The sequence below is a fragment of the Herpailurus yagouaroundi genome, unplaced genomic scaffold (genome assembly GCF_014898765.1).
Source record: "Herpailurus yagouaroundi ecotype Mexico unplaced genomic scaffold, PumYag 187, whole genome shotgun sequence".
NCBI lineage: Eukaryota > Metazoa > Chordata > Mammalia > Carnivora > Felidae > Herpailurus > Herpailurus yagouaroundi.
Genome location: NW_024412418.1, coordinates 9274251 through 9340524, shown reverse-complemented (window position 1 = coordinate 9340524; position 66274 = coordinate 9274251). Strand labels below are relative to the sequence as shown.

The window sequence follows — 66274 nt, the reverse complement described above, 5'->3', positions numbered from 1 at the left end:
AAAAAAAAAAAAAAAAAAAAAAAAGCAGACTTAAACCCAAATATATCAATAATTACATTAAATGTAAATGGCCTAAACATTCTAATTAAAGGGCAGAGATTATTCTGAGTTAAACAGCAAGAACAATTAAATGCTATCTACAAGGAAAACACTATAAAATACAGTTAGAGTAGAAAGAGATATACTAGATAAACATGCGTCATAAGAAAAGTGGGAATGATTATATCAACGAAGGACAAAATTAACTTCAAGAATATTGAAGGGTGCCTAGGTGGTTCAGTCAGTTAAGTGTCCGACTCTTGGTTTTGGCTTGGGTCATGATCTCACAGTTCGTGAGTTCAAGTCCTGCATTGGGCTCTGTACTGACAGCATGGAGCCTGCTTGGGATTCTCTCTCTCTGCCCCTCCCCCGCTCGCATGTACACTCTCTCTCTCAAATAAACTTTAAAAAGAAAAACAGAATATTGCTAGGAAGGAAGAGCAATAGTTCATAATGATAAAGGAATCAATCAAGAAGACAGAACAGGTAATACTAAATTAGGCACTGAATGTCAATGTTTCAAAATATATAAAGCAAAAACTAATAGCTGAACGTGAACAAGAACATGTACAATTATATTTGGATATTTCAACATTCCTCTGTTAGTAATTGATAGAACAAGTCGATAGAAAAGGAAGAAAGATATAGATGACTTGAATAATACTATCAACTGTCTTGGCTTAATTCATAGTTATAAAACACTTCATTCACTAATAACTGAATACACATTCTTCTCAAGCATACATGCAACATACACCACAAATGGGTTGCAGCATAAGTCTCAGTAATTTTTGAGGAAATGAAAACATAAAAACTATGTTCTCTGTTCACAGTGGAATTAAATTAATAAAAGATATCTGTGGAAGTCCCCATTAGGTGAAAATTAACATATTTCTAATTGATATATGAGTTCACAAAGACACAAAGGAAATTAGAGAATATTTGGAGCTAAATGAAAATGAAACAATAGATCTAAATGTGTGGGATGGAGATCTATAGCTTGAAGTGCTTATGTTAGAAAGGAACTAAAATCAATTAAGCTTAAGAAACTACCTCAAGAAACTTGAAAAAGAAGAATAAAGTCCAAAGTAGAAGAAGAAAGGGGTGGAAATAAATGGAAAATGGACAAACAATGGAGAAAAATCAGTGAAACAAAAACTGGCTCTTTGAAGAAAATCAATAACTGCCCTATACTGTTCAAGGAAAAAAATGAAGATATAAATTACCAGTATCAGGAGCCAAAATGAGGACAGATTCTAAAAATATTAAAAGGGGATTCATATGAGCAACTTCATACCAATATATTCTGCAACATAGGTGAAATGGAAACAATCCTTGAAAGGCACAAAGAGATAAAATTGCCCCACGCAGAAATAGAAAATCTGAATAGTCCTGTATCTGTTAAAGCAATCAAATCCATAATTTAAAACTTCCCACAGAGAAAAACCCATAGTTTTTACTGGCAAGTTCTATCAAATAATTAAGGAGGAAATAATACCAACCTTATACAAAAACTTTTCTCAAAAAATAGAAGAGGAATAAATAAGTATAATTTACATAATGTTTTAAAAAATATATATAGAAAACATATTTCCACGCAAATGTTCATAGCAGCTTTATTCACAGCAGCCAAAAACTAGAAACAACTTAAATGTTCAACAGATGATTAGATAGATGAATTGTGGTATATCCATACAATGGAATACAACTAAGCAGTAAAAATAACAAACTATGGAGACACACAACATGGATGATTTTCCAAAACAAGTGAACAGAAGCCAGACACAAATGAGCGCACACTGTACATACACACAATATATATTCTAATATATATAAATACGTTCCACTTTTATGAAGTTTTACAACAGGTAAAACTCATCTGGAGTGATAGGGTAGATCAATGCCTGAGGCTGGGGATTGACTGGGATGAGGCACAGGGAACTTTTTGGGATCTGGGGAATATGGTGATGGTTAGCTGTGTGTATATATACCTATTTTCCCAAACTCCTCTAATTATACTTAAAATTGATGATGTAAATTATACCGCAATAAAGATTGTTTTTTAAGTGGTGGTTAAACACTGTCATCTTTCACAGCTCCTCAATTTTGTTATGGACTGGTATTCCTTTCCCTTCTTAACTTGGATGTTTGCTTAAGGATTCAGGATCTAGGCTGCCTCCAGTTCCATTGCTTCAATTTAGTGTTTTCTGGTATGTTCTTGATGTGGAATGCAGACTTGCCAGCCATCCAGCTAACAGTAAATGCTTACTATGATACTTTGCTAGATGCTACAGATAAATAGGTGAGGAAGATACCATTTCCACCTTCAAGGAGCTTTTAATGGAATTAATGAATAGAGGAGATAAGTCACTTTATAATCCTATCTACTATATAAGACAGTGCATGATTAAGGGTGAATTGCACACATTCCCTGTCATGGAAGGAGAGTGTGATCATGTTTGACTTGGGAGAAGAGGTGGCACTTGAGGTGGTCTTTAGAGAATTAATAGGTAGAGATGGGCATTAGGTGGATAGGGATGTGTTGAGAAGTTGGGGCAGGCACTTTGACCTGAGGGCAGTGAAAGGAAACAAGAAGATGGGAAAATGTGATGCAAAAATCCTCAACAAAATACTAGTGAACCAAGTACAACAATATCTTTAAAAAATCATACACCACCATCAAGTAGGATTTATTCCCAGGATGCAAGGGTGGTTCAATATTCACAAAACAATCAATGTGATATGCCACATCAATAGAAGAATGGATAAAAACCATATGATCATTTCAATAGGTGCAGAAAAAGCATTTGACACAGTACAACAACCACTCATGACAAAAACCCCTCTGCAAAATAGGTCTAGAGGGAACATATCTTAGCATAAGAAAGACCTTGTGTGAAAAACCCACAGCCAAAACATCATACTCGATAAAAAACTAAGAGCTTTTCCCTGAAGGTCAGGAACAAGACAAGGATGTCCACTCTCACCACTGTTTTTCAACATAGTACTAGAAGTCCTAGCTACAGCAATCAGACAACAAAGAAATAAAAGGCCTCCAAACTGGTGAGGAAGAAGTAAAAATTTCACTATTTGCAGATGACATGGTAGTATCTGTAGAAAACCCTAAAGATTCCTCCCCAAAACTACTAGAACTGATCAATGAATTCAGTAGAGCTGCGGGATACAAAGTCAATGTACAGAAATTGGTTGCACTCCTATACAGTAATAATGAAGCCACAGAAAGTAAAATTAAAACAATGTCATTTACACTTGCACCAAAAACCGTAAAATAATGCCTAGGAATACATTTTTCCAAGAAGGTAAAAGACCCCCATACTGAAAACTACGAGACATTAATGAAAGAAATTGAAGAAAGTACAAAAAATGGAAAGATACTCTGTTCTCATAGATTGGAAGAATTAGTATTGTTAACATGTCCATACTACCCAAAGAAATCAACAGATTTAATGCAACCCCTTTCAAAATACCAACATCACTATTCACAGAACTAAAACAAATGATCCTAAAATTTGAATGGAACTACAAAAGACCTTTTGTAGCCAAAGCAATCGTGAAAAAAACAGAAGTATCACAATTCCAGATTTCAAGTTATATTACAAAGATGTAGTACTTGAAATAGTATGGTCCTGGCACAAACATAGTCACATAGATCAATGAAACAAAATGGAACACCCAGAAATAAATCCACAATTATATGGTCAATTAATATTTGACAAAGCAGGAAAGAATATCCAATGGGAAAAAGACTGTCTCTTTAACAAATGATGTTGAGAAAACTGGATAGCCACATGCTAAAGAATGAAACTGGACCACTTTCACCATCTACAAAAAATAAACTCAAAATGGATTGAAGACCTAAATGCGAGACCTGAAACCATAAAAATCCTTGAAGAAAGCACAGGCAGTAATTTCTGTGACATCTCCCGGAGCAACAGTTTTCTAGATATGTCACCTGAGGCAAGGGAAATAAAAGCAAAACTAAACAATTGGGACTACATCAAAATAAAAAGCTTCTGCACAGCAAAGGAAACAACAAAACTAAAAGGCAAGCTATGGAATGGGAGATATTTGCAAATAACTGATCAAGGGTTAGTATCCAAAATATATGAAGAACTTACAGAACTCGATACCAAAAAAAGCCAAATAATACAATTTAAAAATGGACAGAAGACATGAACATACAGTTCTCCAAAGAAGACATCCAGATGGCCAATAGACCATGTGAAAAGATGCTCAACATCAGTCATCGTCAGGGAAATGCAAATCAAACCCATAATGAGACATCACCTTACACCTGCCAGGATGGCTAAAATCAAAACCACAAGAAAGAAGTGTTGGCAAGGATGTGGAGAAAGAGAAACGCTCCTGCACTGTTGGTGGGAATGCAAACTGGTGGATTTCCACTGTGGAAAACAATCTGAGGGTTTCCTCAAAAAATTAAAAATAAAACTGCCTTGTGATCAAGGAATTGCACCACTGGGTATTTACCCAAAAAATACAAGCAGTAATTCAAAGGGATACATGCACCTCCATGTTGACTGCAGCATTATCTACAATAGCCAACTATGGAAGCTGCCCAAGTGTCCATCGACTGATGAATGGGTAAAGAAGATGTGGCCTACATAAATAATGGAATATTATTCAGCCATAAAAATAGTGAAATCTTGCTATTTGCAAAGACATGGATGGAGCTAGAGAGTATAATGCTGAGTAAAATAAGTCAGAGAAAGACAAATATCATATGATTTCAGTCATATGTGGAATTTAAGAGACCAAACAAATGAGCAAAGGGGAAAATAAAGAGGCAAACCAAGAAACAGACCCTTAACTATAGAGAACACACTGACGGTTACTGGAGGGGAGGTGGGTGGAAGGGTGGGGGAGATAGGCGATGGGGATTAGAGTACACTTATGATGAAATAAAATAAAGTGATTTAAAAATATGGGAAAGTGTAATGGATGACTTAGGTTTGCAGGAACAGTGCATCCAGTTTGGAGCGTTAGAAAATTTGAGGCTAGGAGCGCCTGGATGACTCAGTCGGTTAAGCATACAACTTGATTTCGGCTCAGGTCATGAGATCACAATTCATGAGATCAAGCCCCGCGTTGGGCTCTGTGCTGACAGCACGGAGCATGCTTGGGAGTCTCTCTCAACCCCTCCCCCGACCTGTCTCAAAAAGAAAAGAAAAGTTGAGACTGGATAGGAGTTTAGGCCTAATTAAAAGGGCTGAAATGTCAGTGAGTAGATACTTCAGAGACTTTTCAGATGTTTGTTCTAGTGAAGGATGTGATCAGAGCTGGTCTTTGGCAGTCTGGCGTTGGTGTTGGTGATGGGCGGAGTGGGCAGGGACTAGGAATGGCACGTGACCACTCAGCGGTGGCCTAGGTGGAAAGCGACAAGGCACCAAATCACGTGGTTGCTGGGCACGTGTGGGAACTGCTGGCGCCTGCTGAGGCCCTCTGGGAAAGGAGGATGGGGAAGAGCAGTGCTGGTCTATTTCTGTGCCTTCCCGTCACTCGTATATCACACACCAGCTGCTTGTTACACACTGAATTGTGTCCCCTGCAAAACCCTGCTGAAGCCCTGACCCCTCAATGCGACTGCTTTGGCCTAGAAAGAGGTAATAAAGTTTCAGTGAGGTCCTAAGGGTGGGGTCTTAATGCGATAGGACTGGTGTCCTTTTAGAAAAGGAAGAGACACCAGAACTCTTTTCGGCACGAGCACAGAGACCAAGGCAGTGTGAGGACACAGTGAGAAAGTGACCATCTACAAGCCAGACGCTAAGCCTCACTAGAAACCGAGTCGGCCAGAACCTTGATCACGGACGTACAGCCTCCGGAGCTGTGAGACAATAACCATTATTTAAGCCACTCAGTAGATGGCGTCTTGCTCTGGCTTCTACACTGCTCACCACCCCCTCCTCAATCCTGTAAGCATAAGATCAGGGGTGCTCAGTGCTTCCCAGGCTGGTGGCCCACTTTGTGAAGCAGTACCCCAGGCTTTGGCGTCTGTCCCTTGGCCATTTGGCCAGCCCAATGGCCCTCCCCAGACCCCAGCGTGCGAGATCTCTCCTGCCTGTACAGCTCTTCACTAGCTTCAAATGCTTTCATTCTCACGGACTTCATAACTGCCTTGTGAGCTAAGCTGGTTGTGCCCATTTTACAGATGAAGAAACTGAAAGTCAGAGATTGCTTGAGATAACGAAGCTGATAGGTCGTAAAATCAGTCGTTAAACCCAGGTCTCCTGTCCTCCACTTCACCACGTGGCTTCCCGGCCCATCCTTTTCCACCCTCTTGTCTGAACAGAACTGTCTGTCCAAAGCTACCTCTGAGAGGAGACTTCACCCTTCGTCAGACTCTTCTCTTCCCTTGTCCTCCCCCCCCCCCGCCACCCCCCCCCACACACACACACACACACACACACACACACACACACACATTCATTTCTTTTCATCTGTCTCCGCGGTACAGCTTGGCCTTAATGTCCTGTCTTTCTCACAGAGCCTGGGCATCACAGATTTCCACTGTGGGTAGAAGACAGAGAAGAGACAGCGGGGGTGGGGGGCCTGTGACGCCACCAAAGGAGAGCCCCCAGGGGGTGTGCCATGAACAGCATCGCTTCTGTGCCTCTGAAGTGCGCTCCGACCGGGGCTCCGGGGAGATGTCACCCAGGGCCCACAGTGGGTTTGCTCCCAACTACTTAAGGCAACACCTTACTTAACACATGGTGCACACATGGCCATACACTGGAGTTTCTTTCGGAAGTTTGCCTTCCTCAAGCCTGTTGGTCTGTGTGCAGCTAGAAAAAAGAAAAAAAAAAAAAGTCTGTTTGGAATCACAGAATTCCTGGGAAAATGTCAACTCTCACACCCCACTGGCTCTGGAGCTGGCACGCATCTCCTCCCTTCTGTGCGCACAGTGTGCGATGGCCCTATTTGGGGGAACGGGCTGTTTGTGGAGGGCCTATTGTTCCTCAGCAGCTGAGCGTGCAAGTCTGGGCCTGTGCGGGGAGAAGACCACCACCGAGGCGCCACCCCGCCCCCCAGCAGCTACCGGGGTTTCTGCTGATAAATGCCAGCTCGGTGCCTGGGCACCACTGTTTTCTGTAGCAAGACCTGGGGCAGTGGGATTGGTGAGGAACCGGAGGTGAGAGCAGCCTCTGCCGGGTTGGCCGTGGAGCCCGCCCCGAGGCAGGTGGAGGTGCAGAGGGCTTAGGGGCATTGGGACTCGGGGATGACTCCAGGTTTGAGCCCAAGACTTCGCAGAAAAGGCCTGAGATGAGCACTCTGGGGTATGAGACCTCTCGGGCTGTCTTGGGGTGCCGGCCTCGTGCTGGCTCAACCCCAGCAGCACCAGACAGAGAAGCCAGGCTTCGAGTCCTGGCTTTGGCTCAGTGCACACGAGCCCTGGAGGAACAGGGTGGGCAGGGCCCGCGGCCAGGTGGCGGCTCTGAGCTCACTCCTGGCTGATCCCTAGTGGCCTGAACCCACTTCCAGCTCTCTCTACCTGAATCCCTTCTCTGACCTTCCCGGTCCCATCGTGAACCAAGTAGAGCATTGCCTCCTTCCCATCTTCCCATCTGTTCCCTCAGCTACCCAAGTATTTCCTGAAACATCCGGTGAACAGAACTGGCCTGTCTCTCCTCGGAGCCTTTTAGGCCTGTGGGGCAGTCAGGCAGATAAATAACGTACGCGGATTATGTGCTGAAATTGTATTACAAACAGCTCTGTGGGTGCACACAGGGGCCAACAGCTGACTGCGGGTGGAGGTAGGGGTGGGGGCCTGGACTTAAGGTAGAGCTTCACAGAGGGTCTTGCCATTTGGAGGAAGCCTTAGAGAACGAAGCAGACAGGAGTTCTCCTGGTGCAGGCAGCTGGCAGGGGGCAGACAGGCGTCCTAAGTGGATTGCACGTCCATTACTGCGGCCAAGTGAAAGGCCCCAGATGGTGCGGGGAGCAGTGAGCCGTCCTGGCGGCGATAGGGAAGGGCTGAGCTACAGCGGATATCGGAGGAAGCCTTGCTGGCCTTGTCTCCCAGAGTGCTGCTCAGAGGCACAGGTCCCAGGGACGGGTGACCGGGGTCACCAGGGAGGCCTGAACGACCCCATGAAGCAGCCCCACACTCGGGCAGTCCCACTCACCTGGACTCCGGGACGCTGGGGCTGCTCAGCTCCCACAGACCAGAGCAGGGGCACGAGGCAGGCAGCATCGCGGGCACGAGGCCTTTCCCTCTCTCTGCTTCGGTTCCTGCCCTGGGACTTGGCAGTGATTTGGGATGGACATTCCAAGTGCTACCATGACCCTGAGTCCCAAGAGCTGACAGGTGTCTTTTTAAAAAAAAAACAAGTTCCCAGCCCAGGCCAACCTAAGACCCGGCTGGGTCTATACTGAATAAGAACTTACCACAGGTACCGAGTCGGAGATGTGGCTCCAAGAAAGTAACATTTAAATAGTTGGAAAGAGAGGCTGGAAAGGACATTCCTGTGAGACTCACGGCTGGCAACCAGAGGGAGAGGTGTTTCTTTGGGAGATAAGCATTGCCCTTTAGATCACTATTGCCACACCAGCTCACAAAGGCCCGTGCATGGATACTATGGGTACTATCCGTATCATCCTCCCCCAAGTTGGTAAACTAGTCCGGGACAGACTTATTTTTTATTTTTATTTTTTAGAGAGGAGAGCCGGGGAGAGGGGCAGAGGGAGAGAGAATCTTAAGTAGGCTCCACGCAGAGCCCAACGTGGGACTCGATCCCACCACCCTGGGATCATGACCTGAGCTGAAATCAAGAGTCGGATGCTCGACCAACTGAGTCACCCAGTCGCCCTAGGCACAGGCTTATGAGCCACAATGATGTGAGAGCAGAGTCCCCTCTCCACACAGCAGCCCGTCCTCAAATCACCTTCACGTCGGAAAGCAGGGACCTGCCTATTCCGTAGCAGAACCTGGGCCCTCCCTGCTTCCTAAGTTGCTCTTAGAGCTTTGCTTTAAAGACCATCTGGTCACGCCTCCTGCAAGTTCCCTCAGCCACCGAGGAGCAGAGCCGGGCCTGGGGCCTGCCTCTCCTGGAGGCCTGTCTCACGCTCTGTGCCCCGCGGCCCTGCCCCGGCCCTCCGTGTCCCGGCTCTCTCTGCTTTCAGGACAGCCCCTGCAAACGCAGACTGGCACTCCGTGACCAATGGGCTGGCTGTGCCTCTCTGAAGACCTCCGCGCATGGGCAATGCTGGGCGTACCCAAGATGCACTGGGACCCTTTCTGCTGCCTGAGAGGCAGACTCTGGTCCCCCAACCCGCCGACTTCTTTTGCCTGCTGTGCGGGCAGGTCCTCTGGGATGAAAGGGGGCCGTCCCAGACCCTCGCAGGCCACGCACCCCCTCTCTGTTGCAGGAGCCCTGGCCGGCCACCTGTTGTTAATCTAGCCCTGGTAATCCATTCTGTACTGTGTCAGCAGTTCAAAAGGGCACTGTTAGTATTTTTTGCCGACTTCAATTAATGTGAGATTTCAGAGGCCCCTCTGATCACATTTCATCTGTCACAAGCCGGGAACAAAACAGACAGGTTCCAGTTGAGAGGAGGAAGGAGAAGGAGTTTATTGCAAACACCAAGCAAACAGACAGTTTGGGCTGTGCCCGGCGTAGGGTGCCCCGGAGCGTCCATTTGCTTCCGCCCTCCACTTGGCCCCGTGCCTGGGCCCTAAGTCCCCTGCTCACCACATATTCCTCCCCTCCCAAAGAAGATGTAAGTGCAATAACTTACTTTAAAAGGCAAGAATGATTCTTTTAATATTTTGCTATAATGTCGTTACATGGTGGTATTAGGCAGTAAAACTTTATGGAACTGACCTCATTTTTTTTTAATACATTTTTTTTCCGAGTTTTTAATGTATTTTTAATATATATTTTTAATATTCCACCCCAGGCCATTAAGCTAAAGGGAAAAGTTGCGTTTATACAGGGTTAAAAATATCTTACAATGAGAACAGTCAGTGTTGGCTGAGGTTCACGCTCCTTCTAGCACTCAGCGCTTTTCAACCACTGCACGTCCAAACAGACTATTAGGCATTGAAAACCGTCCTTCAAAATCAGTAGTATAAAGGCCTAGCTCTATGTATGTCCGCCCCCCCCCCCCCCCCCCCGCAAGCTTAGGTAACGTCTGGCTCACCAGCCTCTTCTCCCTGCAGCATCCTTGGTGAAGGTGAAGGTGGAGTCTGGGAACTGTGGCAGTAGGGTTCTTGTCTTCTCCTCTTTCTCTTTTATGGCCATGGATTATTATCCTGGGGGGGCCGCTTTGCCAACCGTCCTCCCCCAGCTTGTCTTACTTGCCTTTGCACCTGACAGGGCCGTGAAGCCGACCAGAAGCCCCGGGGTGTCCCGCGAGATGATCTCCCCACGACCTGGCCCAGAGAGACGACGGCTGTGTAAGCAAGATAACCTGGTCGCTTTCGTGGAAAAACTCCTCTTGTCTACCCAGCCAAAGAGAGGGCAGGCGGGGCTCTGGAGCTGGGCCCCGTGTGGCCACTGCGGTGTGTTGCTGGGACCCACCTCACGACTGCTGCCCCCGTCCCCTAGCAGTGTCTTTGAACTCACCTGGCCACCATGCTTCCCAGAGCTGGAGGCTCGGGAGTGAGAGCTGAGAATCAAGTATAGTCGAAAGGATTCAAGAGAAGTTACAAAGCCCGTGTCCTCCAAGAGCCGTTGAAGACCTGGGGACAAGCCAGTGCCCTCTCCTCCCGGGCCCCGGGAGTGTGAGGGCATCTGAGGGTGGTGGCGGCACCTTCGTGTCAAGCCCTGGCCACCTGGCCGTGTCCCCAGCAGGGATCGGAGGCTCTCGGTGTTGAAGAGGCTGCCCAGTGGTCTGCATTTGCCACGTCTGCTGAGATCTTAGGCAAGTAGCCAAAGGGAATCCTCACCCCTTGCAGCTTATTCGCTTAGCGGTGACCCTCAGAGCAGGCTGGCTCTCCTCTCTGCCCGCCTTCCTGAGACCTTGCTCCCGGGGAAGCCAGCCAGCCCCGGCGCGTCACCCAAGCTTGCTGAGCCCTCGCAGGAGCTGCTGCGGGGACGCCTCCAGCCCTCGGAGGCCTGGGCCCAGCCACCCACTGGGAAGGAACCAGAGGGTAGGCTCAGGAGAGAGGGAGGACCTCCAGCAGAGAGCGGAGATGCCGTGTGAGGCACCCCCCAACATGTGGGCTAAGGCCGCTGCTTAGGGCAGTCACTTCACCGCCCCTGCCCCGACCCCCGGGGCTGGGACCTTCTCGTTCTCCATTGTGAAGGGACTGTACTAAGTAGAGGGCCTTTCAGTCCTTCCAGCTCAAGGGTTGTATGATTCTCAGGGTGTTGGGCCGGCCCTGGGGAGCTGGGACAGGGTGAAGATAGGCCGGCCCTGGGGAGCTGGGACAGGTGGGGCGACCTCCCTGTGGGAAGATGAACAGGCACATTTCACACGGACGTTTGACACATAAATACTTGGCCGTGTTGGTGGGAAGGACGACCAGAGCCACAGAGCCTCTTCCTCTACCAGAGGCTTTTTCTTCTCAAGCTTTTTGGTTGAAATTTGTCCGACTGAGGTGTCACCCAGCCGGAAAGCAGTCAGATAGAGGAACTGAGCACCAGGGGTCCCTTCCAGAAGGATCCACCTAGAGCCCCCTCTCTCCCTCCCCTCCTCCTCTGGCACTCTCCTGGTTTTCCTCCTCTCTCTGTTGATTCCCTCCTGGGTGAGAACATACCTACGGCAAGGGGTCCTCCCATGTCCTTCCCAGCCACCAGAGCCGTTAAGGAAGACAGGGAACTATTCCCAGCCTTATGTGTGCTTCCCTCTTTCCCTTCCTAGATTTGGGGAGCCTGAGTTATTTCAGTGAACCTCAGAACTGGAAGAGGCATTCCCAGATCCTCAGATATAAGAAACCTTTAAAGCTGAGCCAATGAGAACATCACCTGTACCTTCACTTGTAGAAGAGCAAATGTTAGAGCCACAGTTTGCAAAGAGGTCTGACTCTTAACGAAGGGAGCCAAAGCCAGATCCTTCCCCAGTCCTGTTTACAGGGCAGATGGGAACACAAGGCAGAGGTGGGGACTGTGATTCCTTCTAAACCTCCAGAGGCTGTCACCCTCCACCGAAGCCAAGAGGCTGTCCTGTGGGCAGGTCCCCGAGCCTGCTGGACTTGGCCCTCCTCCCTGACAGAGAAGGTGGGGGCCTTCTCCCCAGGGGCCGCCCCGCTGGAGGGGCCTCAGAGGACAGGTGCTGTGCACCACGGGCTTAGGTGATGGCTGGGACCTGGTGCTGAAACTCGAGCTGCAAGTCTCCAGTCAGGCAGACGTGGATAGAGATCCCCCACAGAAGGAGGCCCCTTCTGCAGGCAGGGAAACCCACTTCCGGGGGGGCATCCTGTCTCCCACATCTGGGGCAGAGCAAGTGACCCAGAGAGGCTTGGCCCATGAGCCCCTCTAGAGGCTGGAGAGAGGGGCTGAGATTTCTGACGCCCTAGGGAAGAAGCGCAAGAGAGGGCTCTATCTTCCCTTTGTCTGGAAGAACTGGGACCCCCCCGCACCCTGCCCCTGCGGAAGGCTCTGGGCAGGTCTGGTGCTGCTCCAGGGACGGCTGGTGAAGGACAGGCAGCCTGAGGCAGCGTAAGGGCCCAGAGGCCGAGCTCGAGCACACATCCATTAGCAAACTCCGCACGCTGCTCTTGACCCCCCGCCAACACGGCTCCAGGCCCTAGCTTGTGTGTTCCGAGGTATAAGTCCTTCCACGCCGGGGCACTCCTCAGCAGCCCTGGCGAGAGACCAGAATGGGTGGGGGAGGGGACAAGCATCCCCAGGTCCTCCTGGAGGGGCCTGGCTAGCTGGAGAACAGAGCTGCCCAGACCTGCCCACTGTAACAGGCACCCTGCTGGCTGCAGGGTGTTGGACCGTCAAGGAGAGCGCAAGTGTGTGCCCGAGCCCCTGTCCCCTCCCGGACCCCTGCCCGCAGCTCTTCCTCTCTCTCTAGAAGCTTTTCTTCTTCTAGCACTGTGGGTATCGTGGGTGGTCTGTGTCCGCTCCCCTGCGGTGTTCACCCAGATCCGGGGTCTCCGGGAGCAAGGGAGCCGGATGAGGCCCCCTCAGGGACTGTCCTAGATGCCAGCATTGCTGGATGACAGCAGGATTCTTCAGCTCCAGCTCCTTTCCTGTTCTGTCCATCCCCCCAGGTGGGTCCGGCACAGGGGACAGCCAGGGTGGGTGAAGGCGAGGTGGTGCCTTGGGCCCAGGAGGTCGGATGCTGTGGGCTTTGGGAGGAGAGGAGATGGGAGGGCAGGAAGCCAACTCTGTAGGGCGGCCTGTTCTTCAGACACGTTCACTGGCCTGGTGACCAGGGGACCACACAGCAGAGGGAAGGACGGACATGACTGCACGTGGCCGCTGCTCGGTCTGGATGGGAATCTATCCTTGACTCAACCCTCAAACCGGGCAGGGCAGAAGAGCAGGGGTGGGGAGAAAGGGTCTTCAGCTTATAATGGATGCAAAGCTGCAAAACTCGGCCACCTGGCTTCCTCCACTGCCTCTGGCCAGGAGCAGGGGTCTCGGCCTCAGTGCCAGAGAGGGCGGGGCCTGCTGCCTCCTCCCTCCCAGCGGTCCGTGGGGCCTCACACTTGGGGCGGCTGAAAGTGCTGAGGGCCAGGCCCCTGGCCCAGGCCAGGTTCCTAAGAGGAAAGTCGAATGGGAGGCTGGGGGCCTGGAAAGCATGGGCGTGGCCAGTGCCCCGAGGTGGGGGAGGGCGTGGGGATGGGCTGCGAGGGGCCCTGTCATGTGGCCCAGGAGATGGCCGCGCTGTGCTCCTTGGCCTTCATGCGGAGGGCCGCGATGCTCGAGGTCTTGCGGTCCGGCTCCCCGTTGAGCTCATAGCCATTGAGGCCCGGGCTGAGCCCTGCTGCTCCAAACAGGCCACCCATGTGTGTCTGGCCCACATGACCGCCGGCCCCAGAGACACTCAGGAAGTCGGTGACGCCACTGGCCCCCGAGACAGGCGGGTGGGTGTGAGGGGACATGCAGGCAGGCACCGGGTCGCAGGGGACCACGCAGGCTGGCACCGGTGAGGCGGCCCCATTGTTGCCGATCCAGGATGGGTTCTGAATCTGGGGGGAGGGAAGGGAGAGGTGTCACAGGCTTGGCCGGGACAGGGGTGGGGGTGGCGGGTATGCAAGGGGCTTGCTCCTACCCCCAGATGACCTGTCCCCGCCTAGGGGCCCATCCTTACGAGGAGATCATTCTTGAGTGTTCACCTGGGAGTCTCTCAAAACCTTTATGGCCATCCAGACCTAGGAGGGTTTGGGTTTTATGCTTTGGCTCCTCTGTTCCCAGCAGCGAGAAATTCTGTTTTAGGGACTGAACTTCAAACTTCATCAAAGGTCCAGTAACAGGGACCTTCCCGGCACAGCTAACCAGCTGAGGGCAGCCCCCGCCTCAGCCAGCTGACGTGCAAATTTTAGATGCAGTTGCAGACTTTGTCTCTCCCTCCGTGAGCCCCTTAAGGTCAGTAATAGCATCTTACTTGCCTGTGGTTCCTCATCAGGCCTGGGGCATCCCAGGTACCTGAGAAATGGGAGCTGACCCAAACCCAGAGAGCTCTGGCGTTGGGAACATGGGCTCTGGGCGTGCGGGCTGTGGTGTGCAGGGGGCAGGGCCAGGCAGGGGGGCCAAATCTCCCCCATGACCCGTGGTTAAGGGTCCAAGGGCTGTGTCCTTGAGGCTTCAGAATTTAGGATGGACGGGGCCACCTCAGAAGGCTGGGAGTGCACATGAGGGGATAGATGGAGCCAGGCTGGTTGCCCACGTGCCAGGGTGTGTGTGTGTGTGTGTGTGTGTGAGAGAGAGAGAGAGAGGCGGGGGTGCTCAGGCAGCAGGTGGGGGTAGACTGGAGGCAGGCCTGTGGTGTGGAGGGGCAGGGTGAGCAGGACCAGAGGAGATGGTGACCTCCCAGCCATGTGTAGGGGATTCCTGGTGGCCCTCAGGCAGCTTCTGCTGGCCGGCTCCCCTCCCCACCCGGTGTTTGCAGTCCACACGGGGCAGGGATTCCAAAGCCAAGTGAGGAAAGATGGCTGCCCGCGAATCTCCTCCACGAGGCATTGCCATGGCAACAAGAACTGTTGGCAGATGGGCCTGACCGCCTTCCTCCCGGTTGGGGTGACGAGGAATCAGGGGCCTCGCCCCTCCCCTCGGTCAAAAGGCTGATGTGTGATATGCGGTGCTGCAGGTGGGAGGGATGAGGCCGCCCTGGACTGTCCGCCCCCCATCCCCCCCCTCCAGGAGAGAGCTCGGGCAGCAGAGATGCTGGCCCAGGAGCCAGGCTGGAGGCCCAGCCTCCCGGGACAGAGGGAGGGGAAAGATCAAAGTAGGCAGCAGGAACTGAGGACGAGGTGTGTGTGTGAGAAGGAGAGAGAGAGAGAGAGACCCCACATTCCTCAGCCTCACCCAGCCCTGCCCCCTGCCCCCTCACTTGAATCCTGGGAGGCCGAGGGGCAGAGCTGGTCCGGGAGGGGTGCCCAGGGGCTGTGGGACAGCAGGGCCCTGACGGAGAGTCTTAAAGGAGACAGGAAGGCCTGGCTTACTGCCGCGTGGGGCCAGGCCCGGAGCTGAAGGCAGAGGCCATGCTGCCACCAGCATCAAGAGGCCTGAGGGGAGGGAACGGTCACCTCCACCAGACAGACTGAGGGGTGTGAGGAGTGGACTCAGCCAGAGGGACATCTCAGCTCCGGGTGCCGGCCACTACTCACACTCTTCTCGTCCCTTTGCCTCCCACTGAAGACTCCAGTGTCACTAGAATGGGGGCTGGCTGACGGGACGGGACGGAGGGGAGGATGGGACACAGTCGCCTGGGAGAGCTGAGGGCTGTAGCGTGACCTTTATCGCGCTGTTCATTCCCCCAAGTACTTCTGCGTTGTCTAATCTCTGCCTTTCAACAACCTCACGAAAGAGTTGGGGAGGGTCCTTTTATCATGTCGGTTTTTGGGTGAAGGAACCAAGGCTCAGAGAGCTCGTGGCTTGTCTGAAGTGAGAAAGGTCTGGGGCCGGAAAACAGCCCATCTCGGGACTCAGACTCCCATGCGCGCCACAGCCTTGCGTCACGCCCGCCAGGTTTCAGGAGCTTGCTTCCCTAGGAAACACTCCAAGTGGCTCCTGATGGCCCGGAGGCCCTGGTCAGCAGCCTGCCCTGGATCTGACATCCACAGCAAAAACAGCAAAAGTGGCAGAGGGGAAAGCCGTCCTCTCCGTCCCACCCTGCCCCTCCCTCATGTCCAGCCAAGCCTGGGCCAGCACTTAACGTTGGGCAGAAAAGGCCTCGGGCCTCCCACATTCAGGTATGAACACACCTGGACCGGGCCTCATGTGTCCCATCTCAGGGGACCCAAGCCCTCCTCTGAGGTGCCCATTCCCAGAGCCCCAGGAGCCTGGGGGGCTGGAGCCGGCGGCTCGGGGGCCGGGGCTTACCTGGGCGTAATTCTCAGCTCGGGTGAGGAGGGGCAGCTCGTAGGCGGTGGAGAAGTGGGTTCGGACCTGCTGCATCTGTCCAAAACGCTCTCTCTTCCTCCACTTGGCCCTTCGGTTCTGGAACCAGACCTACAAGGCAAAGCAATTGCCACAAGGGGTCACGCAGTGCAAGCTGGTCCCTCGAGCCCCCACCCATCGCAGTGCATGGTCAGGGCCACGGGGCTGCGGGGAAGTGTCTGCCTCAGTCTCTGGCCTCAAGGCTTATAATCTAGAATGATCAGTGCTGAGAGTCAGGAAGGCAGCGTACCCCCAACTAACCACAATGTGATCTTGGGCCAGACTTCATTTTTCCAAGCTTCAGAATCCAGAGCAGGCAAGTGTCACACACACACAGCATATCACCGGCCACCTTACCAGGTCATCTAACCAACCCCAGCGCCGTGTGGCCGAACCTGCTGCAGGCCACAGACTCCTGTGGGCAACCCGACAAAAGCTGTGACCGCTCCTCTAGAAACTCGTCCCCTAGCCACTCACGCACACAGTCTTGCCATGATTTTCCAAAACGTCCATGGTCCCCTGGGGCCTATTGGCCCAGCATCAGAACTCCTACCTGTCTGAATACCCTCTGAAGCCTTCTTGTCGGAAAACCTCCCCACTCAGGACCTCTGTGCTAAAGCTTCTATGGAGAACAGGGGTTCTGCTGGGTAGCAGAGGCAGTCAGGGGCGGCTTCATGGAGGGGAGGGCTGAGGGGAGGGCCTGAGTGTAGAAACAGCAGGGCATCCTCAACCCCAGGCGGCCATGCTGCCCAGCTGGGGGGCGGTGGGAGAGAAAGATTCGCGGACGCAGAGGTCACATTGTGGAGGACCTCGTTGCTTAGTAGAGGGGTTTGCTCTTGGTGTGGTCAGTAAAAGCGGCCACTGCAAGGTCTCGTGCAGAGGGTGGCCCGACTCTGGGGAGGAGTGAGGGCCCACCCGTCACTGGGCAGGGGCGGGTGGGACGTTGGCTTGAGCGGGGACCTGGTGGGGAGGGTGGTCTCTGAGCCAGGCGTGTGAGCTGTGGTCTTTGATGGGCGGGTGGGGGCTGTCGGGTCCTTTTCCTTTGCGGGAACGTCCCTGGCAGGCCGAGACCCTTCCCAGGGTTCACGGACGAGAGCTGGACTTGAGGCCTGCTGCTGCTGCCTGTGACTTGGGATCTGGGGCAGAGACCGGCGGGAAGAGGACGTGAGGAGGCTTTGGGCCGAGTTGTCAGAGGCAGACCTCAGAGATCCCCAGGGAGAGGTTCCTGTCAGCTGGAAGTTCACCTGCCGGTCGATACAGGTGCAGGTGGGCACACATCAACAGCAGGTCACTGGCGGCCGGCACCCTCGAAGAGGGAGGAGCTGGGCCCGAGGGCTCCCAGGGTAGCACGGGGTCTGCTCAGCCTGCTCTGGCTCCCCGTTTGGGCGTTGCCACTGGCCGCAGTTTCTGTATCTGGAAAATGGGGCCAATATCTGAACTGACGTCCTCACAGGGGTTGGGCCTCACAGAGCAACAGGTGAGACAGATGAGAAATGTCCTAGTTTTTAAGATACTTCACACTTGTCTATTGACAGCTCCTGACCTTTCTTGCTGTCTTTCGCTAAAGGAAAGAGGACAAAAAAGCTGGGGTGTGTGTGTGTGTGTGTCTCACGTTAGTGTGAGGACAGTGGGGGCAGGGAGGGAGTGCGGGGCTGCACCTCAGTGTCCCTCCCTAGACCCAAGGATACTTGTGCATGCACAACTGTCTCTCTCTCTCTCTCTCTCACACACACACACACTTGCCGGCATTGCTTTCAGAGTCCTTCTTCCCTGTCTTGACTCTGGTATAAGAGAAGCACTCAGCCCCTGCCCCACAGCCTCCTGGGCCCCTTTTCCTCCAGGGGCTCCTGGGGTCCGGGCCCAGGCCGCCCGCCGAGAGCCAAGGGCGGATCGGGTCTCCACTCTGTGCCGCTGAAACGGGATCCCCCTTTATCAGCGGCCTGGAATGGGGACTGGGGGGCAGGATGAGAGAATGAATCAGAGAAGTTGTTTTCATTTCATGTTTAATTTCCTGCAGGCTTAGCTCAGTCTTTCCGCTCCTTCCTCAGCCTCCCAGGGTTTTCTGTGGGGGAAGCCAGGGGGAGGGGAGAAGCCCACTGCAGGCATCAAGATATATGGCTCCATTCTTTCTTGGGGGGGGGGGGCAGGGGAGAAGGGGAGGGAAACTGTCTGTGGCCGACGCTGCGGGGCGGGTGAGGGGGGTTTCCCTGGAGCCCCGGGGTGGGAGCGGCAGGTGAAGGTGTCATGCAGGCTCTGGATGGGCTGTGGGGGGGGGGGGTGCTGCACTGGGAAAGGGGTGGCTGGGTCCAAGAAGTGGGAGGAGGAGCAGAGTCGGGGGCGATGGAATGTGGAGGCTGGAGCTGGGCGTGGAGAGCACGGTGGGGGTGCCGGGGTTATCTGGAAGGACAGCTGAGCGGTGGGGGAGAGCGGGGAGCACCACGGAGTCAGCGGAGAGGGCCAGGCCCAGGGATTTACCGGAGGGTTAAAGACTGAGAGGGGAGGCCAGGCTGTGGGGCAGCGGCACTGCCCCACCCCTCCTCCCCGGCCCGCAGCCCTGGGCCCTGCTCCTGAGCAAGGCTGGAGCTCTTCTGCCCAGGCCCGGCTTGAGTCAGCCTCTCGGGTCTGCCGGCTCCTCCGCGCATCAGCTGGGTGGTGGCAGGGCGTCCTCGCGCCCCTTCGGAGCTCACGTTGGAGGGCCTGGAGATTAGGTTCGTCTGTCCTTCCATTTCTGAGCCCTGGAGCCTGGCGCTCTGAGAACTCCCCACAGATGCTCTGTGCCTCAGGGCTCGGTGGCCCCAGCCTGTCTCCACAGGACAACCCTAAGGGGGAGAGGGGACCGCGAGGTCCAGCCTTCCAGTCTGCGTGTCGCACCCCAGGACCACCCCGCTCCCGGCCCACCCCGGCCTGAGCCTGCTCAGCACAGGCCTCTCCCCAAGGAACCAACCGTCTTGGCGGGGGCCTCACTAACCGCAGCCCATCTGGGGCCAGGGCGGGGTGGCCCAGGGCGGGGAGGCCTCTGTCTTATTGTCTTCAGACACCAGCTGCGGAGATCGGAATCCCAGACAGCAGAGAGAGGCCCCTGCAGCCCCCTGGAGCAAGGCCAAACCCTGAGCTTCTTCCCGGGAAAGGTCCATCTCGGAGCCCCCCACCTCCTCCCTGTCCCCACCGCCACTCCACGCCAGGCACCTGGCTTCCCACCAGCTGAGGATGGGCCCCAGAACAAACTGAGCAGAGGCAGGCAGGGGGCTCCCTCACCACTCCCCCCAAACCTCAGGGCACTGCCAGGCTCGATCCAGAGGTCTGACGCACATAACGATCCCACCCACCCTGCTGCCTTTATACAAAGAAAAGTCTCAGAACAATATGGCCCATGTCCTGGCACGGCAAGCTAAATTAAAAGAAATAGTGGGCCGGAGCTCAGGAGTCCTGGATTCTGCCACTGACTCACTGTTCCTGAGTCATCTGATCACCGGTGGTCCTCCTCTTCCTTATTATCAAATGAGAGGACCAGATGATCCTTCCGGGCACTAACATTCTATATTCCTATGATCATCCTCTTAGATGGTAAGATATGCAACACATCAGGGTTTCCCTTTCTGCCTTGGCTGCCGGGAAGCTCAGGGTTGAAATTTGTGCTCGGTGGCAACTAGGATTCTTAGCCTAGGTGTTTGACATGATTATCTTCCTATTTCATGGACGTTGTTCTTATTCTAAGATGAAAATGATAAATCATGAATTGTAAGCTGCCTCAACTCCTTTTTAGAAGTAGGCATAAATTGTGTGTGTGTGTGTGTGTATGTGTGGGCACTCGCACACACATGTACAGAGGGGACGCTCTGTTTTAGCTGTATCATGGTACCTGAAAAATGTCCTATGTGCCCCAGTGTCATTTCCATGTTTCGTACTATAGGAGCCATCCTTCCTCCGATACTGAGTGGATTCTACGCCTGGGCACTCCCAGCCATTTGTCAGGAACACACACATACTACACGGAAGACGAACTGGTCTGTCCCTCACTGACACGGTGCCTACAGGAATGTCCCACCACTGGCCTCTCCCTTCTCCACTGGCTCCTTCAGTTCCTTGCAATCCACTGGCAGAGCTGAGGCCAGATTCTGGGGTTCCCGTCCAGACTCTGAGGCATGTGAGGTCACATGGTGGCTTCTCTTGATTCAAATAAGATAGTTGGGGTGTGAAGGTTTCTAGAATCACAGTAAAGCTTCCACTGCCCCGTCTTCCTTCCCCAACCATTCACCAGGCACTGGGCAGGACTAAAAGGGGCAGCTGGACCCGGGGAACTTGTGGCTCAAAACCTGACTTTTCAGTCACCTTGGGTACATGCAGTTTCTGGATGGCTACATATTTATGGTGACTGCCGGTCCTTTTTCATAATATCCATTTCCAATGAAAACGTTTCTGGACTGTGTTAAGGATGCCTCTGCCTGATTAAACAGAACATGATTGAGACCGATGAACCTTTAATTGATGCCTTGGAAACACTCTGGGGAAGGTTCTTTGGTGAACTGATGCAGCAGGGGGCGCCCTTGGGGCCTGCTGATGAGGGAAGGCTCTTTGTCCTGGCACTGAACCCACTTCTGAGCTGAGCCCAGCCCAGCTGAGCCTTCCCGCCTTAAAAAAAAAAAAAAAAAAGCCAGACTGCTCTTCGCTGTCAGGCCGTTGACTTCCCCAGCCCACTGGAGGGAGAAAAACTGTCTGACAATACCTTATTTGCCATTTCTAACAGGCTCTGGGGTGGAAAAGCTGACCGAGCATGACATTTATTTGTGTGAAGCTGAAGCCTGAGCTTCAGTGCAGGGATTTTGTCAGCCATGTTTTGGGTACTCAGAGGTGTTTGCTTCCTCTCCGGTCTTTTCTTGCTGTAACTTCATGCAAGGAGGGAGGACACACCTCTCTGGACAAAGGAGGTCCACCGATCCGCAAATATTTCTTTTTTGCCCTTGTTGGTGTGAGTTCAGCCTTCTCTAATTGGTAGGGGTGCAGGGATGAGCAACCAGACAGTACCTGCCCCCAGGAACCCACAGTGTAGTGGGAGGAGACAAACAGATAGTTTAAGTCGCTCGTAAATTCTCACAAAACAGGATGATGTGGTAGAAGGTGACCCGGCTTGTGTTGTGTGGGTTTGGGATGAGTTGGGTTGTGTTGCATCGAGTGTTGGTTCGGGTTACGTTGTGTTAGGTTGCGTTCTGTTGGGTAGTGTTGAGTCGGGTCGGGTTCTGCTGGGCTGGGCTGGGCTGGCTGGGCTGTTTGGGTTCTGCTGGGTGGGGCTGGGTTGGCTTGGGTTGGGTGTTTTGGCGGCTGGATGGTGGTAGAGGGCTACCGCTTTAGCCACGGCCATCAGGAAGAGGCCTTCACAGAGAAGGTTACTGAGTTGGGAGCTGAAAGATGGATGAGGAGGCAGCCATCCCCGGCAGAAGGAAGAGCCAGGCTGTTGTCTGCGTCTGCCCATTGGAATGCCGTAGCTGTCTTCAGGTCTACCCTGTTCCCATCCTAAGAGACAGGCCTTCGAGAGCAGACACGGGTCACCTCCTTTGTGAAAAGGCCAGGATGCTCACACCACACGGGGCCCGGAAACACGGCCAACAGGCTTCCTGGCCTCCACTGGGGACTCTCCTTCTGCCCCTGCTCCCGCCAGGGCAAGAGGCCCGGTACTCAGGTGGACAAAAGCAGCCTTGCTCCGGTCGAAGCAGGGGTGGGAGGGGCAGGTTCTCCTTGGACTGAGATAAAGAAAACCCTGGTGTGGTTGAGGGACAGTCAGGCGGCCCCAGCCTGGGCCACCTCTCCCACCCTCTCCCCGGGCGCCCTCACTGACCTGCACGCGGGCCTCGGTGAGGTCTGTCCTCATGGCCAGCTGCTCCCGTGCGTACACGTCGGGGTAGTGGGTCTTCTGGAAGACCTTTTCCAGCTCCTCCAGCTGGTAGCTGGTGAAGGTGGTTCGGTTCCGCCTCTTCTTACCCTTGTTACTCTCTGAGTCGGCCTTATCCAGCGGGCTGGGGAGGTCGGCACTGGCCCGGTCCTGGGTCCCCTTCACCCCAGCCTCCTTCACACTGAGGTAGCTGCTGTCCATCCCCACGGTGTCCGAGTCGGGCGGTAACTCTGGGTCACCCAGCGAGCTCTCTTTGGCTGGGGGGCGGGGAGGGGAACAAAGTCAGAAACCAATGGCTGAGCCGAGCAAGAGGAGAGGGAGGGACGGGAAGAGCCATCCCCTGCCACCGGCCCCGGCTCAGAGTCACACTGGAGGTGAGGTCAGGAGGCCTGGGTTCTAATCCTGGCTTGCCATCAAAGTGCTGTGTGACCTCGGGCAAGTCCTTGTCCCTCTCTGAGTGAGCCTCTGGGCCGTCGTCTCAGAATGGATCCCCTTGGGCACCGATGTAACATGACTCTGGTCCGCCGATCTGATCTCTCAGATCTTTAATCCCCGTCGCCCACTGGCCCTGGGCTCTCCCTTCTAGAAGGATCCTCTTTGCCACAACTCTGCTTTGGGCATCAAGGATGCTGACCCGGTGCCTCAGACTCCCAGGGCAGGGAAATCTCATGCAGCAGCCGTGTCTGGCCCAACGGAGCAGGGGCAGAGAGCAGGGCAGTGTCGAGGCAGACAGGAATGGCCCTCCTCTCCTGGCCTGGTCCTGTTTGGGCTCAGCAGGAGCTGTGGAGACCCCTCCCCTCCCACCAAGAATCCAGCCTGGGGTGGGGGTGGGGGGGGGTCATACTCTTGCCCTCTGCAGGTTTCACCTATTGTCCTCACAGGGTCCTGCCTGCTCCAGGCAAGTGCTGCATGTACTGGGGACACTGGGAGGACACCCGCATCCCCAGGATGCTGCCGTGTGCGCCCCAGTAGATTTAGACGAAGCTCTCCGCCTGGGCCCACAGCCATCGCCATCTGACGGAATGGGGCTCTGCTGGTGGATTCCTAGACGCCCAGAGCTGAAGAGGACCAGTCGACCCATGTAAGTCAAGGATAAGGAGGCGGAGGCCAGAGGGGACAGTGGGGCGGGGAGTAACTTGTCCATGTCCAGATGGCCCAGTTAGCACCCTGGGCGGACATACTCAGAGTCAAGTTTAGAGCAGGGGCCCCGGAGCCAGTGGAAGGAGTGTATCCCACATGTACCTCTCTCCAGCTGTGTGCTTTCGACAGTTCACTTAACGTCTTTGTGCCTCGGTTTCCCCCTCTATGAAACGGGAATGAACATATCTGTAGGATCCTCCTCACGGGGTAGTGTGGGGTTCAGGAGGCCGACATGCAGAGCCCTCGGCACAGTCCCAGCTTCTGGAGGTTTCTGCCGGGGTTGTTATTCCCGGTTCCGCTATGGTCTTCCGGGCGGCAGAGGACTCTTAGCCCGGAGAAGCCCTCGCGGCAGGCAGGCCCCCCGCCCCGCGCGTCTGAGTGCAGGAGCGTGTGCAGGCGCTGGCCTGGTGTCTGGAGACCCGTGTGAGCCCTCCTCTGAGCCACACTCCCCTGCCTGGGACTCTGGCGGGTGAGATGAGGCACCAGACGCAAGTACAGATTAATAAGGGGGAGCACGTGAGAGGGCTTCCCACGTACCAGCTGACTGGCACAAGCACGCCTGGTGGGTGTGGGCACCTCTTTTGGGAACAGGTCCAAGCCGTGGGCGTGACGTGTCGGGACACTGCGTCTAGCTCAGGTCTCCTGACTCCATCCATATCCTGGGGGCTGAGGCGTCAGGGCGGCTCTCCTCCCTGGCTTTCTGTGTGCCCTGAGGACTCTCACCGCTGGGAAGGTGAGAGGGACATTTGCCTGTCGTCCCCACCTCTCTCTCCACAGCTCCGATGAAGGGGGTGGAGGTGAGTGCCCACAATGGACCTGAAGCAGTGTCGGGAGGCCATTCCTGAGGCCACTGACAGCGCCGTGGGGGGACGGCCCACGGGCATCTCGCATGACACCCATGTGAGCCTGGGCACACGCAGACTGCCACGGCTTCGGTGACAATGTTATGCAAACTGCAACGGGCAGCCGGGCCAAGAGCTTTCAGCAAAGATATTTATCTTCCTGGCAGACAAACAAGTTTTATGTTTTGGGTTTTTTTTTTTTAGAGAAGAAATTTTAAGAAAAGAAACCCCACCCACCCTCACCAAAAATAAAAATCTTTTTTTTTCCATTTCCCGGGGGCCCGGCGGGGGGGGGGGGGGGAGGGGCAGACCCTGCCCCTCCCGCCCCAGCACTGATCTCCAGGCTCCATCCCATGACCCCACGGACCCTAAGAGTGCCCTCTGGCATCCAGCCTGGGACTGGGACCACCCCGCACAGCAAGAGGGGCCGGGCTGCTCATGTCACAGAAACCGAGGGCTGTAGGGACCAGCCCAAACTCCTAGTTTTAACTGGGGGAGGAGGCTAGTGCAGGGAGAGAGAAAGGGAGGGAGAGAGAGGGCAGGGAATGTGTGCTAATTAGTGAGCCCCTAGCTCATGGGTCAGTCCTCTACTCCTACCCTCCTACCCTGTGGGCTCAGGGCCTCTTCCCAGGGAGAGAGGGGGAGGGCCAGAGGGATCAGGGAGCTGTCATCATCAAGGAGTCCTGCTGGCTCATCCTGGGGGGCAGAAGGACCAGCCTCTGAGGATGAGGAGGGAAAGACGTGGCCTCTGAGAGAAGGCCCTCCGTGTCGACCTAGTTCTAGGCTTAGCCAGTGGGGAGGCAGCAGAGAACAGCCAGTCTTCTATGGCGAGAAGTAAGGATCTAGTTTCTGGTACCTCCAGCCACCCACTGAGCCCGAGCGAGTCGGGGTGAAATGAGACAGCACGGTGTGCACAAAGACCACGGGGCCAAGAGTTGGGAGATCAGGTCTCATTTCCAGCTCTATCACCATCTGCCCCAGACCACAGATGACATCTCTCAGAGTCTCAGAGTCTCGTCTGCAAAAGGGAGCAGCCGTGCCCCGTCGGGAGTAGGGGGAGGAGGCAGGGGTGTGTCACTGCCTCAGCCCGGTGGAGTATCCCCCCTGCCTCAGTCACCATCGGGACCCTCTCTTAGGATCTGAGAAGAGGGGAGAAGGAAGAGGAACCTGTCTGTGTCCAGGCAAACTGTGGCCAACTGGAAAGGCCTAGAGATGGACAGGATTCTGGCAAAGGGATGTTTTGGCTTCTCAGACAAGAGGGAAGCAAGCTGTCTAACCTCAGTCTTCACCGTTGATCATTTTGCTTTACGTTAGAGGCTGGGTCTCTAATTCAGATAACAAAGAATAACTCGCCAAGGTCTGGTGGCCCATCCAGCTGGTCAGAATGACAAGCCAAGGCTCTTTCAGGCACTCAGTCCACAGATCCCAGACGGGCTGTGGTGGCAGGGAGCTCACTGCCATCAGGACAGCTGGGCCGTTCATCCCGAGGTCCGGCCAATGTCGGTCTCTTAGACATAGGGCTTATTGGTCCTGGCCCCAACTACCCAGGGCCCTTCCCAGAGACAGCGGCCACACCTCCCAGAGTCTTCTGCCCTCCTGGCTAAACAACTGTGGTTTCCACCACTATTCCTCAGGGGTCCCAAGTTTAACAAGGCTGTTTGAGACAGGGGGGCCCCAGGGAGGGGCTGGGTGATGGTGCTGGACCCTGGGGCAAAGCCAGCAGATTGCTCTCCAACTAGATGATCCTGAGGAGCTAGGTGGCGAGTCAGCTGGGTGGCCCAAGACAAGCTCGCCCTGCAGTGCCCTCGACAAGACAGTCCCTGAAAACAGAGGACCCCGCTGCTCATGCTGAATGAGTCTTGACTAAAGGTTACCTCCTTGTTCCTCTCCATCGTACCTCCAGCCACCTGCCTGGAATGCCCTTCCTTCCAGCTGACCTCCAAGATCCAGTTAAGCACCAGCTCCTCCAGGAAGTCCTCCCAGACTGCAACAACCATACAGACCCCTTTGTCCTCTGCTCAGCCTCTCCAGTTACTGCTTGTGTTTCTGACTAGTATACAATCAGGCCCCGAGTATCCATTGCCTCTGGTGGAACATCAGTTCCCCAAGGGTTGGAACCTCATGTCATTGACCTTGGGCTTAACCCAGGGTGGGGCAGATGGCAGACATGCAGTGAGAAGTTGCTGAAGGATAAAGAACAAATTCCAATAACCAAATACTACTGAGCTCTCACTCTGTCCAGCTACCTCCATGTGCCTCCTGTGTGCAGCTACGTGCCCTATAGGTACATGCAGAAAGCATTTGTTGAACAAATAAATGGATCAATTCCTCCTGCTAGACAAGGAGGAGAAAGGTGGATAGGATACGTGAAAAAGAGGCTTGCAATCACTAATTCCTCCGTGAACAGCTGACAGCTGCAACAATGGGGGGAGACGAGTCGAGGAAGGGGAGAGGGGAGAAGACCAACGCAGACATTGAAGGGTGTCTCTGTGTGGGGGCAAGAGGGAAACAGGGGGTGCCAGAGAAGCAGAAGGAGAAGCAAAGAGTTGGGATTCATGGAAGGGGCTCTAGGATTTAAACGTCCAGGAAACCCAGTCCAAGATCTTCTGGGAGTCGGCTTCATACCCACCATGTTGCCACACTGGGGAAAGGCCACTGGGAGACTCTCGGCTTGCCCTGCTTCTGGGCCAGCCTTCTTCAGGCCGCGGCACTGGCACTGCGTGGGGCTGAGAAGCAACAGAGCCCCCCGCCCCTTGGTCTAAGCCACCCTCCTGCAGTTCTGGCTTCTCCCCTACCCTTCCTTCCACACGGACTCGGGACAGGCGCCATGTAGACGCCCCTCCCATAGTGCGGAGGGGTCCTCAAGACGGTTTTGTCCCAGTCTCTGGGGCCCAAGACAGTACAATCCCAAGCTGCAGCTTCCCAGTGGAATGTCTTGATCTGGATATAAACCCCCGGCCCCCCAACGGAATCAAGTAATGTGCACACATAAAACATCAACAGCAGTCAGCACCTGCCCCACCGGGGGGTATGCATGCAATGGTGATGGCGGCCATGATGGCACGGCATCCCTTCAAACAATCCCAGGTAAATATTTCCAGCAACCACTTCTCATGAAGTGGAAGCATATGGCTCAAGGATATACTCTTTTTTTAAGTTTATTTATTTATTTTGAGAGAGAGAGAGAGAGAGAGGGAGAAAGTGTGCACAAGTGGGAGAGGGGCAGAGGGAGAGAGCGAGAGAGAACCCCAAGCAAGCTCCGCCCCACCAGAGCCCAATGCAGGGCTTGAGCCCACAAACCGCGAGATCATGACCTGAGCTGAAGTCAATGGCTTAACCGACTGAGCCACCCGGGTGCCCCCAAAGGGGGTCTTAATCAGGAGCCACAGAAGGCCCTCCAACCTCTGCCTGAACTCCAAGAAATGCAAGAAATAGAAATTCTCTCTTCACTCCCTCACCCTCTGCTCATTGTCCCCATTCAACCCAGTGGCGTCACTCTTAGTCTATCATTTTTTGATATGAAAGTCCTTGGGAGATCTCCAAAGGTGACTGTGCTTTCTTTTTCATGGCTAGGATCACAAGAGAATGTACTTCTGAAGCCACTTGCGGGAGGGTGCAGAGGCCTCTCTGCGTGCATTCTTTCTGCGTGCAGGGACGTGCCCCCTCGGGCCTGTGGCACAAGCCTGCCACTGGGAATGGGTGTGGGGAACATATGTGTCATTGCCTGCGGACGGGTCTATGGATGGGCAGGCTTGTGGGGTTGCGTGCAGGCCCCCAAGTAGGATGCGTGCTGTGGTGCACGGGGATTTGGGTGAGTGACCGTCACTCGGCAGATACACGTGGGTGGGTATGGACACGGGAGAGGTTTGTGTAGCTGTGCACAGGCCCGTGCATATGAAGCGTATGTCTAAGGGGCCTGAGTAATTTTATCCTCCATGGTTTTGATTACATCTATTTTTCCTCCAAACATCTGCTTCGTGGGGGACACGCCGCTCTCTCTGTTCTCGGGTGAGCTGGCCTCGCACACCCTGTGGCAGAGTGCACAGCGCCGATGTAATCTCCTTAAACAAAACAGGCCAGCGTGAGGCCCTTTCATGCTATTTAAAGGGCACTGACTAAACCTACCGCTGTCCAAACAGTCGTGTGGGGGTAGGGGCGAAGGTTAAAGGTTAGCCATTGATCACATCCCCAGTCCACCTCATCTGCCACTGGGCTCTGTCTTGAGCTCAGCCTGGATGTCCCTTGTCTAGTTCCAGGCTCAATAAATAACGCCGAAGGGGCCGCAGTAACTGGGGTGACGCTTCAGGGAACGCGCAGAGAGCCGATACCTGTGCTCACCCGGGACAGGCAGACGTGTCCAGGAGCTGCCCATCTGCAGAGGATGGGGGGGGGGCAGGGATGGAAGTTCAGGTGTCTAGGCCAGCCACCCGCAGGGGACGTGGGCACCCCTGTCCGCCAACACAAGCCCTCCAAATGCTTCTTGAAACAAAGAAAGTTCAAGAAACTAACACAGACCCCGGGAGGCTAAGGAGAACTGAGGACTAAATGTGGTGTCCCGGATAGGGTCCTGGAACCGTAAAAGGACGTTGGGAAAAAAACTCGTGAAATCTGAATAAAGCGCGGGGTTTAGTTGACAGAGATGCAAAAAGAAAAGAAAAAAAAAGTGGACAAAACACCTAAGTACACGCTTCACCCAAGAAGACAGGCAGGCAGCAAAAAAGCAGGAGAAAACGCTCTTGACGTGTTACCCGCCACGGAAATGAAAATGCAGCCACAATGGGATATTGCCACACACCTATTGCAATACGAGCGAAAAACCTGGCGACACCGGGTGATGACGAGGACGAGGAGCGACGGCAAGTGTCCCACGTGACCCGCCGGCGGGAAAACAGGGCAGCAGCCACGTAATCCAACACACACTCCCCATGTGACCCAGCAACTCCACTGCGAGGCACTGACCCGCAAGACATGAGGACTTATCTTCTGGGGGAAAAACACCAAACCTGCAGGCAAATGTTTATAGCAGCTTGGGTCCTAATCACCCCAAACTGGAAACAACCCACATGTCCTTCAACAGGTGACTGGATAAGCAAACTGGAACAGTCATGCAACAGGATGCGACTCAGAGATAAAGGGAATGAGCTATTACACAGGCAATTGCAGGCAAGACTCTCAAAAGCAGCGTTAAGGGTCGGTAAAAGAAGCCAGACTCAAAATTTACATATGTATGACTCCACTTATTTATCATATGACACTCTGGGAAAGACGACGGGATCAGGATGGAGAACAGATCACCGGTTGCTAGGGGCTGGGGAGGGGGAGGGCTTGACCATAAAGGGCTGGTGTGTGGACTTATCCCTCACCCGAGTCGTCGTGGTGAGTACGTGGATCACGCACAGGAATGTGTTAAAATTCATAAAGCTATACAGCCCCAAATTTGAATTTTGCAGCATATTATTTTTTAAATGAAAGATATGTAAACTATAGGGAAAATACAAAACTGTATTTACATATACTAAAGAAAAACTAATAAAAAGTCTGTATGTCTTTCCCCAGAAATCTCACTCCCCAGGAATTTATCCTAAAGAAACGATTGTGGATGGGCACAAAGAATTAGCTAGGGAGAAAGTTCATCAACCAATTACTGGACAGTAATAGGAGATTGGTTAAATAAAGGATGATATTTCCATAAATAGAAGATCCTCCCTGATAGTCTTTGTTCGGCAAACGGTTTCTTTTTTGGCATTTAGCACACATTGTTATGTATCTATTTGGGATTTTTCTCTTTGTTTATTGTCTCTCTCTGCCTTCCGGTAAAACAGGGAGTATATCTGAATAGGTTTCCTTTGTTTACCCTTGTCTAATGCCTACTACTGTGGCCTGAATATAGTAGGTATTCAATAAACATTTGATGAGCAAATGAATGAAACAGATATTATAAAAGAATAGCATTTTAGTATCCAGAAAGATGTTTGAGTTGTGGTAAGTAAATCTCATCTTTAAAAAAAGTGGAGGAGTGGGGGAGTACCTGTCTTTAGAAAATTCTGGAAGTTTCCAGAGCTGGGAATGCAGGTATATGGGTTGATTTTGTTCATCATTTATTTATTTATTTTTGGTTTGAATAAAAATTTTTAAGCTTATTTATTTATTTTGAGAGAGCACGCGTGCAAGCACGTGCGTGAGAGCGGGGGAGGGGCAGAGAGAGACAGAGTCCCAAGCAGTCTCCACGCTGTCAGCGCAGAGCCCAACTCGGGGCTCAGTCCCACCAACTGAGGACATGACCTGAGCCGAAATCAAGAGTTGGAGGCTTAACCGACTGAGCCACCCAGATGCCCCTGAATTGATTTTCTGTTTGTTCTACCATAGACAAGAATTGCTCTTATCATTTTAAAATGTTATTTGAAAGCGGCGATTAGATCTCGAATGATGCCTGCTTTGCTAGGGTGCAGGACTCTACAGTGAGATTTGGGGAGATAAGAGCATTGGGTGTAGGGGTGGGGCGGGGTGGAGGAAGGGTAGGGATGCTTCAGAGAACAGCCCCCTTTGTGGTGGGGATTGGCTCCTGTCCTCACAAACGGGGGCCCCTATGACTCTGACATACTGGAAGCTTTCAGGCCACAGGCTTAAGTTCACCTCTTAATGGCCTTCTCTGCCTTCAGGCCCACAACCCTCAAATACAACTAGACAGGCTGTGTAAAACACACACACGTCTGATTGTACGTTGACCCTCTCGAAAGGCTTTCACCGGTCCCCAGAGCTCACGCTGGGACTGCCAAGGAAAATAATACAGGGTGCTCAGTTAAATTGAATTTCACAGAAACAACAAACAATTTTTAGTATAAGTATGTCCGAAATATTGCATGGGAAATACTTGTAGTAAAATTGATTCATTGTTTATTCGAAATTCAAATTTAACTGAGCGTCCTGGTTTTATGGTTAGCTTTTTTTTTTTCTTTTTCTTTTTTTGCTAAATCTGCCAGCCCTACGAATCAGGCTTACCATGGCCTTCAGGATTCCCAGGCGGAACTGACCCCTGCCTGCTTCACAAACTTACATCTTCCCGCCCGCCCCCTCCACCTCACCTCCAGCCCCACAGACCCGCTTTCACCCCCGCAGGGCGCGCACACACACACACACACACACACACACGAGCGGCTTCGGGTCTCCGCATTTCTGTCTGCTCCCTTCCTGCTCCCTGGTACGTCCTGCCCCCCCTACATCAGCCCTCATGCTAGCACCTGCATATCTTTCTCCATAACTTCTGTGGCCTTTTTTCTCATCACACAGAATAATCTGTGTCCCAGATGGAAAAATGTTAAGAATCAATAAGCTAAGTGAAGATAAGCCAAGAGAAGAAAACCACACACACACACACACACACACACACACACGGACACGGACACAATTTTTCATAAACTTTTTTTAACCTAACACTATATTCTGTACATCTTTCCATGCTATCTCATATTCTTTTACCACATAATTTTTTTGAAGTTTATTTATTTATTTTGAGAGAGACAGAGGGAGCACGAGCAGGGGAGGGGCAGAGAGAGAGAGAGGGAGAATCCCAAGCAGGCTCTGCGCGCTCAGCACAGAGCCCGATGTGGGGCTCAAACTCATGAAACTGTGAGATCATGAACTGAGCCGAGATCAAGAGTCAGATGCTTAACTGACTGAGCCACCCAGGCCCCGCCTACCACATCATTTTAAAAAATTTAAAAAAACAATTTTTTTTTTGAGAGAGACAGAGTACGAGTGGGAGAGGGGCAGAGAGAGAGGGAGACACAGAATCCAAAGCAGGCTCCAAGTTCTAAGCTGTCAGCACAGAGCCTGATGTGGGGCTTGAACTCACAAACTGTGGGATCATGATCTGAGCTGAAGCCGGATGGTTAACTGAGCCACTCAGGCGCCCTACCATCATTTTTAATGACTACATATTATCCCATCACAGGGACAAATTCTATTTAGTCAATCTCCTACTGCTGGGCACCCGGGCTTCTGATGGTTTGAAACTACAACAGGCCTGTGATGAACATCCTTGCTGTTCAATCCTCCCTACATTATGGTGATTATGTTAGAAGCTCTAAGAACTAGAAAAACTGAATTAGATCACATTCACATTTGAAGGTCTCTGATAAACATGGCCAAACATCTTTCCAAAGACACGCCAGGTTCCTCAGCAGCTAGAATGCCTCTTGCTTCAGGGCCAGTGCCAGTCATAGTGTTTTAAAAATCTTTGCCAGTTTTGGGGGCGCCTGGGTAGCTCAGTGAGTTCGAGTCTGGCATCAGTCTCTGAGCACGGAGCCTGCTTGGGATTCTGTCTCTCCTTCTCTCTGCCCCTCCCCTGCTTGTGCGGGCACGCTCTCTCTCTCTCTCTCTCTCTCTCTCAAAAAAATAAACTCAAAAAAAAAAAATCTTTGCCAGTGTGATAAATGAAAGTGAGATCTGTTTTGAACTGACATTTTCTATTACTAGTGAAGTTAAATCTTGTATTAGTTAGATCCCTTCTTTTGTGAATTACGTCTATTGGACTTCCAAGGTTCGGTGCAAGGGGGACCCCTTCTTACCCCGCAACCCCGGGCTGGTCTTACCCCTTGAACACTGAATTCTCTGCTTTCACGTGCTTGTGTGTGGGAGTGTCCCCCCCAGTTGAGTGTGAGTAGTTCAGAGCGGGGCCTCCCTGATGCCCTGCTGGGGTCTGAGCCAGGCATGGGCTCCTGCCTTGGGTGGCTCTGTCTGTCCTCCTGAGGGTGGCCAAGGGCACCAGCAGCAAACACCGCTGTATGCATGGGGTGGCTGTGGCATGGGAGTGGGAGAGGGGGCCCAAAAGCCCACGTAGCCGCAGGGCAGGGCGTGAAGGACCAAAGGTGGCCCTGTTGCTGCTATGACCCTGCACAAACCTTCTGGCTTCTGTTTCCTCCGTTCAACAAGTACAGCCCGGATCCCTGCCAGGGACTGGGGAAGGGGTTACCATGGGAAACCACAACTGAGGACTCAACAGAGCCCCGGACACGATGCTCAACCCCAGGGCGGGTTCCCTGGCCCCTGCCTGCCCAAAGGTTCTAGAGCCCCACTCCCAGCTGACCAGGATCAAGGCTGCAGTTGCCCATCTTGCCACCAGGAGGCACTGCAGTCACAATTAAGTTCCTCAGGGCGGATGGTGGTCCCCAGGGCCCCAGGCCCTGACGAGGTTTCTAGAAGTTTGTTTGAAGGCCGAGGTCCAACCTGGGAGGGTTTGCAAACAAGCAGTCATTCAGTCCTACTATGTGTCTGCCACTGTCCTAGAACTGCAAGGGACACCGAGATGAGGGAGGTGGGTCTCTGCCCTTCCCCACAGAGCTCATTCCTCCCCCAGTTCTAGGGGTTTCCACATTCTTGATTGATTTCAACCCCCTCAAAACTCCCACAGGGTGACTCTCCTGAACATCCTCACTCTACAGATGGGCAAACTGAGGCTCAGAGAGAAAGAACGCACTGAATGTCACCAGCAACTGAGTGGCAGGCCCGACCTGAGATAGTTTTATTCCCCAAAGTTGTGGGGAGTCCCTGGGGAATCCCTGGTCCTCCAGCTGCTTGCAAATGAGCCGGACCAACGCCCCCCACGACCTCCGGTATTTTCTCCCAGTTGGCTATGTTGCCAACCCCTCTGTGGGTTCTTCGTGGGGGGAGGGGGCATCAGCAGAGGCAGGGGCTGCGGCCCCTCCACTATCGCCCCCCCCCCCCAGACAGAAGCTCTCTCTGTCCTTCCCACATGGGGTGGGGGTGGTCCTTTTCGGGGCCAGAGGACGGAGGGCGTTTCCCAGAGCCAAGGAAGGAAAAGCAACTAGCAGCACGCTCACTGAAATCCAGCAACTGTGGGCTTGGTGCTTTGCTCAGGACCAGGACGTCCGTCACGCCTCCACGGCTGTGCAATAACTGTGTGAAATACCCCAGAAAGCGAGGCGGCGGGAGCCAATGACTTGTCTGAGAACGTACAAGAGGTGGGAGGCCTAAGGTTCGAACCGCAGCATTTTCTGAGCACCGTCCTAAGGCAGAGGTCCCGTGAGGGGCTGGGATGGGGCAGCCGGGAGACAGGGTCAAGAGCAAGGAACAAGGCTGGGAGTCTCAGGAAGTGGCCCCTCTCAGACGCCTCTGCAGCGGGCCCCTGGTGTCCTGCCTTCGGTGCCGGCCCTGACAGAACTCCATCGAACATCCGCAGCGCAGAAGGAAACAACACGTACACGTGCACCTGCATATAAACCAGTACGTGCATGTACACACGAGAGCCTGCAAGAGACCTTGAGAAGAGCGCATATATGGCAAAAGGTGAACCGGGGACTCGGGTAATGGAATCTGGGCATTCTTCGTACTCCGCTGGTAACTTGCCTCTAAGTCTGAAACTGTGTCCAAATAAAAAGGTTTTAAAAAGAAGTATGTGAATAGTGCTGTACTGTATATTTGCAAGTCACCCGAGAGTAGACCTCAAAAGTTCTCACCCCAAGAAAAAGACTTTTTGTAACTATGGAAGGTGACGGATGTTAACTAGATTTATTGCAGTGGTCATTTTGCAACATATCCAAACATCAAATCATTACATCGTACGCCTGAAACTAATATGTTATATGTTAATTAGACCTCAACTAAAAAAATCTTTTTTTTTTTTAATTTTTTTTTTCAACGTTTATTTATTTTTGGAATAGAGAGAGACAGAGCATGAACGGGGGAGGGGCAGAGAGAGAGGGAGACACAGAATCGGAAACAGGCTCCAGGCTCTGAGCCATCAGCCCAGAGCCCGACGCGGGGCTCGAACCCACGGACTGCGAGATCGTGACCTGGCTGAAGTCGGACGCTTAACCGACTGCACCACCCAGGCGCCCCTAAAAAAATCTTTTTAATTTTTGTAATGTTTATTTATTTTTGAGAGAGACAGAGACAGAGTGCAAGCGGGGGAGGGGCAGAGAGAGAGGGAGACACAGGATCCGAAGCAGGCTCCAGGCTCCGAGCTGTCAGCATGGGGCCCGACGTGGGGCTCGAACTCACGAACTGCGAGATCATGACCTGAGCTGAAGTCAGGGATTTAACCGGCTGAGCCACCCAGGCACCCCTCAATTGAAATTTTTTTAAATAAATAAAAAAAAAAGATTAGGGTTTCAAAAAAAGAAGCATGTGGGTGTGAATGGGAAGAAGCCGCTTTATGCAGGAATCCCTGCTCTGAAGCCGGTGTTAGTAGTAATTCGAACAGGGGCCTGTACTGGAGTGTAGTTAACAGCCACTGCCATCCACAGCCTTCACAAATGCACCTGCGTGCCGATATCAAAATCACAAGGTGGGGGCGCCTGGGTGGCTCAGTCGGTTGAGTCTCCAACTCTTGATTTTGGCTCAGGTCATGATCCCGCAGCTCGTGAGTTTGAGCCTAGTTCCCCAGGGTCAGGGGATCTAGCCCTGCATGGGGCTCCGGGCTGAGTGTGGCTCCTGCTTAAGATTCTCTCTCTCTTGGGGCGCCTGGGTGGCTCAGTCGGTTGAGCGTCTGACTTCGGCTCAGGTCACAATCTCACGGTCGGCGAGTTCGAGCCCCACGTCGGGCTCTGGGCTGATGGCTCGGGGCCCGGAGCCCGTTTCCGATTCTGTGTCTCCCTCTCTCTCTGCCCCTCCCCCGTTCATGCTCTGTCTCTCTCTGTCCCAAAAATAAATAAACATTAAAAAAAAATTAAAAAAAAAAAAGATTCTCTCTCTCTCTTCTGCTTGTGTGTGCTCTCTCTCTCTCTAATAATAATTTCAAAAATCACAAGGCGGATGCCAGCTCTGGGAACGAACCTTGCTTTCCCAGCCTTTTGAAAACCCTCATCAGAAGTGACCGATGACCCAATCGGAGCACATGATGCTTCCAGCAGCATTTCTAAGAGGTACTTTATTTTTTGAGGCCATTATAATGTCAGCTTTCTTACAATTAGTTTGAGTGAGTGAAGTTTCCTATATCAAAAAAAAAAAAAAAAAAGGAATTATAAGAAAGCCACTGACAATAGCCCAGACATGGGAGCAAGTCATTGTCCACGGCAGATGAATGGATGAGCAAACCGTGATCTATCCGTACAACGGAGTATTACTCAGCCTTAAAAAGGAAGGACATTCTGACCTATGCTACAATATGGGCACGGCTTGAGGACATGCTGACAAAGCCAGTCACAAAAAGGCCCCACTCAGATGAGGTACCTAGAGCGGTCAAGTTCACAGAGACAGAAAGTCGTTGGTGGTTGCCGGGGGCTGGCAGGGAGATGGGAAGTTAGCGGTTAACGGGTATAGAATTTCGGTTTTCCAAGATGAGAAGAACTCTAGAGATGGATGTGGTGATGGTTGTACAACCTTTTACTGTATTTAATACCACTGGACTATGCACTGAAAAACAGATGTTCACTGTACTTCAATTAAAAAAAGTGAAGATGGTAAATGTCATGTGATGTGTGCTTTATCGCAATGAAACGAATTGGAAAAAGGAAAGAAAGTGCACAAGCCAGTGTCCCTTAGGGCCCTTGTCCTGGCTTCAGCCCGCTCTCTCCAGGGCTAAGTCCCTTCCACCTCCCGGCCTACACCCCCAAATTCTTTTCCGCGTCCTCTCCTGATGCTGTGTCTGGGTTTGCATCCGCTCACACCCTCGCTCCTTGGTTCACTCGGGTGTCCGTTCATCAAGCACTTCCCTTTGGTCACAGCCTCATGGAGGGGACAGGCAAGTAATAGCGGTCAACTGTCCCAGGGCCTGAAGGGCAAGAGCACTGGGTCCCAGGCACAGCGGGGTCCACAATGAGGAGTGGTCAGTTTTGCTTGAAAAAGTCAGGGGAGTCTTCAGTGATGACATGGGCTTGAACAGAGTTACTGAAAACCAAAGAAGTCTTGGCAAGACTGTATGGTAAAACAGGACGCCTCCAACTCTCCCAACTATGCAGGTCCTAATTACCAAGGAGGAGTCTTAGACAGGGGCCTCCCACCAGGGCTGGTGACAGTAGGGAAAACAGGCACAGAATCCCTTTGAGCAGTGCTGACCCATCCACGATCTCATTTGATTCTCCCAATTCCCAGGAGCTTGGTGTTGTCACTCCCATTTTACAGATAAAGAAACTGAGGTCTTGAGATGTTTAACAACTTGCTCAAGATCACACAGCTGGGGGCGGGGAGGGGGGTGGCGGGCAGAGCTGGGATTGGAACCCAGATGGCCCAGCTCCAAGCCCAGTGTCCTGCCTGGTGCCTCTGAAGGCAGAGGCAGTGATGGGTCGTCTTTCTTACACACACAGGCTTTTGGAGGGAGTGAAGGCAGGCTTCACCTTGTCACCAAAAGACACGACTGAGCCATAGGAGTAATTCCCACCTCAGAGGACTAATCTAAACCGAGTTTTAGGATCACCCTAAAAAGCCCCACTTATGATGGAACACTTGGACATCACCTCCTGATATTTACTAGGGTGGGCGGGGGTCTTGACTTCTATCAGAACTCACACCCCCCTGTTAGCTGCTCCTCAAGGAGACTGGAAGCTCCCCAGCTCCTACCTTCCAGGCCCAGCCCAGGTCTCATCTCCAAGCTCTGCCTCCCATGGCTGAAGGAGATTCTGACACCTTACAGGGGAAGGGGTGCCGGCCGGGGCCGGGTCTGCTGCCGGAGAAGCAGAAGGAGCCTCCCAAACCCACCCCTCACCCTGGCAAGAAGCCTCAGAACTCAGAGACCACACTAGGCCACCCTCTCCCTTACGGGAAGGATACGGAGGTCCCGAGCGATCACACAACCTGTCAGTGGGAGACCTCTGTCTCCTGATTTCAAGTGGTTTTTCTGCCCATTGCCCCAGTCTGCCTCCACCAAAGCATGCGGCCTTGGGTTTGTCCCTAAACACCTCCCACAGAGTCCTCTGAGCCTCTACTCCTCCTCTGTAACAGGGAGAAAGCCCGAATCCCCAGTCTCCCCCACGGAGGCACTTTCAGACCCAATAGCACTTTCAGACCCAAACCAGACAAGACAGAGAAGCTTAAATCCTGCACTAGGTGAAATGAAATGAATGAGAAATTGTTGGAGTGGGACAGACTTGATTTCTAATTCTGCCACTTATTTGATTCGTTCATTCATTCATTCATTCAGCAACATTTCTGGAGCACCAGCTATGTGCAGGCAAAGTTTCAGGTGGTGGAAATACAAAGCCCAACAAAGGCCCCTTTCTTCAAAAGGCCCACCTTCATGAGGGAGGCAGTGGTTGTGGCGCAGATTGCTGGACAGAGCATGGCCATCTAGGCCAGGTGAAGTGGAGGGTGGTATTTTTAGGGAGCAAATCCAGATCTCTCTGTAGGAGGGGCTCTGAGGCAACAGTCTGATTGGCGGGGTGTGTTGAAGCTGTGCTTAGCTAGCACTTTACCTAAGATGAGGAAATGTCAGTTTTCCCTATCAAAGAAATGGAGAGTCTAAGGAAGGTTACTGAGGAGGTTCCCAAGCCACCAGTGGCTCTGTCACTGAAGGGTATGACTTAGCTTCCTCATGGTTCCTCATCTGTAAAGTGGGGCTGAGAACATGCACATCCCAGAATGTCTGTGAGTTTTGAAGGACGCAGCGTGCAAGGATGCATATATCCCACGATCCCAAGCTGAGTGTTCTTTGTGCCTCCGTCAGTGGGAGTCCCCCTGGATAAACTAATATGGTTATTATTTGGGGTCAAGCTAGGCCAAGGCAGCTGCAAGAGCAAAGCAAAGTCACTCAACCTGCAAACGCCCCCTTCCAATCCAGTCCCCTGTTTCCCACATACGTACGTAACACTTGAAACCACTGTAAGAATGAGACGTTACACTTATTTTGATATATTCTTGCTTAAAACTTTAGTGTGTTTTAAAGAAAAGACCCTTCCATTAAATAGTTTAACTGCTCAAGAATTTCGCAGTGGGAACATCCAGTGCCTTCCACCCATCATACCATCTGAAAGGCATCTGGGGTGGGCAGTGGCGAGAGAGGCCATTCCAGAAATGCGCCGCTACTGCTGTCATAGAGAAACTAACCCCGCTGATTCAGGGCCAGGTGGGGCCCTTTCCGCCTCGTGAACCCCAGGTCACCTTCCCAGGCTGGTCTCAGCTCCTGCCTGTGGATTCCCTGCCACACCCTCCTCGGAGCTCCCTTAAGGGCCCCTAGTGATTAAATCGCTCCTCACAAAGACTTGCGAGAGTAGATCAGTAGCCCCGGGCCATTGGACTATCCCCTTACCACAGGCAGGGGGGGTGTCCTGCCGAGCTCCTTTACCCAAGCTGCAGCCCAACTGAGTACCTGATGCACTGAATTAATCTTGTTAAATAACTGAATGTCTGAGCCTGCAGAAGGACCACGTGGGCCTGGAGAAAATTTGCTTTCTTTCACCCAAATCAAGCGTTTTCTTTCTCCAAATGTGTTTATTCAAACCTAATGAATCTTTTCTAAGCTGAAAAAGCAAGATTTTTCTCCCCTGGGATGAGAAGAGAAAACTAGTAGCTGAATTTTTAAAAAAAAAAATTGTTTAAGGTTTATTTATTTTTAAGAGAGAGAGAGAGAGAGGAGTTCTGTTAGTACCGATCATTCTCCAGTTGTTCAACAAGAGGCTGTGGGAGCAAGCCTCAAGTGTGGCCCCACATTGCAATCAACCTGGCTTTTTAATTCCATCGTCCAGGCTGCCCTCTGACCCAACCCACTGTGACCCGGTGGGACACAGGCATCAGTATTAAAAAGAGAGAGAGAGAGAAACACAGAATCTGAAGCAGGCTCCAGGCTGTCAGCACAGAGCCTGACGCAGAGCTCGAACTCACAGCAAGATCATGACCGGAGCCAAAGTCAGACGCTTAACCGACTGAGCCACCCAGGCTCCCCTAATGGCTGGGTTAATTGGAAGGCTACCAGTTACAATTTTTCCAGATTGATAAAGATGAAGAAGACTATTCAATTTTAGCCTTAAACAAATTCCACCTTTGTAACTATCAAATGGCTAAATTTCCAAAATTTCTAGACCATACTTGTATCTAAGCTCTTCGTTAGAGTTTCCATCTAAATGGCTGAGATTTAGAGCAGATGGGTTCCAAGTGTTTTGCCCACCCCATGGGTATGTAAGTATAAATAATCCTCAACATTTCAGTATTTACGTGTTGGGGGAAAATGGTGCTTTTGTTGATGTTTGCTCATCTGGAGTAAAAAAAAAAAAAAAAATTCAAATCAGTCTCTGCTCTAAAATGTATAGTGTGTGCCTTCTACTTAGAAAACCTTCATCTGCAGGGGATGTGTGAGAAGCTCATCTCTTTTCCACCTGCTACTACTTCACAGGAGGAGGCATCCCATAAAACAGTGAGAATGTACTTTGTGTAGCAGAAAGCTGACTTCTGCGGATCTTCTCCAAGAGGCTGAGTCCTGTAAGGCTCATTAGGTAAAGCAAGGGTCAGGAAAACGCCTTTGGGAAGGAAGCCCGGCCCTCACTGACCATTCACCTGCCTTGGCTCAGGAGACTTTCCCCCCTAAAGTTTACTTATTTATTTTTGAGACAGAGAGAGAGAGGCAACATGCACGAGTGCAAGCAGGGATGGCGGGGAGGGAGCAGAGGGAGAGAGAATCCCAAGCGGAGAATCTCTGTGCTATCGGTATGGAGCCCGATGCGGGGCTTGAACCCACGAACCCTGAGATCATGACCTGAGCCAAAACCAAGAGTCAGATGCTTAACCGACTAAACCACCCAGGCGCCCCAGGAAACTTTTCTCCTCAACCCTGGTCCAGATGCTGATGCTAAGCAAACGAGGAGGCCCGTCCACGTGTGGTCAGTTATCATGAGTTTGCAGGGGGGCGGGGTTGGTTGGCTCCTCCCTCCTCACCCATGGAGCTGCACCCAACACATGGGGGACCCCGGGCTGGGCTGGCCTGGTTGTGAGGAGGGAAATGAGGCCCGGGCAGTCAGGGAGTGTGGTCATCATTGCAGGGGTGAGGGGAAGACGGTGTGCTATATCCTGAACCCCCCAGGTGCACCCCACTCCACAATGTACTGAGCTCTCCCACATGCTTGATGGTGTCTCACAGATACACAGGCATGAGGTCACCAAGCGACAAATATTAGCTTTAAGGGCAGAGGAATGGAGAAGAACAAGGTCCTTTGGCTTCATTCAAGCGGGGCCGCTTAGGCACCTGCCCTGTCTGGGTCTCACCTGCTTCATCTGTAAATTAGGAGGATTAATACTTCCTGAGAGGCTTCAGTGAAAGATCCCAGCGTGGGTCTGGCCTGTGAGTGACACCCACCATTAATTACTCCCTTGATCGCAGACAAGTGTGCTGGGGCCCAGAGTGGGTGCAGAGCCTCGCTGACACGCCCCGAGCCCGACACTCTCCGCGCCCAGCCCTGTGCTCATGCGGAAGTGAGCACAACGCCCTTGGGGACCTCAGGACCCATGAACTCAGAGAACAGACTTTTGGAAGGGGAAAAGAGAAAGTTATGTCCCAGTTCATGACGCCTGGGTACACGATGCAGCAGCCTGGGGAGACACGGGCTGGAGGTTCTGAGCGACCTGGGGGTGCCCTCCTTGTCCCTCCTTGACCCTCCCTGTCCCACTGCTAAGGCAGATGGGCAGCCTCCACCCCTTTGTCACTCATCCATATTGTAAAAGACTGTGTCAACCACCCAGTGTAGATTCAGTAGGAATTTATTCACTTTCCAATTTGATGTATCCAAGTCAACTACAATCGCCCATCAAAGCTTCTGACCAGCCTGACATAGTCAGGGTTCCAGAAAAATCCTCCCAGTAATAACAGCTAATATTGATTGAGTACTTGTTCTGCTTTAAGAACTTGTTCTTTACCCATATTATCTTATTTAATTCTCACAGAATTCTCAAAAGGTTGATAGTATTCTTATCCTCACTTTACAGAGAAGGAACGTTGGGGCAAAGAGGCCGATCAATTTGTCCCAGGTCCCTCAGCTGTACAGGGTGACATCTGTTTCCAGGTCTTGATATACCAGCCTCCCCAAACCAAAGGCATTTAAGCTTCAGGCTGCCTGTGAACCCAGTTGTGGGCTGAACACAGTTTGCACAAGATCCCAGAATACTAGACAGTGTGCCTGTCCCTCGTCTTCAGGCACCCGGTGAGGAGACCAGGCTCAAGCAGGTCTCTGCTTAATCACTGGGGCCGGGGGACTTTAAGGTAAGAGGCACTGGGCTCACCAGGGAGCCCCTCCACCAACAGTGACCGCCATTGCTTTGCATCTCCCTCCTCTCTGGTCACCTGTAGGGGGCGCAGAATCACTTCTAGCCCTGGAGCCTCAACCCCGGGCTATGGTGTTCACCAGACAGTACTTAGGATGGCTGGGGTAGGAAGACAGGGGGCGGCAAGTCCCTCTCATGGGAATCCAGCAGAAAATATTCAAGACACAGGGCCAACAGCGTGAAGCTGGTTTAGGGTGGATGGGGGCTTCCCCCCTGGAGCTTCCACCTGGTCCACAGGGAGGGGGCTCTGGGATCATCTTCCTGAATGAAGAGGTCCCAGATTTGGGCCTCTCAGGAGTGGCCCCAATGGTGTGTGGACCCTAAGCACACATGGGAGTTTTCTCAAAGGCCGTGTCCCCACAGGAGGGTCAGATCACGTACTTGGAGCTCCTAAATAGCCAGGGGCCTAGCCAGAGACCAAGGGCACAGTTCTGGTACCCTTGCCAACGGCTCTGCCCCCGCCCCTTCTTACCAGCTCTGGTTCCTGGAAAACAAACGTGTCCCTGAGCTGGATCTCTTTGGCTGGTTAGTCATCAGCTTGGAGGAAAAGGGATGGAAGGATGACTTTTGAAGTTCCCTGTATTCTGGGATTCTGAACTTCACCTCAGAAAGCTACGCCGGGGACAGACAGACAAACCAATAGGACAGAATAGAGAATCAAGAAATTAACTCTTAAATATACGGCTAATTGATTTTCAACAAAGGCGACAAGACCATTCAGCAGAGAAAGGGCGGTCTTTTCAACAAATGGCGCTGGGAAAACTGGATATCTAAGTGCGAGGGAATAGAGCTGGATCCTTCCTCCAAATGCACCTCAACTTAAGAGCAAAAGCAATAAAGCTCTTAGAAGAAAACACAGGGGGAAATTCTTCATGACACGTGAGTTAGCGATGACTTCTTTGGATGTGACATCGGAAGCACAGGCAACAAAAGAAAAAAAATGGATAAATTGGATTTCATCCAAATTAACATCTTCTGTGCGTCAAAAGGACACTATCCAGAGAGTGAGAGACAACCCACAGAATGAGAAAAAATATCTACAAATCATATATCGGATGAGGGATTATTATTAGCCAGAATATATAAAGAGCTCCTGCAAATCAACAACATACAAACAAGCAACCCAATCCAAAAAATGGGCAACAGACGTGAATACACGATTCTCCAAAGAAGGTGTTCAACTGGCCAGACAGAAGGACAGATACTGTATGACCTCACTTCCACGAGGTCAGAGTAAGAAAATGCACAGAGACAGAAACTAAAACGGAGGTTTCCAGCAATGCGGTGGAGAGGGAGAAGGGGAGTCATTTAGTGTTTAATGGAGCTGTTTGGGATGAAGAGTTCTGGAAATAAACGGTGGTGATGGTGACACGCCATGAAGAAGGTACTAATTGTCACTGAATGGTTCACTTAGTTAAAATGGCAAATTTTATGTTCTATTTTACCACAATAAAAAATCACCCCTGTTTAAAAAAGAGAGTTTGAATTTTTATTAAAAAAAATTTTTTTTAACCTTTATTGATTTTTGAGACACAGAGAGAGAGCATGAATGGGGGAGGGTCAGAGAGAGAGGGAGACACAGAATCTGAATCAGGCTCCAGGCTCTGAGCTGTCAGCACAGAGCCCGACATGGGGCTCGAACTCACGGACCGTGAGATCACGACCTGAGCCAAAGTCGGACGCTCAACCGCTCAACCGACTGAGCCACCCAGGCGCCCCAGAGAGTTTGAATTTTTAAAAGGGCCACCTGATTAGGCACAAAGAACACTCAGCTTGGGATCATGGCCTCTCACTGCGTTGCTCAGGGTCCAGACCCTTCAGCGGAGCTTGGACATCGTTTTTGGCTTTGCCTCTGCCCTTCCTCAGGCCCCATCTCGCCTGTATCCAGTGTGCCCCTGCACGCCGCACGCTTGCTCTTTTCTGAACGCCGCCGGTATCTTCCTGACCCAAACCCTTGTGCAACGCTGTTTCCTGAGTCAAGGGGGCCGTTTCTGGCTCCTTCCGCGTGAGCTCCTCTTCCGCCTCCAAAGTCCAACCTCGAAAGTCCATACCCACAAAGCCCCAGTCCATTTGCACTTTCCCTGGGGACTCTCACTTCTGCACATCCAGCTCCCTGAGGTTGCGGATCAACTCTCTCACTGCCAAATGCCCTACACCTCCCTGCCACAGGGCACAAACCTGCAGGATTTGTGGGGCCCAGAAGCCTCTGGCAGGGCACTCCTCACAGCGGTGGTTACGCAGTATTCCCTCTCTCAAGAGGGAGGAGGGAGCCTTTCCGTCAGAGTCCCCTCTGCCTCTCTGTCCACATCGTCCCCCACAGGGCCCGGCACATGCTGCTGCCCCAGTGCTAACTACATCCCAGGCTCAGGTCTAAATGCTTCATCCTGTCTGGGCTGTGATCTCAGGATGGCATCCTTGCCAGAACAGAGGGCTGCATCCCGTGTGTGTGTGTGTGTGTGTGTGTGTGTGTGTGTGTGTGTGGTGTCAGAACCCCAAGAGGCTAAGGCAGAGTAGATGCGGTACCCAGGCAGGAACATTAGTAGCTCTCAGGTGGCCCTGCCAGGCAGGCAGCAGGAAGGAACAAGGGGTCCAGAGTGGAGCGGGCAGGGGTGGGGCTGCAGACAGGAAGGACCTAGCACTCACTGCAGGAAATGGGGAGACCTGGGGAGAAGAGCAGGGTAGGGAGGGAGGTTACCCATTTCGATAGAGCCAGCCCGGATGTAGCAGCTGGACCCCGGCTTGTGGCCCTGAGATGAGAGCCGGGGGGGGCGGGGAACAGTGGGGGCAAAAGGGTGTTCTTCCAACTATGGAGTCCGAGAGGGCACGAGGCTCCTACAAAATAGGGCTACCCAAGACCTCTCTGCTCCCACACCCCATACTCCACAGGGATCTCTGTGGGGAATAAACTATTTTCCACCAGGGTGCAAGAGAACTAGACGTGGGGTTCTCATCCCAGGCCTGGATTCAAAGGAAGGAGGAAAGAAAAGAGAATAGAAAGACTTTTAGAGATCCTAGCATGTTCACATCCTGTTTCATTCAATGATTCATTCATTCGTTCATTCATTCACTCATTCATTCACTCACTTGTCTGTCAACATTTATGGAGCACCTACGACATACACCAAGCCCTGATTCAGGCTCTCGGGAAAACAGCGTGCAACAATGTGGACAAACGACGAAAGTATTTCCCCATCGCTGGTCCCACATATGGTCCTCAGCTCCACCCTGTCCTGACCAGATGTTCTGGGGCATGTTCCCCGGGCCTCTGGAAACTCAAGGAGAAATCCCGCATACCATTTTGAGGCACCTGTGTCATGCACGCCGCGCCCCCCTTCTCCCCGCAGCTCAGCAGGATGCTTGAATAGGTGAAGGAGCCATGCCCAAGGTCACAGAGTCAGGTCTAGAACTCTGACCTGCCAGACACCAAGGCCACCCTGGACCCCCCCCCCCACTGGATCCCCAGATGTGGAGAAGGGAAGAGCTCTGTGGAAGCCATGTTTGCAAAGCCCAGTCTTCCAATCTCACAGCATTAGTGTGGCCTCAAGTCTAATTAGGATCATCCTACAAAAGAACACCTTTCAGGTTCTCAGGGCCTTTGCTCATCAAGAACTTACCCTCTGTCTTCCTAGCAATCCCACCTTTGGCCAGCTAGTCAACCTCTGTGAGTCTGTCTTCATCGGTGAAGTAGGGACGGCAGTAGAATCTGGCTCATAGGGCTGCAACCGGGATTCAATGAAATCGCACACAAGATTCGGCACATTGCCCGCTGCATGGGCAGGAGTGCTCAGGAAAAGCGGGCTGTCCCCTGGTATCAGCAGCACAGAGGCTCCTGCCCTGCCAACTCAAACCCCCTGTTGCCTCACCCTCCATCAGACTCACCTCATTACTGTCCCTGTCCTGCAGATGGGAAAACTAAGGCAGAGAGCGAGGCCAGGCATGCCGGACCTTCCCCTTCGGTGGGTTGGACTAGCTTTCTGCTCCCAGAGGGGCCTCTCTCAGTACAATGGATCTGGCGGCGTGGCGGGGCCCGGAGGCCTCCTGAGGATCCCGGAGGAGCCATCCGCCTCTCTCCCAGCACCTCGATCCCGGGTCTGGAATAGCACAGAACCCCAGGGCTGCAGAAATCACCTGGTGCCATGCAGGGGGGTTACAGACAGGAGACCAAGGCCCAGAATGGGGGACCTGTGCAGGGGACCTGTGTGCATGCTTGTCTTCTCTGCTCCTTCTTGGCAGTGGGGGCATGGAGTTGTCCCCGCACTGAGCTGGGGCAGATGCAAAGCCATGCAGACGGATGGTTGGGCTACAGACCTGGCCAGGGAGATCCCTGGATACTGGGGTGGGGGAGGGGCGTTGTACATCTGGAGGAACCCCAAAGTCTCCATCCCCGCTTTGAAACCTGATCAGAGTCCCCCCCCCCCCCACCTCCCCACCACCATCGGCAACACCCTAGTGCCCTCAAGGGTGGATAACATGAGGGGGTGGGGCTCTTGGGTAACATGAGGGGGCGGGGCTCTTCATCCTAGGCAGAGAACTTGGCCATACGGGATGTACCTGCAGCCACTCTATCGCTCTGCACTCTCACAGCCCCCACACTCTCCTCCCCAGGCAGAATAGAGCCCCAATTTACAAGTGAGAAGGTTGAGTAGCACCCTGGAGATAAGGGTACTGTTCCAAAGGCACATTTCCATGGCAAAGCCAAGACTAGAACCCAGGTTCTCTGGAGAAGAGCTGGAGGGAGAGAAGAAGGGAGGGAAGAAGGAGCCTCGGGCTTTTCAGCTTCCAGAGAAGATCCAGGGAGTCTGTGGCAACTTCCGACTTCGCCACGCTTCTCTGAGCCCTCCCCTTACCAGGCGAGGTTAGGCCCACCTGGGAGTGGGGTTGGGGACTTCTAATGAGCTGCAAACCCCGTGGACAGCCCTTCCTGCCATGCACACACCATAGCCTGAGTCAGGGCACCCCCACCCCAGCCCCAGCCCCAGTGAATGAGAATTGCCAAGTTATAGATCTTTCTCCCACCCCAGACCTGAAGGTGGGGCTGTGTCCAGCACTTCTCAGAATCCCGCCAAGGCCCGGCACAGTGACAGGCAAAGTTTGGTGAGCAACCAGTAACTGGAATCAGCATCTCCGTCCCCTTGTCTGTGAAAGAGGACATTTGGGCCAGCAGACATTGGGTGTCTCTTCCAACACCGAGTGGGATACCCACCCCAGCACCACGACCCACTGTGCCCGGCAGGGGAGTACCAAAGCTCCTGGACATGACCAATGCCCCGGGCCAGGCAGGTGACTATCCGAGAGAGGAGGAAGTTGGCCATGTGGCCTCAGCTAACCCTCTAATCCACACGGTTTCCCCCGCTTAGGGAAGAAAGCTTGGCTTTGCGAAACTTGCAGAGATCAGGAGTTTCAGCCAGGACACAGGCGGTATGAGATGAGTCCCTGCAGTCCCAAAGGGACCTCCACCAGTGCTCTCCTGTTGCCTTGACTCCCCAGGCTCTCAGGGTGGAGGCCACCTCATTTCTCAGGAGAGTGGGGCTGTAGCATCTGCCCTATTTGCTGCACACAGAGAGTGTGTGTGACTTCTGGAGGAGTCACAGCAGAGGAAGAGAGTGGGTGAGCCCAGCAGGCATTCCCTCAACCCCTGCCTCCCCGGCCCCTAGCAGCACAGCCCCTGCCTCCCCGGCCCCTAGTAGCACAGCCGCAGGGGAAGGGAGAAAACCCAGCGGTGCATTCTGCCTTCCCACCAACCTGGTTACAGGGCTTCGTTTCTCCCCGGGTCTCTGTTTGCTCATCTGCTAAATGGGATGGGAACGTACATAAAAATGGCACCCGTGATGGTTTCTCCTCCACGGCGAGCCACCCGGAACACAGAATATACTCAAGGGTTGGAGGAGGTCTCTTCCTGGTGGACCCTGTCAGGGCCCCAGGAAGACTCTAGGGCTCTGTGTCTCCTGGCCACATGGGGACTCTCCTGCCACCCAGTGAGTCAGCCTTCCTGGGAAGCTGAGAACAGTGGCTGATGCACAGGCGCTTAGAAACTGTCTCCCAGCAAGTGACCCTGGCGGCAGAGGCTATGCCCGACACGAGAGGCCCTAAGGGGTGTCCCTGACTGGCACACGGGCTCCCCCTACCACGCATGCAGTTCCCCTACACGGGGTACAACAGGTGCGAGTGTGGGAGGAAGTATATGCACGTCCCTCACACAGGAGTGCACACAATTAGTCCACGAGGCCACTTCCTGAAACGCATTTGGACAGCAGGACTCAGACCCAGTCGATACAGGGGAACACGCCAGCCCGAGTTCACCCTGTGCACGTGCTCATAAACCCCCCAGGCCTCCACTCACACAGGCAAAGATACTGGGATATGCTCACAGGTGGCTTATCCTTGCTTGAGAAACACTCGTAATGAGACCTCAGTTCTCTGTTCATCCTCCCAGCCGGTAAACATTTATTATGCCCACAGATCTACATCTGGAAGGATCTAAGCTATAAGACAGCAGGCAAGCGCTCTGTTCTCTCCTAGGAGAAAGGCTGGCACTTAGTAGGTGCTCAGTAAATGTGGAGAGAAGGAAGGTAAGTGGAGACAGAGGACATGAGCAGACTGGAGGGGCTAGGAACCCCTGAGCCTCAGTTTCAGCCTGGCCACTTGTGGATACAAAGACCCTCTGCAGTTAGTTCTTCTCCGTATTTAAACACAACCTGGAGTCTAGAACCTGCATCTGACCGAGCCCTCCAGGACCACCAGCCCACTTATCCTGGGAACTGCTGCTCACTTTGTCCCCTACCTCTTAGCTCACTTCAGGGAAACCTCAAGACCCGTTTGTGGTTCCAGTGAAGTCTTTTGTGTCCACCGTATCCAATTTCTCCTGCACAAAAACATAAGTAAGGGAGGGGAGGGCAGGGAAACAGGGCGAAGGCGGGTCCAGACTGGGACCATCACAGAAACCTCTAGAGGGCTTTTGGAAATTTTCCAAACTCCTGCATTTCAAAAATTCAGACCCAGGAGGGGATGGGTAAGGGTTTTCCCAAAGTCATACAGGTTGTAGAGCACACAGCAGTGGAGACCCGCCCCGGTATACCCTATCACCCTGCCCAACATGTGTACCCTTCTGGGCCTTAGTGTCCCCACCCAAACCTCCACAAACCCTCAATCTTCACCGGGGCCCTTGGGGGGCGCAGAGAACCAGCTGTTTTGCCCTGACCCCGGTCGCCAGCAGTCCATCTGCAAGGGCCTTGGGGCTGATGCCCATGCTCTGCAGCCCCCAGCTTGGAAGGAGAATCCGCTTTAAGGCAATCTGCTTTAAGAGTCCAATGAACTGCGCACCGGCTCTCCCTCTTTCTGGAACATGCAGCCACGCCCGTGCCCAGCATCTTTGAGCTGAGCCTGCGTTCTCAAGCAGAGGCACCCGGCAGTGGCAGGGAAAGACAGGTACTTGGCAGGTGGTGGTGCCTCTCTCGTGCACACTCTCTGTCTCAGACAGACAGACACACACACACACACACACACACACACACACACACGTATTTCCCAGAAACCCTCCTCTCCAAAAAGGCACTCTGGGTGCAACGGAGCTCCGTGGTGACCCTCTTATCTGCCTCTGGAGCCAAAACCTGAAACTATCCGCTGCCCTGAATCGCCACCCAGATCCCCAGCCTTTTGCTCCTCCAGACCTCCCCTCAATCAAGCCTCAACTCCCTTTCCACCCCTCCCTCTCCTCCTTGGTGGTGGTGGCTTCCGGGTGGGATGGGGGTAGAGAAGAGAGTCTCTGCTAAGGTGACATAATGTGCTGGGCATGGGAGGTGGGTGGGCAGGTCTGGTGTCTGGGGCCCCCAGAACACCTCGCTGGACACACTGGAAGCTCCTAGGAAACCCTTGAGTCAGCCTTTATAGGGAAACCGGCTCTCAGGTAACGAGGACTTGCTGACCCAGGTTACCTTGACCCCCTGTACCGTAAGGAGAATCTTGCAAGGAGGTGGGGATGTGGCCCATTTGCACATTTGTAGACCGCAGAAGAAGGAGGGGGGCTGCACCTCGGGAGGGGAGGTGCCTGGTGGCCACAAATAGCTCTGATCCCGGAGAAGCACCAGCCGGGGTCTGGGAGGGATTGCTGGCTGGAGAGGGGTGCCTCTTTCTTCCGCAAAAGGGAACTGTTTGGAAGAAGGGTCCCTTCTGTCTAATCCAGCCCGGCGGAAGGCACGTGGTGCCCGGAGCCCCCGAGCAAGGGGAACCCGGTGACTTAAACTATGAATTCACGGAGCAGTAAGCACATAGCTGTCTTCCAAATCTGGTGACCCGCTTTGTCACTTTAGCGAAGCCTGGGGAACCCCGTAGCTTCAGGAGCACGTGGCCAGATGGCGCCTGGCAGGCGCGTCCCAGACGCAGAACCGAGCTCTCACTGCCCCACCCAAAACAGTGCCTGGGTCTAGAAGGGGGTGGGGGAGGGAAGGGTCGTGGCAGAGGGCTTCGGGGACAGGGAGCTCTCTCTAGCCAAGCACTCGGTCACAGCCCGTCTTCCCTTCTCCCATTTCTGTGCAGCAAAACACTCACCACCAAGCACGGCTTCCCCATTCTGCCACCCAAGCCCCCGGACCCTCCCTCGGCGCTTGGCCAGGTTTCCCCGCATGCTGCTTCAGGCACCCTGGTCCAAGGGCCAGCGGAGAAGCCCGAACCCAGAGGAGCGGCGCCCTCACCCCCATAACTGCAAAGGTCTCCCTATTTCCATTTGCCATCAAAACGAAGCCACGCACAGAGCCGCAGGAAAAACGCGGCCGAGGCCGAGCTAAAGGTAGGTCCCAGGAAAAGTGTGCCCAGCTGCTCTCCAAAACGAAAGTCCTTAGAGACTTGGGCGAAATTTTATCAATGGTATTTTAACTTGTTTCCCTACCTCGGCTCTGTTTCGCAGCCCGCCGGGGGCCGGGGCTTAGGCGACCCCGGCATAGCCCCGCTGCTGCATTAAGGTTTCTGGTGCAGCCGGTAAGTTTTCCAGTCCGGGTGGTGCAAATGCCCGGGTGTACAAGGTCACCCTACTCAAGAAACACAACCCTCGTGAACGGGGGGGATGGGGAAGGGAGCTGCCCAGCTCTCCGAAGTCTCTTCTGAAATTTTCTTAAAACAACTCACACACAAAAGCTTCCCCCCCAAATTTTCGTGTCCACATGCATGTCTGTATCTTGATTCAGATGGTAGTTACACCAGCGTAGACAGACAGAACAATTCTTCGAACTTTCCTCTGCACTGCACATAAATTATCACAAAGAAAACTGTGCACATCAATTGATTTAAACTACTAACCCTTTAATCTAGGTCTTCTGTTTTTCTCTTTAAATTCATGCGTGTTTAGGCCGACTGTTGAGGCACGCTGGTGGCTACAGAAATTAACAATGTAAAACATTAAAAGCATTTTCCTTCTCAACCTCCTCCTCCAAAATTGACGAGGGCGCGGGGGTCGGCAACGACACAGCTCCCAGGTTGCTGGTTTTTCTCGATCACCCTACAATCACCCAGGGCTCTTAACTGCTTCTTCCATTTCTCGCTGTCTGATTTTGGGCTTCTCTTATACAAAACCGCACGCCGGTCCTTTGACTAACTTCGAATACGATCCGGGCGGAGTTTACACATTTGGTGGTGTGTGGACTGTGTCGGCGCGGGGAAAGAAATGCCCTAAGTATTCAAACGCTGCGTCTAATTCGACAATCCGGAGCAGCGGTTCGGCTGCGCCCCAGGGGTCTCGGGCCTGGCCCGCGTCTCCCGACCTCTGAGCTCCGTGCGCTTCTCTCGGGGGGCCGGGGCCAGGGCCGAGTGGATGGCAAGGTAGCGGCTAGCAACGAAAACCTTCGTGCACCGAATCGAAAGCGAAAGAGAAGGAGGGAGCAGGGCTGCTCCCCCGAAGCGTCCCGGGGCGCGTGGCCGAGGCCTGGCGCGCCGGCCGCGGCTCGCGGCTCGGGGAGGCGGCCCGGGGTTTGGGGGCGAGGCGCCGGGGACCTCACTCTCACGACGAGGAAGTGCTTTGCGCCGCTGAGAAACGTAGGGTCTCCAACCTGGCGTGTCTGCTGGGGCCCACGGGCCCAAGGACGGGCCAGGGACCAGCAAGGACTTCGAAGGCCGAAGTGCGCACCCGGCGAGGTCGTAATTGCAGCAGGCGCGTTCGTAAAATCGAAATTGTGCCCTGCACCCGGAGGCACTGCGGAGTCATCTTGTTCATCTCAGGCCTGCAGCTTGAGAGGATTCTCACCTCCACTTTCTGCAACTCGGAGAAGACCGGGCGGGCGGAGACTGGAGGCGGCTTCCCCGCCGCCGCGCGCTCTCTCCGCATGGCCCCAGCGCAGCCCCCAAGGCCCGCACCTCACTCGCCCAGGGGCGCTCGGACGCGAGGAGTGGTTCCCGGGGCTGAGGTCCCGGAGGAGGCCTCCCGAGCCTCGCCTCCGGCTAGTTGCAGTTATGCAGATCGAGAACCCGGCTTCCAGCCGCGGGACCAACAGAGCGGGGAGGGAGGTTTCCAAGTCCAAGCTACCCGCGGTCAGCCCGACAGCAACCGCGGTAGAGCCTAGTGCAGGAGGCCTTGACTACTTCCGCCTTTCCCGAGCTCCTGGGAATATCCCCAGGCTTTTTTCTTTGAACCTCATTTACCCTGTTTTGAGTCCACACCCTCCAAGCGTGGGAGAGAACTGTCCCCAAGGTGTGCCTCAGTCTCCCACAGAGCCATCTCCAGAGGCCCTCCTCCTAGCAGCCTCTGTAAAGGGCAGAGCCTCACCTCTGGGTGTCTAGGTTTCCCATCTCGGACTTAATGTGCCTAATCTCCTTTTTATAGGGGCCAGAAACCTCCTGGCCAGGGAAGAATACACAGAGCTGTGTGTTGTTTGTGGCTCTGCCCTCCATCTCAGGCAGCAGGGGCATGGGGGTCCTGTAGCTGATGCTGGGCTGCCTTTCGTCCCAACCTGCAGCCTATGGCTTCGCCCACAGCAGGGCAAAGACTTGGGTGTTCACAGGTTCCCAACAGCACAGAAGCTGAGGATGGAAACCTGGAGGAGGGTACACTACACTCTTGCTCTCTCCCTTGCTCCCTTGCGGGGTTGGGGGGCACTTACCGCCCGGTGATGTAAGTTATCAACATTCTCTCCCTGTGATGCAGATGAAGAAAAGGGCTTCAGAGGAATTACTTGCTCTACTGGCTAAGGCGAGTAGAGGAAGGGCCAGGCTGGTGTGTGGGGGCCCAGCAGGGCTCCAAGAGGGTGTCCAGAGGGGGCCAGCCCTCCCCCCCCTCCGCCCTGGACCTGAAGGCATCTTCCAAAGAAGAGGCTGGAGACAGCTTGGGACCTCTTCTTATGTGACGCTTCTTCCTCCTCAGAAGCCCCACTGGTGAATTTTTGAAAACATGCAAATCCAGTGCAGTGGGAGAGAAAACACATCAGGCTCCTGGCTTTGCACAGTGAACCTCCACGGGTCTCCCAGGCCGTGATTTGCTCTCGCCTAATAGTCCTCTGCGACAGGGACCAGGAGGAGGGAGCCTGAGCCGAGGCGCTGGCAGGCGGGTGCCTGCTGACAAGGGCTGACAGCTCCTGCCTGCCTGAGTGTGGAAGGAGCACCTGTGTGGAGCTGTGAGTGTCTGTGATCTGAGTGCCTGATCTCATTCCAACAGGAAGGTGGAGAGGAAAGGTGGAGGAAGTGGGGAAAGGCCACCGGAACTTTCTAAATCTGCTCTCAGTCCTGTCCTTTGGGTTTGGGAGTGTGTGACTATGTGTGAGGCCACACGAGTGAGTGTATTTGTGTGTGACCATGTTGGCTCACGAGGAAGAGGTTGTGTGTGTGCGCAGACTCACGTGTATGATTGTGTAAAAATGTTTGTGTCAATAACCACCTAAAGAACTGGTTCAGAGCCTCTGGGAAAGCTAGTTTGAACGTAGGAAAGTGTGTGCCACGGGCTGTTTTCCTGAGGCTGTTCTAGTCACCGAAGCCTCCACCATGTCCTATGTCTCTCCATCCAACCTTGGTCCCTCCATCCAGCCTGGGCCCGTGCAACCAAAGTCATTGCTCTGTCAGGACCAGCTGATCTCCAGGGCCCTGCCTGAAGGCCAAGGTCTCAGGGAGAGTGTGTACCCAGGGTTCCTAGCCCAGGGAAAATTTTTCCCTCCCTTCTGGGTTGTTTTCTCTGCTGGCTTGGGGCTCATCAATCTGGATCCAGTGGGAGGGAAGGCCTATAGGCTCCTGAGCTGCTCTGGTCTCAGGCAGCCCGATCTTCCACCCTCCGGGGGGGCCCAGGCCTACGACGTCCTGCCTGTGAGCTCAAGGGGGCTTGGAGGTCATTTAGGCCTCGGGTTCCCTGGAGGCCCAAATCAGGACCCAGAACCTTCCCTCTTCCCCCAGCACCGCCCCGCCTCGGGCTCTGCCGTTCCCTGACTTCTTGCGGGTCGGTCCTAAACCGTTGTTCCCAGGCCAGTCGCCCCCCCAGGTTGGCCACAGGAGAAACGCTTGGAGCGTGAGCCGGCCTGTCTCTCCGCGGCGAGCCGCGCTTGCGGGGCGTGTGGGTTTGTGGGGTGGCGAACTGGGGTCTTCGATGACTCCGGGCGTCGGGAGCCCAGCACCCGTGTGGCCCCCTGTGCCAGGGCATCCCGGGCTTCGCCGACCGCTCCCCGGGCTCCCAGAGGGCTCGGCACCTGCGACGCTCCCACCTGCAGCGCCGCCCGAGGAGCCTCCCTCCAGGCCTGCGGGGAGCGAGGCCTCCGCAGCCCCGGAGCCCCGCGCGCGACCGCTGCACCGGGACTGTTGGCCTCGGCGCGCCCGGAGCCCCTGCGAAGCGTCCGCTTCAGAGGCGGCCCCGAAAGCAGCGCAAAGCGAGTGGTTCGGCGAAGACGGGGAGAAACAAACACCAGGTCGTCTTTAACAGCCCAAACGCTCCGAGCCCTCGGCTGGAGGATACGAAGGTGGCAGGACGGATCCCATGGTCCCCTCAGAGCAGTCGGTTCTTATTTGCCGACCCAGAGCCACCCCACTGCTCGGCCCCGCGCCTCCCCAGCCCGCCGAGTCCGGCCTCGCGAAAGCCAAGTGGGCTTCAAGGGCTCCGAAGCCTCGGTCCCGGGGTCCCCAGCCCTGAGCACCCCGCACGTGCACTCACCGTAGCAGGGGACCTGCAAGGCCGCGTTGTGGCCGCCGCTGCCTTCCTGGATTTTGAGGCTGCCGTCCGGGGGCGTCTTGCAAGCGCCGCGCTGCAAGTAGAGATGCGGTTGCTGCGCGGGCGGCTGTGGCTGCGGCTGCGGCTGCGGCTGCGGCTGCGGCTGCTGCGGGGCCGGCGGCTGAGGCTGGGGCTGGAACTTGTTAAAGGAGCCCCGCGCCCCGGCGCCGCTCTCCAGGGGTGCCGCCAGGTCCTGCTGCCCCGCGCCGTAGCGGGCCCGGCTCTTGGCGTCTCCGAATCCCTGTCCTTTGGCGGCGGCCGATAGGAAAGTTGTGCCGAACTTCTCGCCGCCCGGGTATGCCCTAAAAGGCGAGGAGCCCTCCCGGCTCTGCGACACCGGGCTGTAGTAGGCGTCCATGGCAGCAGCCGGCGACTCGCAGTAAGACACACAAGTCTCAGCATTCATGCCTGGCCTGCGCGGGCGACGGGCGGGGGCGCGAGCGAGAGCGCGAGGACGCCACCGCGCGCCTTGGCCGGGAGTTTGGAGAGGCGAGGAGGCGGTGGCCTTGCGCTCCGCGCCGGCCTGCTCGCTCTCCCTCCTCCCCTGCGCTTCTCTCTCTCTCTCTCTCTCTCTCTCTCTCTCTCTCTCTCTTTCTCTCTCTCTCTCTTCCTCTCTCTATGTCTCCCTCTCTCTCCCTCTCTCTCTCCCCCCTCCTCCTCCTCTCTCTTCCTTCTCCCTCCCCACAGCTGGCCCAGGGAAAGAACGGAGGGCTGTAAAAAGATTCAGATGTTTGGGAAAGTTGACCAGATCTCCCAAACTCTCTTAAGGTTTTGAAGGGGGGGGGGGAGAGTGAATTCCACCCCCCAAGACTCTCTCCTTCCTTCTCTCCTTCTCCCTCCACCCCTACTCTCCTTCCACTCCCTGCTCCTCCCTTCCTCTCCCTTAAGGAGATGCTACTAACTGGTTCGCTAGGGATTAAACCTGGAGGCACCGGAGGGCCTTTCGGATTCTAGGGATTCTAGGCCCGGAGAGGTGACGGGACCCCCAGGACTCCTGAGGCTAGGCAGAGAATTGGTGGGTCCACGATTTGGCCTAGGGGAGGGGAGCAGGCAAAACTTTAGTGACAGATTAAAAGAAAGAAAGAAATGAAACAAAAACACCCAACAGGTTTTCACGTGGAGTCTGAAGGGTCTCTAGCCTCCTGATATGGGTGAGTCCTTTGGACACTTGCCTCCAAATTTGTGGGTGCAGCTCTGGGCCTTCCCACTGGTGCCCTTTCCTCTGTTTACAACCCCTCTTCCCCATTTGCAGTCCCTCCGTGAAATTAACACGCACACCAAGCACTAGTCCCCTGCGGGGCCACTTTCCCGTCTTATTAACTATTTCCCTCCCCTGGAAGGGCGCTGGGTCTGGGTGCAGAGGGGCCTGTGTTCACTCATGCACCGGAGAGACCCTGGATGGGCCAAGTTGGGGAAGCCTTACAGCTCGGTCCCCTCCCTCCCCTCCTGGGACAGAGCCCTTCTCTCCCCAGCACTGCACCCAACCCAGGGGATTTTCCGGTCTTGGTCTGGGGTTGAGAGCAAGGGGTTGGGAGACCTGCTGGCTGCGCCTGGTCTTCACACAGTCACCTGCTCGGGGCTTGGGGTAAGGGTGAGGCAGCTTCTTCTCTCTCTACACTCACTGTCTCCGACCTGAGACCGATGGCTTGGATTTGATGGGTTGTGGTTTCCCTAGGCGACGACGTGGGGCACACTGGGACCAGTCACAGCCAGGGAAAAGAACTTTTAAGGTGCGTCCAACCCTTTCCCCAGGGTTAGTCATCGATTGTATCTCACAACAACTGTGAGTGGTGGGAAGTTGGGGCCCCCAATTTTCGATGAACAAACCGAGGCTCAGACAGGTGTGGTCACTTGGCTGAGGCCCGCCTTGGACACCATGCCGTGGCTAGTCCCTCCACGGTCCAGAGATGGCATCGGGGACAGCGAAAACGCCAAGCGCAGAGGAGACGGGTCTCCCACTGGGGAATGAGTCAGTTTGAAGGATACCGCTCAGAGCAGCTTATGACAAACTGCAGGGAAAATCCGCGGATTGAGGACTTCCCTCAAGGGAGGCTGGGGATGGGGTGAGCAGTAAAGGGGCAAAGTAAAACAAGAGAGGGCCTGAGCATCGTGAACCCAGGCACGTGGGTAGGAAATCCATTTTCTGAACCTACCATATCCCAAAGAAAAAAGACCTGGGTGGGGGGTGTTGTGCCTCTACTCCCAACCTCATCCGGGCTAATCCTCACCCCCACCCCACTCCCTTGGTATCTCTGCTCCTTGCTCTGCCTCCGGCCGCCGACTGCTCAATCCCACATCTGGTTTCCATCGCGGCTTACCTTGAAGTGCTCGTTAATAAAGATATTCCGAAAACCTAGGCCAGGGGTGCGCGGGTCCGAACCCCTCCCCCCGCCCATGGGGACCTGAGCAGCTCTGGCCCGCAGACGTAAGCCATGCAGATATAAGTCATCTTATATTTATTAAGCACCTATTGTGCCAGAAGCCATCCACAGGTCATGCCCCAATCCCCACCCCCACCCCCAAACAGTGTGTGGCAATGCTCACCTTGTCCTACCCATTTTGCAGATGAGTAGACTGAAATTCAGAGACACCATCTGATTTTCCAGCCTCAGATAGTAAAAAGTGGATGAGCTTCCCATTGTCCCAAATGTTCCTGTCCAATTTCTTTCAGTTCTTAGAAACTGCCAAGTTCTGCCTGCGCACAGCAGTTTAGGGGTTTCCTCTGCCTAGAACTCCCCAATCTGGAGCTTGTGCTTTTGTCTCGTTAATGATCTGGGGTCCAGCTAGAGTCCCTTCCTCCAGAAAGCCTTCCCACGCCACCCAATGGGATTTGGTTCTCCCACGTGCTGAGTCTCTTTCTTGGACCTTGTTGTCTAGTTTGATCAGGTCAGTGTGAATCTTTTAAAAAATTTTTTTAAACATGTTTGTTTATTTTTGAGACACACACACACACACACACACACACACACGCACGCACGGAATGTGAGTGGGGGAGGGACAGAGAAAGAGGGAGACACAGAATCCAAAGCAGGCTCCAGGCTCTGAGCTGTCAGCACGAGTCCGATGTGGGGCTCGAACCCACGAACCCAAAGCCGTGAGATCATGACCTGAGCCGAAGTCGGATGCTCCACAGACTGAACCACACAGGTGCCCTGGGTCAGTGTGAATCTTGACCTCACTGGTCAGAGGCTCCTAGAGGACAGCCTTGGCCACGCCTGGTGCCGCAGAGATATTTGTGAAATAAAATACTAAAGCCCGAGCTGTGGACCCAGGGTTCCATCCACTGCCCGTTTTTGCCATACTAGCTCGTACTAGTTCAAGGGTCTTTGGTTTCCTTTAGCCAAAAGCAATCAGTTGCTCTCCCTCCCCCTCCTCAGGAATGAAGCGACAGAATTAAGAGCCTGCCTCTCTGAGGCTGCACGAAAATAGTGAGCTCACTTAGAACAGGGGCCCGTCCTGTTTTGTTTGCTACGGGTCTTGACACATCGTGGGTCCTCATAAAATGCGTGTTGAATGGACCATCGAAAACGGCATGCGGTCCAGCAGCGTCCTGGCGAATCTTTGCCAAGGAGTGCCCAAGGAGCAGGCTGCCCTTGTCCATGTACCCAGGAGCCGCCTGGACACCTACAGGGTGGCAGCAACCTCTTCCACTTCTCCCCCAAGATTCCAGGCCCAGGCATGAAGAGAAGAGCACGAGCATCGAAACGCATGGGTGCAAGGCAGGCACAGGTGTAACCGCGACGTTCTCCGGTAACCTCTGCCCCACGGCGTGCTCTCAGTGCCAGAAAACCCGAGTCCCAGGAAGCTTTCTGTGGGCGCTGCCTCTCACCACCTACCCACCTGCGCTTTTGTTACCTGTTGAATTACTGCCTCATTATTCAGCCCTTTCCTCGGCTACCTGGGAAATTCCAAACCCTGAGCACTCGGGACACAGCATTTGGTGCCCTCAGCTGGAGCCCCTTCTAGGCACGGAGCTCCTTCTTGGAACCAGCACCACTGCCTTCTACCTTTCTACATTGTATCTTATGGATGGACTCAGAAAGAGTGAGCACTTGGCTGGGAGCGAGGAAGCGAGTGCCTGTGTGTGGGTTTGCCTGGGATCTGGAGACAATAGGCGGGGCATGGTTTCCCTCATGAAAACCATCACCGACCCCCTCTCTCAAGTCCCTACAAACACACCTTTCAGGAGAGAACACTAATAAGAGTAGCTGGTTGTTTCTGTCTGTGTGCATTCAATCATTTGTGCGTCCACCAGCCCGCCCATCTGCCCATCGTCCATCCATCCATCCATCCATCCATCCTTCCTTTGCTAAAAGCCAAGCCACTCAGTTCCCCCACTAGGCTTGCCAGCCATCTGAAGCCAGGTTTTGGCCCAGCCTCTGCTCTCCCGGTGAGTTTTTTCTCCTGCAGCCAACACTCCCCCTGGCTTGCTGTTTGTCTTGAAGTTGCCCCAGCTGCCCTTGACACCCTGGCTTGGCCATATCTCTGTACTTCCCGTTACCTCACCGCATACCGGGAATGATGGGGGTCAGCAGGGCCCTCTGCTTTAAGTCCTGCACCCCCACCCCTAGCAGGCACATCCCCCGCCGCCGTCCCCTTTCCTTCCCTTTTGCAACTCCCGCTCAGCCCTCCTGGAAGCAGTTCCCCTCTTTTGAGGGCTCTGCACACAACTGGGGGAAGGGAAATGCTGAAGAAAAGCCTTTCTTTTTTTTTTTTTTTAATTTTTTTTCAACGTTTATTTATTTTTGGGACAGAGAGAGTCAGAGCATGAACAGGGGAGGGGCAGAGAGAGAGGGAGACACAGAATCGGAAACAGGCTCCAGGTTCTGAGCCATCAGCCCAGAGCCTGATGCGGGGCTCGAACTCACGGACCGTGAGATCGTGACCTGGCTGAAGTCGGACGCTTAACCGACTGCGCCACCCAGGCGCCCCGAAAAGCCTTTCTTTGTCAAGGCTGAGTGTCCAGTGCCCCCTCCTCTGGGAGAACTTCCTTCACCACCCCAGCTACTGCTCGGTCACATTTGCCTGTTTACTTCTTCCATAGTATCTATCCCAGGCTGATATTATCCCCACTTTCGTTGATCTACTTGGTTTATTGTTTGTCTTCCTACTGGAATGTGAGTTCATGGCTACTGTCTCTGACAGTTGGGAGTACTGTGCCTCGCACATAGCACCGCTCAGTCATATCTTTTGAATGAATGGCTGAAGGAGTGAATAAACCAATGGATGGATGGATGAAGGAATGAATAGCAGGAGAGTGTGCTTCGGGACTGGAGGGTAGCTGCCCAGTCCTGCTGGTTCAAGGTTGGAACTCTTGAGATCAGGCATGTAGGAATGAGTTGGTTAGAAGGTCTCGGACTGGGGGGAAGAAGGCACAGCAGACACGCCTTTCTTTCGGAGGGAAGGGTGGATTTGGAGTCATTCCTTTGGTCAGAGCTCTCCCCCACACCGCCCCCTCCCGCCTTCACCCTTGCACTCTCACCCCACTGGACAAACAGTGGAGCTCAGGGCCTGGGCACTTTAGCCCTGGTTGGCAGACTGGCTTATCTTCTATGTGACTTCTGACTGCCCCAAGCCTCAACGTCCAGTGTGAGCAAAATGGGGACCATACCCACCTCAGCGAGTGTGTACTCTACTTGGCTGGAAGTTGCCCCTCCTCCGTAAGTGGCAGGAGGCAACAAACACTGGAAGTTTGGGGAGGACGAAAGGACATTTTGGACACCTGCGGAATGGGCAGGAAGAGTCAAGCTATAAACTGGGGAGGACAGGACTCTTATAAATCTTGCACAGGAGCCCTCCCTGCCCTGCAGACCCCTGTGCACAAACCTCAGGCTCTGGAAATACCAATATTAGCAACAATGTGGTGCACAACTGTTACAAGTAAGTTCTTGCACATTGAGATCTTTGCAGTCCTCCCAATAGCCCCATGGTGGTACTATTATTCTTATTTTACAGTCATTACAACACCGAAGCACAGAGAAGTGAAGTAATTAGTTCCCATCATCAGCAAGGCAGAGGACTTGGGATTCTAACTCAGGGGTCTTACCTCAGAACCCGTGCTTCAGATCGCTTTGCATTGTCAGAGATCTCTGTAACCCAGTCTGGTTCTCAGAGATCTCTGGGGACGGGCGGGTCCACTGGTTCCCGAGCCCGTGGCCTGCAGGGTGCACCGAGCGGCTCTCACTTCTCCGAAGGTGCCGAAGGTGCCGAAGGTGCCGGGCGTGACAGAAGTGAGCCGGGCCGGGTCTCGGCGCGATCGCCAGCCCCAGCCACACACGCGGACCCACCGACATCCAGCCTCCCAGACCCCGCCCCAGTCTCCCCGAATGCGGACACCGAGGCACCTTCGCGTTCCGCTCCCGAGGCGGCGCTGCCCTCGGGCCAGCCGCGCCCCCTATCGGGCGGAGGCAAGGAGGGTGGCCGCGGCGAAGGGGGGCGCAGGACTCGGCAGGCGGGGGCCAAAGTGCGCCCAGCTGCCCTGCGGAATGCGTGGGGTCTCTTAGGAGCGTTGAACCCGCGGGAGGATCCAGCCAGAGGGCACGAGACCAGGTCCCCGCCTGCCCTTCCTGCTTGGCAGGACTTGTTACCCCGTTTCAGTGCTTAGCCTTTCCCGATGTCCCGGACCCCCATCGGTCCCAGGCTGCGCACGCTCGGGAATTCGGAATTCGGCGCGGGGAGGGGCCTTCGAGGGCAACCACCTCCCTGTCACCTCCTGCACTATTTTTAATAAGGCCTGGGAGCCAGGGGGTCGAAAAGAAGCCTGCGTCCAGGGGCATAGCTTTCTGCATTAATCTGCGAGTGGCGCGGACGGAGAAGCCAGTCGTTCTAGAGTTCTTGTCACACACAATTCGGTCTGGGGCGTCGAAGAAGTACAAAGCGGGAGGGACGGAGGTTTTTTACAAAGGACCAACCCCGCCGCCTGCGCCCGCGGGGCCCGCACAACTTTGCCCATCCAGACGCGCTTCCAGGGTCTGTCCCCCGTGCGTTCGGGGCGCCGGGCGTCTCCACTTCCCCGCGCGGGGCTGCGGGTCCGTCCGAAGGCGCAGGCCCCGCCACGCAGCCGGGTTCCCGCCCTCCCCTCGCGAGCGCCAGGCCGGGAGAGAGCTCTGAGGGCCAGCGCAGGTGGCATATGGGGAGCCCCGTGGGAAAAAAGCTCTGCACTCTGCCGGGGGCGACTGCCTTCGCCCCCGAGCCGGAGAAGACCTTGTTAGAACCGGAAGTCTTCAGCCGAATTCTGATCCAGGGCACCCCCTGAATATTGGTTACAGCCCAGGAGGACACGGATAATTTAAATCTACAGATAATCTCAAACGCCGAACCCCCAGCCAGGTGTTTGGACTGAAGCTCCCTGTGCATTGTTTCTCCCCGTCCTTTCTCTCCTGAAAGGCAGTCCTTAAGGTTTCAAAAAGTGGCTGGGAAAGACTGGCCATGGGAAGACGGAGGCCCAAGCACACCGCCTCATATACATAGGGGTCCCCAGGCATCTCAAGGGCAGAAATGAGGTCTCAGTTTCTTGAGATGCTTGCTGGGAGGAGAGGATCTGCCCTTGCTCAGCCAACCCAGGGAAGCACTAGGAACTTTGTGCCCATTACTCTGATCAGAAGACAGAGGACTAGGCAACGGTGGAGAAGTGTTGACAGCTTCTCACATCGTGTCTGCCTGTCCTTGGCAATGGGGAGGGGGCTGGAAAAGGCGGGGTGGGTGGGGAGGGAGGAGGCGCAAGGTGCCCTGACAGCAATTCCCTTAGTGGTCCGGAGACCAGCTTTAGATGCAAGTTTGAATCCCAGCTCTGCCACTTTGGGGCTGTGTAGTGTGGGCTAAGTGACAGCTTTCATAAGCTTCAGTTTGCTCTTCTGCAAAATGGGGATAACAATAGTACCTGCTGCATAGAATAGCTGTAAGGATGAAGTGAGATCATACTCACACGGGCTTAAGCATTTTCCGGTAACCACAGTGATCACCTCCTTTCCATTTTGGAGACCCTGTGATTTTAAACATCATAGCCCAGCCTTAGAGAACCGGAAATGACCATTTGGGGTTTCTGTCCTTCCACCTTTGGGGAAATGGGTCATATTCATCCTCCTCTCTGACCATAGCTCCTCCGTGGATCAGTCAGGTTCCTGTCAAAGCACCAGGAGTGAAAAGGCCGAAGGAATTAGTAGCTCCCAGGGTCCTGCCCTTCCTGCAGTGGGTGCCAGTGGTTGGTGAAGGGTGTGTGCTGTGTGTGTGTGTGGGGGGGGGGGAGGAGTGTGGGGGGAGTCTTGAGGGGAGGAGGGGAGCACTGCCCTCCACGTCCCAGTCCCAGCTGCACCCCACCTGGCACTTCACCTCCCTCCATTCTCTCTGTGAGCTCGCTGTGCTGTGAGGTGGGGTGTGAATCCCCGTCTATAGCCTGGGAAATGGAAGCCCAGAGAGGTGACCCCCCCCTTGCCTGGAGTCACATTGCCCGCAGAGGTCAAGTTGACTCTCATACTGGGAGCTTTGGGCTCCCTCCCAGGCCTGGTATTTTTGGCTCGGCAGCCATAGCAGGCTGGGGCCTCACCGTGGGGGTGGGGGAGGGGGTCTGGCATTTACATCCCTGGCCTGCACCCCACCCCCCACCCTGACAGTCTCAGGCCTGCCTCCGGAGGGAGGGATCCTGGCCCTAGCACCTGTCATAGGCGGCAGCCAGAGCGCACATTCTGATCCCATAATCCGGGGGCTTGTGATTGGCAGGGAGGAGGCGGAGGAGGGGAAGGAGGGTGGGAGGGAGAATGCCGGAGAGAAAAATTTGAGCAACCCTAGAAACCGGAGGCAGAAGCAGAGACAGCTACAGAGCTTGGCACAGTGCCTGGCACAGAGTAGGTGCTTAGTAAGTGGTGGTGGTGGTTCTGTTTCTCTTGCCTCCTGCTCTCACCAGCTGCCTCCCAACCTCCTTACCCTCTCCATCCCGCAGGGTTGTATCTGAGGACCACGGTCTGACCTGGACCTGTTCTTCCCTCCCTGGGACCTGTGGGCGCACAGCACAGCTGGCCTCCCCGCACTCCCCTGGCAGGGGCCGGAGCCGGCCCAGAGCGCACATCTGTGGGCAAACTGGGATTACACCTCCTCCAGTCGACCTCTTCTCCCAGAGCTGAAGGGTGGGTGGCGGGGGGACGGGAAGCAGGGGCCTTGACTGCCGAGGTAAGGGCGAAATTGCTCCAGCTAGGTGGTTCCCGAACACCCAGCCCTAGGGGGAGCAATGGCAGTGCGGGCTCCCGGTTGCCCCGGGCCTGGAGTGTGTCGACTTGGAAAACTACAGGGCAGTTGAGATAAAAGACACAACACATCTAGAGTCTCCCGCCCGGGTTTGGGCCGCCACCAGGGGACACAGGCGAGGCCCCGAGGTGGCGGCACTTTCCCTCAGTTTCTTGGGTGCCTGTTCAGGTCCCGCACTCCTCTGTGCATCCGAGCAACGCACTCTCCCTCGGTCCTCGCCCGAGGGCTGGAGACTGAACGAGGCAGAGCGAGGCCAGGGTGAGGAGCCGCCCGCCCGAAATACACGGGAAATAAAGCCCCGCAGAGTGGGCCCTGGGACAGGCTTTGGCCCCTCGGTCCTCGAAGCGGCTGCGCAGTGAGTGACGCGCTGTGGGGCCTCGGACGCAAGCTTCCTCTCAGCCTGTTTCCCCAGCTGCTCTGCCGTCCTCAGGAGCGCTCCCGCTTCTAGCTACTTTGTCTAAATTGAATTCGTTTCCAGGTCGGAGTCGAGTTTGTCCGAGGGGGTAGTTGAAAATGCGCGCGCTTGGGGCGCCTGGGTGGCGCAGTCGGTTAAGCGTCCGACTTCAGCCAGGTCACGATCTCGCGGTCCGTGAGTTCGAGCCCCGCGTCAGGCTCTGGGCAAATTAAAAAAAAAAAAAAAAGAAAAGAAAAAAGAAAATGCGCGCGCTCTCTGGAGCCGGGCGGAACTGGTTGCTAATCCCCGATCTGGGTGCGGATGTGCAGTCGTGGGCAAGTCAGTTCTCTCTGTGCCTCAGTGTCCTCATCTGTGAAATGGCAGTGGTTACTGCTGTTTCCTAGGGAAGAGATCACGTGGGCAGGCGATTCCTTGACCCCAGTTCTCATTTGCATCCGGACGGTGGCAGGCTTTGCGGGGCTTGGAGGAACACACAGCTCTCGCACTCGTCATGACCTAGTGTGCCATCCCATTCAGGTTACCTGGTCGCTGGGTTCCTGGAGTTCTTCATTCTGCCCTGCTCCTGGGGCCACAGGACTCGCCCTTCAATGGCTCTTCTGGTCCCTAAGTGTGGCCAAATCCTTTCAACATTTGTCTTCTTTAAAATAATTCGCCGGGCTCACCCTTTCCCTTTCTGAGCTAACTGACATGGTTTCAGTTTCTGGGGGATAAAATAAAATAAAATAAAATAGAAATAAAAATAAAATAAAATAAATAAATAAATAAATAAATTTAAATAAATAAATAAATAATATAAATAAATAAAATAAAATAAAATAAAAT

General features: G+C 54.0%; 1 protein-coding gene across 2 annotated transcripts; it reads right to left on the bottom strand.

Moving 5' to 3' along the window:
* Positions 1-9622: 9622 nt before the first annotated feature.
* Positions 9623-56327, bottom strand: ALX4 (ALX homeobox 4). Of its 2 annotated transcripts, XM_040495383.1 has the most exons (4): positions 55744-56313; positions 22405-22715; positions 16518-16646; positions 9623-14164 (listed from the first exon to the last, which is right to left on the bottom strand). In XM_040495383.1, exons 1-4 carry the CDS (start codon positions 56204-56206, stop codon positions 13835-13837), a joined length of 1233 nt encoding a protein of 410 aa, XP_040351317.1. In that variant the 5' UTR covers positions 56207-56313; the 3' UTR covers positions 9623-13834. The 2 variants fall into 2 exon arrangements, with proteins under 2 accessions (XP_040351317.1, XP_040351318.1); XM_040495384.1 differs by lacking the exons at positions 9623-14164; positions 16518-16646 and adding an exon at positions 17964-19393 and having other exon boundaries at positions 55744-56327.
* Positions 56328-66274: the final 9947 nt, after the last annotated feature.

Bases quoted from the DNA above. Each gene is read 5' to 3' on its own strand.
- ALX4 (XM_040495383.1), bottom strand. From the start codon at position 56,206: ATGAATGCTGAGACTTGTGTGTCTTACTGCGAGTCGCCGGCTGCTGCC. The intron at 16,647-22,404 runs GTCAGTGAGGGC...TTTGCCTTGTAG, and splicing joins TCACCGAGGCCCGCGTGCAG to GTCTGGTTCCAGAACCGAAG. The intron at 14,165-16,517 runs GTAAGCCCCGGC...CCCTCCCCCCAG, and splicing joins GAGCTGAGAATTACGCCCAG to ATTCAGAACCCATCCTGGAT.